General features: G+C 42.4%; 3 protein-coding genes across 5 annotated transcripts; 1 reads left to right on the plus strand and 2 right to left on the minus strand.

The window, feature by feature from the left end:
- Positions 1–15522: 15522 nt before the first annotated feature.
- Positions 15523–17836, minus strand: MCAT (malonyl-CoA-acyl carrier protein transacylase). Its single transcript, XM_064460825.1, has 4 exons — positions 17182–17836; positions 16960–17047; positions 16462–16679; positions 15523–16185 (listed from the first exon to the last, which is right to left on the minus strand). The coding sequence occupies exons 1-4, from the start codon at positions 17629–17631 to the stop codon at positions 15763–15765; spliced, it is 1179 nt and encodes a 392-aa protein (XP_064316895.1). The 5' UTR covers positions 17632–17836; the 3' UTR covers positions 15523–15762.
- TSPO (translocator protein) lies at positions 17825–30670 on the plus strand. Of its 3 annotated transcripts, none has more exons than XM_064460840.1 (4): positions 17825–17935; positions 24864–25064; positions 28871–29009; positions 29913–30670. In XM_064460840.1, the coding sequence occupies exons 2-4, from the start codon at positions 24877–24879 to the stop codon at positions 30087–30089; spliced, it is 504 nt and encodes a 167-aa protein (XP_064316910.1). In that variant the 5' UTR covers positions 17825–17935; positions 24864–24876; the 3' UTR covers positions 30090–30670. The 3 variants fall into 3 exon arrangements, with proteins under 3 accessions (XP_064316910.1, XP_064316929.1, XP_064316919.1); XM_064460859.1 differs by lacking the exon at positions 17825–17935 and adding an exon at positions 18494–18517; XM_064460849.1 differs by lacking the exon at positions 17825–17935 and adding an exon at positions 18966–19089.
- A 1782-nt stretch (positions 30671–32452) lies between these two features.
- Positions 32453–60587, minus strand: TTLL12 (tubulin tyrosine ligase like 12). The gene is made up of 14 exons (XM_064460892.1): positions 60375–60587; positions 54049–54224; positions 51815–52013; positions 50171–50330; positions 49374–49507; positions 46139–46215; positions 40957–41073; positions 40653–40847; positions 38938–39049; positions 37935–38086; positions 37769–37850; positions 37240–37308; positions 34854–34992; positions 32453–33645 (listed from the first exon to the last, which is right to left on the minus strand). The coding sequence occupies exons 1-14, from the start codon at positions 60492–60494 to the stop codon at positions 33494–33496; spliced, it is 1884 nt and encodes a 627-aa protein (XP_064316962.1). The 5' UTR covers positions 60495–60587; the 3' UTR covers positions 32453–33493.
- Positions 60588–60948: the final 361 nt, after the last annotated feature.

The following is a 60948-nucleotide window of genomic DNA, read 5'->3' on the forward strand; positions in this document are numbered from 1 at the left end:
GGTTACCAAAGGGAGTAGTAAAACCCCTCCATTAGATCCAGTATGGATTTGAAGTTAAACTGGGAAGCCAAATGCTGAAATCAAAATTTATATGAGTAAGGGGTACAAATCTACAAAAAGAAAATGAGTGAAGAACACACTGTGTCTGAAGAAATACAGCGCTTTATCAAGACGACGTCTGTGCATAAAACTTTTGTTTGTTCTTCACAGTTGGTTTTAGACATTAGATCTATTTAATAAGAAACCCTATTTTTATTGTTAGTTACACTGTCTGCAAGATGTGTCGAATATACCTTACCAGTAGTAACCTGGGAATTTTATTATGTATAAATACTGCTAAGATATTGTGGGTGAACTAGGATTTTAAGTCGTAGTCATTTTATTGCAGTGTTTGTTGCATTGTTACTATCAGCATTTTACCAGTCTAGGAAGCCTAAGTAAACCTAAGAACAATGTGACATTTTAATTTTTCATCCTGACATGCAGAACAAGACAGACAGCATAAATAGTTAAATTTGAGTTCTTAGAGTTATATGGTACCTGCAAATCAACAGTTTCTGTCATCTTCCCAATCTGGCAGTAGTAAGTGGGATCTCAGAGGCACCTGTAGAAGACCACCAAAGGCCATAGGAGGTGCTGAGTTTTCTGACGACAAGTCCAATAAAGTGTCCCTGTTAAACAGGACAGGGTGCAGGTGCGTGGTGGCAATACATGACAGCACGTGTGCCATGCTGTACAGCGCTAATGGGGACCGGGTGAGGGAAAAGGGCAGCCCGTAGCTATCCCACACGTGCCAGATTTTTAAGAATACAACTGATCATGTTTAAATTAACAATATTATTTGGTCCGTTCAAGCTAAGTATCTGCCTGAGTATTTTTATAGAGTGTGACCTTGGTGATCAGCATCCTTTAATCCTGAATTCAGTATCAGGGCATGAATTCCGTAATCTGCTTGCTGAGGGTGCCAGCAGGCTCGTTGCAGGTACTGCACCCTTCAAGTGGATGGGATGGTAGAACAAGGTCTCTTAAGTACATCAGATTCTTTTTTCTTTTTCCAATTTGACTGAACAGATGTTAACATTAGATTGAAATATTCCAATTTTATTATGTAACTAATAATAATTATGAACATTGCGTGGACTTTTCTGACTACCAGTAACAGCTTTTCTGTCTGTATCACTTATTTTAGGAGCTTTCAAAAATAAAAAAAAATCTAAGCTACACAATTTTAGAACAAATGGGAACAAAGAAACATTTTCCATGGCTTTATGGTTCATTCATGGATTATTGAACTACATACATTGTCATACTTACCTCCTACAACCTGGCCATGCAATTCAATTAACAATTTAAAATAAATTCTTATTTATTATAAAAGTATCTTGACCTTTTGGTGAGACCAAGAAGTGCAAAGGCCAGAAGATATTTTGAAAAGGAAATGTAAATGTTAGAGCAGAAGCTTTCTGACTTAATCTAAACCTTAACTCTTTGCAAACAAGTAGAACAAAGATGACATCCCTCAGATATGTGCCACTGTCAAAAAACAAAACATCTGCGTGTGGCAGAAAAAAGGTTGTTTTTTTAACATAGAAATGGTTAATTTCAGTTTGATATCAATATATCTTTCTCTTCAGTGTTCTTAGATCTTCCCATAAAACTTCTTGGGAATTTAATGTTTTCCTTTTTATAAAAGCAGAACCACCTTGTTTCTCTGACTATTTAGAAGCTGTTGAAATAGTCTTGTGAGCACTGAAGGAATCAGTAGACTCTTCAAGGACAATGGTACTTTGTAGGCTTATCAAATCATGGCTTTTTAATGTGGATATAACTGTACCGTCTACTTTCTAAGGCAGAAACCTCTTGTTGTTCCCTACGGTCACATATTAAATGTCACAGTAAGGCCTGGTGCTGAGTGCTCTAACAGACAACATGCAAATGCTGATGATGCATAAAAATCCTGAAAGATTCCTGAAGTCTTGACTCAGAGTTTCAGTCAGGGCCCCTTAAGCATTTTCAGCAGAGACTGAAAAAGAAAATACCTGTGGGAGCTCTTTACTTCAAAAGGTCACCCCCATTCAAAGTCTGCTGTATGCATTTGTTTCACTACCGAGGTCACAGGACCTGTATAATATAATCAAATACTTCATTCCTATCCTGTTTTGAGGTAAGAGAGCCTATGTTAAATTCCCAGTGAAGGCATGTTCTAATACTGCCTTACTGAGCATGAAAACGTAATTGAAATAATATGTAAGAAGTAGAGCGTATATTTTTTAGATTTACAGAAGTGTTCCTTTAATAGCTGTTTCAGGCAATATTAAGAAGTGTTTATGTGTAAACAGTCTCCAAGGTCATTGACGTTAAGATGACTGGGGACACAGTATGAGACAAAGAATTAATTTATCTTTGCTCCTTGACCTGATACTCGATTAAGAGTTAATCCAGCAACCTAGGTTAACTAACCTGTTCTATTAAAAAATGAGTAATGATGACTTAACCTCTCATCTTTTTAAGAGAAACCAAGGCTGCTGACGGCTACCTTGCAATGTTTTGCCACGAGCTGTGGTGGTTCAGGAGGCAAACCTGTGGAAGCCCCAGCATCTCTACCAGGGAAGGGGCAGAGATATCCTGTAGCAATGGCTGTAGTTCCCACCGCCTGTGTGCTGCCAGTGGGTTATGCCTCCTGACTTGCAAGGGAGCAGGGTCAACAGCCAAGGGCAAGCACTGCTAATCTGACAGGGGTCATAGGAGAGCCTAGGACCTAAAAATAAAACCAAACCCAAACCCCCCCAAAAATCTGCCTTGGGTTTTAAAGAGCATATTCTTCCTTACTACATCAGCCCGAGCATCCAATATCTCCGTTTCTCTGTAACCGTAACCAACTCTTAATCCCAGTCATTTTATCAAAGACTTGTCCTTGTAAAATGGCATAGAGATTTGTATTTGCAACAGTAAGGATGATGTCATGTTTTGAAAGAGTTGGCTATAGATTGGAGGAATATATGCAAACAACCAAGCCTCTATTTGTTTTTCATTTAAATTTAGTTTGCATGGGCAGCTGGTAGAATCTGAAACAGTTTCAGACATGCTTTGATACCTTGGGGGCAAAGGACAAGGGTCCTATCTGGCAATCCATATTTATGTAGGTAGGTGCTGGGAATTTTGAGTCAAGCGTTGGAATTAGATTATCGGTGGTAGTTTTCTACTTCTATAACCAGCTTTAAAACATACTAAATTGCATATTGGAATTATTGATAGCTTTTCCATGTCATGCCTGCACAAAATACGTAAGACACTATGTGTAAGACAAAGTGCACATTAATTATACTATAGATAAGTCATACATAAAGATAATGCATAAACTATAATTAATGCACTCAGTGCATTATACCTAAGTATTATACCCAAGTGCCTGTCACCTTAAAAAAATATTACCACAGCGAATCTAATGAAACTGACTACAAGTAAATTTCAGGACCTTTTGTTTTCCCCAACTCACCTGCCAGCATACTTGGTTTAGCAACATGTTCCTTTTTCAAGAAGATTTTCTGTTCCCTTTTGCTAGGTAAAAAAAGACACAAACAGAAAAAAATGACTATACAAAGTAAAGACAGTGTCAACATATCTTTCTACTGAAGATGCTCCATTATCCAGTCATAAAAAGCCATAATTTCCGTCATATAATTAGGTGTTTAGAAGGCTGGTTTTTCAATTTGGATCTAGGCCTCTATTCAGCAAAACATTAAGTATGTATTTAACTTGAAATACATTATTTATTCTGCTGAAGGCATTTCACCATTGAAACGAAGCTTTTGGTTTGCTCAGTCAAAGCCTTACAGAGAAGCATGAACTTTTTGACCTGGTCGCTAGTTTGGAAATGATCTCTGTCACTGGCCTGGGATCCTGCTGCCGCTTCCTCAGAGGTGGTGTGAGGACTCGTTGCGGTCACCGCTCTCTGAACGACAAGCCATGGCTCGTGCACACGCACGACCGCTTGGTTTCTGTAAACCAAAATCAGTTTGCCTTTTCTTTCTGTATAAATGGGAGAAGGAAGGAAAGCATGAGCTGGGTGGTAGAAGATTAACACATCCTGCTCTGGAGAACCAGGAGGGCCCACGGAGTGTGGTACGTGCTCCTCTTGCCCAGCTCTGTATGGATCCAAACTTGAGGAACAAAACGGGTCCATATTAGTGCAGCTTTCATGTGCATGTCTATATGTACTCGCAGAGCTAGGTTTTAAAAAAAGATGACAGAAATCAGTAAATAGCCTCAATTTGTGCCTTCCTCGCCAAGAAAGCAATTGCTAAGCTTTGCTTTGAAACTGAATTAGACCAGTCTCATACACATCCAAGACAGCAGCCCTAGCAGATTGTCTTTGCCCCAACGCTGTCCGTCCCGTAAAATACATTATAAATCCCCTCTTTGTTGGACTGCCCTTACTCGAACACTGAGACAAATTGGTGGGCAAAGCCAGCATACCAGGCTGCAGCTGAGTTGTGGAGAGCATGACCCAACAGCTATGACAGTTTCTTTTTTAGCCTGTGGGAGGAAGGTATTATCATAACAGGTGTGAGGTAGCATATGTTGTGCTTTGGGCTTTTGTCATGGTATTGTGTGGTTTGTTTACAGGTCTGAGTTCTGTAGTGCATTGACTTATTATAGGTCTTTTTCAGAACAGTTTTCATCTCTCACAGATATAGACATTTCCATTGTGTGGCCCTGTGAATATGAAACTAGCATCTAGTCTAGAAATGAGAAAAAATAACAACAAAAAAAAAACCCCAAAAAAAACAACAGAGAAAAAGAAAATACCTTTTTTTAGTTGGTTTTTTTTTTTTTTTCCACAATGCATGGTTGTAAAGGCTAAGAATAGTTAGTATATCTGTGCAATAGACAGCTGGCTTTTTATGCTGGGTTTTAATACATTTTATCCACTGTAGTATTTGTTCTATTAGAAACCTTTATCAGCTTTGTAATCTGTGAAGAAACACGATTTACACACTTCCATTTGTTTGAATCTCCCTGTAGTACCCACAGGCTACAGGAATACATCACTACATACCTAGGTGTTTACTTTGTACGTGCGAGCGTACAGTTGGGTTGTTTAACTTTGAAATGTCCAACACTATATGCTTTGACTGTTTCTCTGTGCAGTCCACTGAGACTAACTGCATCCAGAGAACAGAAGCAAATATAGCACCTGAAACTACTATCTCTCTTTTTGAAAAGATGATCTTATCTAATTAAGCCTTTTAACTCACCTCTTACCACTTTATGTTCAGATTCAGATTTACAAGATGTTCAGATATGTAAAATTCAGAAGGCCTGAGCCCAGCTCCTCTCCATCACAGCTAAATTACACAGCTCTTCAGAAATCTGGTTATATTTTAAATCCTAGATTATAAACATCTATACGGGTAAAGCAGAAATGCTACCAATACGAGGAAAAAGCCAGAATATTAAACTACAAACTGTATGACACATGATATCTACCCAGCAGAAACTAGTCCTAGCGTGCTTTTCCCCAGCCACATTAAACATCGTCAAGAGGACCCTTCAATTCTGTAGAACCGACTATGTTTTCCTTTATGCAGTATCACATTTCTGTGTGTTTGCTTATGCAATAATGTATGCATATTAATTATTAATAATTTTGCTTTGTGGAAAATGTAAATTCCACCTAAATAGTGAGAGAAGATCAAGGCTCCCACGGGGCACAAAGGCCCCGACAGAAATGTGGCAAAAGAAATCCCCACCAAGCAGCATTATGACAGATACCTTTTGCTTGGCTTAGCTCCATCCCCAAGGATATTTTACATGAGTTTTATTCATTTGACCCACAGAGAGCGTGCTAAAAGGAGGAAGGAATCCAGCCGGAGGGAAATCCCCTTCGTTGCTGTCCAAGATCCCTCCATCAGCAAAGGGCATCAGTTCTGTAATGGTGGAGCTGGGAAGCAAAGAGATAACAAAAGAGCTGGACAAAAAACATGCCAGATGAAAACAGAGCATTTCCAGAGGACTAGCATTAAGTTCATCATCAGGCACCCTTGAAACAACAGGCAGAGCCTTCTGCCCAGCAAATGTCCAAGGGGCAGGAGGAGGGTTACCTGCCCAAGGGCGTATGTAGTTTGAAATAATCCACGTCCACAGCTCTGATGTCATTTCTCTTGGTAAGCCAAACAAAACAATCGTAATCACTACAAAAAACATCAGCTGTGCTCCAAGCTCTGCTGCTGGTGAACTGAACCTCTTTAGTGCATATCCAAATACTGGCAATAGTAGAGAGACGCCACTTAACGCTGAAACCTGTTGAGTTTTGCCATTTATTTTGCTGAGAAGAGGACCACCTCCTGTGAGGTGCTTGTGCTAGAGCCTGGCTACTGGTCATGAGTAACTTTCCCATTGTACAAGCCGGCAGAGCCACTGATTTTAGTGGTTCCGACTGTCCACTCTTCCATTTGGAAAGCCATTGACCTGTTTAAATCTTTGTTACATTCTATTTCTGTGGTGAGCTGCTTGTAATTTCCATGGTGGTGGCCTCCAGCTAAAGAAGATGCATAAACTCAGACCCAAATTAAAGACTTAGGAAAACCTCTTCAAGTTGTCTGTTTTAGGTACTTTGCTGCCCGGGGATCTCCATCAGTTGGAGTGATTTAATGCCAGGCAGGTCGTTGCAAACAGCACAGGAAAGCATCTCTTACTAAGTGAAACTACTGAGAAACTATACTTATCTACTCTAGCTATATTTATCTAGATTTTCCAATTTCTAGGTTGTTTTGAGCCTATATGAAGAAGCAGCAGCCATCTAAATGCTGCATGTTTGAATTGCTGTACATCTGTTGGGTCACTGAAACTTTCCTTTGACTGCTCTCAAAATAGTTACCTTAGCAACGCTTGTGTTCTGACTGGAGAAGTAAAAAGGGTAACTTTAAGGGCACTTTAAACAATTTCCTTCTAGACTGAAAAGGCATTGTGGGACAAGAAGCCATGGGTTGTCTTTCATGTCTTGTTGCAGAATAAGATGTCTCAAACGAGGAGAAACCCCAGGCACTTCGTCCTCTCCAGCTACCCCAATGGAGCACCAGAAGAGGAAACCTACAGTAACCTCCAAACAATCCCAGACACCACAGAGCAAATGGAGTTTAATATCAGGTATCACGTTGCATTAATACTCCTTCTGTCCTCCCCGTCCCGTTCCCCCCCCCCCCCCCCCAATACAAACCCCCAGCCTCTCCAGAAGACTTTGCTAAGCCAAATAATCATAGTGGATACTACTGGAAATGGAATAGATGCAAGTGTAGATAACCTGTCGTGCTTAACACTGACCATGCAAGATTACGCTGCATTAAATGTCTCTAAGTTTTTATCCTGTGCAGGGACACAGATGTGGCTCTTCATTAGAAACCCACCTGTTACAGCAAGCAGCTGAGGAAGCCATTTTTACATAATTCTCTAGGCGCCTCTCACAACAAACTGATAATGCTGCTTTGGGTTTTTCTTAATCCCATATGTACATTTTTTCCAGTTCAAGAGTCAGGGGCTGCCCTTCCCCCCGCTCCTGTCTATGAAAACTCCTTTCTGTGGGTTTGGGGTTTTTTTTTGTTACTGGACTGACCAAACCAAGCCCAAGTTTTTTTAAGCAGATCTCTAGAATTAAGCTCTTAACCCCACTTACTATTCAGCAGATCTCGTAAACAGATCTCAGCAGAAATACCAGTTAAAGTAAATATATTGTAGTCATATTATTTTTCTACGGGAAAAATGGATGAGTGTCTAAGACAAGGCAAATCTAATTGGGAATTTTCGTCAGGAAAGTGTAACCAGTTTTTCGCATCAACATGGGCCACAGATGTCGTAGTTCAAGGTTCTGCACACACCAGGACCTCCCAAGAGCCTTTAGGTTTTGGTCATTTGATACCATTGCACCACTCATTAGCTGGAGACCCACACTGCATTGTGGAAATCATTGGAGTAAATGTGTTGGATGACAAAGCCAGCACCTATGTAAGATGAAATATTTTAAAAGGTCCAAGGTGAAGGCTGTTTCAATATTTTGACTTTGGGGAAAAAAACCCAACCAACCAACCAAAATGCAAACAAACAAAACCCAAACCAGAATTCCATTGCCTTGTAGAAAGAAATTAGACACCTAAAAAGCTAACAGGGTTTTTCAAAAGTGCCAAATCTGCAGCTTTTCATTAAAACATCAAAGCACTTCTGTATGCATATGAATACAAGTGTAAGATGCCTAATCAATAAAACCATAAATAACAGGAGGAAAAAAACCCCCAACATTTTGCTTTTACATGCCCAGCTTAGTCCAACCTTTAGGGGAATAACTGTGCTTCACATTTGCAGAGTGCTTTTTAGAGAACTGCTGTTACAGTATTGCCCTCTAACGTGCACATCCCAAATGCCTTACAGCTCAGCTACCCAGGTTGGTCATCAGCTGGCCCTGATTGGGGATGAATTTAACAGGACATACCACAGGAAGTTTGAAGATACACTGCTTCACCTGGCACATGGGTAAGTTACCTTACCGGCACTGTCAGTCTTCAGACCCTTTTAAAAACCATGTTAGATAGATAATGGTAATGTTTTGTTAGATAAACAATAACATTTCCGTACACAAAGTAAAAAAATTTATTGCTACTACTGCTGCTTCATACAGAACCTAAAAACCCAAAACAGATACTGCAGCTTGTTTTACAAGGAAGAGCTTCCTAATGTAAATTGTTGCCACAGACTACAGCCATTTACAGTGAAAAGACTTAAATAGTTTCTTGGCATTTAAAATTTCACAGTAGCACGGTAGCTTTCTCGGCTAGACAGTGTCTTCAACCCCAACTGAGCAATGAGAGGTCTGCACCCTAGTAAGTGTGATGCTTCAGGAATTAACATGTTACTACATGTCAAATAACCCACCCATGCACATACAAGAAAACGTGGCTAGACTAGTTTGAATTGCCTTTTATCTGCTGTGAGCTGGCATCGTTGTCATGCATTGTTATTAACTGCAGACTAACTAACTGACATGCAGTAATGTCCTAACCCGAGATACATAATCTGCATCTGAAACCCCAAATACTCACGTGCGGTTCTACCTCTTCCCTCCTTGCTTCAGGGAGAGGACAGTCGCTTATTGCAGGCTTAGAGAGAACGCAGTTCGATTACAGCTGTGTTCCTGGACACAGCATCATCACAGAACTTTCACTTCAGTAAAGCTGGATTCATGCTGCGGAGAGACCCTGTGGGATTGCTGTGTTGGTACTGTATTGCTGCCCCGAACGCTGATTCACTAGAGATCAACAGCTCTCGTTGGGTTTGGCAGTTCTGAGTTTGAAACAAGAGCAAAGGCACAAGACTGCCCTTCAGGAGCTCTGCTACATGTTTCCCTGTGTGATGTTAGTGATCAATTAATTCTGAAACCAAATTATCTTTAACTTTTAAAACCCTACCAAGTTGCCAGGTCGTCTTCCTAAATATTTAGAGAAATATACATAGACTTTCAGGAAGGAACATACTGGAGTTTTGGGTTTCTTTTTGTAGTTTTTCTAAATAATGGTATTTTATTTGCCAATTTTTAGAATAAATTTTTTATTCCCCCTCCCCCTTTTTTTTTTTTAAATCATCAGGGTTGCTATCAGTGTTTTCCAGACATGGAATATTATTAAAAGTGTTTTAAGAAGCTTTGGAAATATTTTGAACAATAACTGGACAAAGAGGATCGTTGGTTATGGAAGCTGGGTATGCTCTCTCCCTTTTCTCCCACCTTTTTGTTGGCAAGTAGCTAACAGCAACACCTAACTCCCATGTAAGCGTCAATGAGTAAAGCACATAATGCAGCTCTAGGTTCGGGTTTATTCCCTCATTTGTTGGTGTCCTCCCATTGCCCCGTTTTTAGGCTGAAATTTCTCATTTATAGACAGTGTGTGCCAAATGTCTGCAAACAGCTGCCCAAGTCCCGCACAACTCAGGGGGGCTCCTTGCAGAGGGAAGGCATAAGGGTCTACTCTAAGGGAGATAAGCAGGCCTGCCACTGGCGGTGTTTTACCCTCTGTTTACCCCGGAGAAGAGAGGAGTATTATTCAGAGGCTGGATGTGACCCTGCCACTGCAGTAGTTGCAGTAGCCACCAGCAAAACTAGATGCTGACGTGTTTCTGCAGCAGAACTGGACCGTATTCTCTGTTTCACGCTAACCTCACACGCAGGCATTCTTGTTAGCTTTTCTGCACCATCTTTTTGCTGTTTGTTATTTCTAATTACCTTCCCTTTTCTTCCCGCAGATTTGCAGGCTTCCTTTCAGGTGTGTCTGCCAGAAGCTGGTGCCTGCAGCCTTGCTTGTTGCCGCCTTTTGGTGGGCCATGAATTATGGACTGCAGAATTAACTCAGAGAATTACAATAGGAGGTCATTGCTGGTCTCTGACCAATATCGTTAACACCCAGGTGGTGGCAGTTGGTTTGTTTTTCAAATTTACACTGATAAAAATCTCTTTTATATTTAAAACCTAGGCTAGTGCTGGGTCACTGCTGTTTCATACCTTTTTTAAAAAAGAAAAATGTTTAAAATAAGGAGGTTGTTGCTGGATAACTGCCTGACTTGCTAGTTTTGAAATGTGACTCCAGGCGATTAGAAAGTCTGTCTTTTTTTTTGTGTTTGTTTTAATGCAATATGAAGTGTCTATTTCATATAAACACGTTTCTTAATGAGATTCCGGATGTGGGGAAGACTGAAGGCATGCTGGACATCCTTTAAATTTTAACACTGTAAAAGCAATAGTAAAGATTAAAAACCATGATACTTTTTTTTTTTTAAATTAAACTGCTGCTTCAGATGTTTCCCAGTGTTATCTACTATTTTCTAAGATTGTGCTACTGCAAATAAGTGGCAATGTCTTGTCTAGTACATTGTTATCTGAGACTACAGGACAGGCTTTGAGTCTTATGTAGTAAAACTAACATATGAAATGATAGGTTATTGGGAAAAGAGTTGTTCGGATGAGCTAGCAAGCAGGTCGGTTGGATTGGCACTGGAGGGCCACTCAAGCCAAGCTGTTACTTTTCCAGAATTTTTCTGCAATCTACTAATAGATTTTGTATTCTTCTACCTCTTTCTGAAGTAGAACTTTTGAGTTGCCCAGAAAAAACCAACAATTTGATTGACTTTGAAAAGGGTTTTTTTTGATGACATATGCCTTTTTGGAAGGCATGTGCTTAGGGGGAAATAGATGACGAAGGGAAACTTGAGCACAGTTTACAGGATGGAGATGGTGTAAGCATCACCCTCGCCTACCCAACAGGCAGCTCTTAGGGCACAGTGGGCTGCTTCTCTCTCGACAACATGCCCCAACCATACCGAGTTATTCTCTGTATCTGTGTGCATCTTCCCTACCCTTAGCTGTTGAAGCTGCTCGTCACTGTATACAGTTATAGACACTCTCTCTCAGCGAGAGAAAACGAAAGTGCATCACTGTGGTTTGGGTATTCCCCTCAGCAGAGGGGATACCTGCTTCCTGCCTAGTCAAGCGACTACTACGGTTAGCACACTTTTGAAACAGGAAAATAGAATATTGAATGGCCTAGTGATTTAAGCACCCGTCTGAAAGGCTGGAGTTTCAGGTTCGAGTCCCTGCTTTAAATCAGACAAGGAATTTAATTTTAACTACTTTCTTCTTCAGCAGAGACAAATGCCAAACACAGTAAAGTTCAAGTGGGTTGAGGAGTGTGTTTCCTCTCTTTCATGAATGGTGCCCAAATCCCATTATGGTCCTAACTGCCTATTTCAAAAAATTATTCTGGGAAAAAACAAGAAGAAAAAAAAAGGTTCAACTAGAACATTTCATTCAACCATTTAATGGTAAGGACTTTGCCATCTTTGACTGACTTGAAACGCAGAGCAAAAAGAAGGGACGCAGAGGGTGATGGCTGCAGCGTACCCTGAGTGTGTGCTGCTGCTGCTTGAACTTTCTAGTGTCACCTTTTTTCAAAATGCCCTTGAGCCAATCTGCCCTTCAGCAGCAGGTATGCAAGTTTTTTTTCTAGAAAAGCACAATTACTGTATCTGGAAACTTAGTCTCACTCAGGCCAGAAACTGGCCAGCTGAATTGCCCACATAACCGAAAAACAGACTGAAGTTTCATCAGTGAATGGACGGCTCTGTTTAACTCCATAACAGCAGCGTGATAGAAAAATGTTAACATTATTACTTAGCGAAGGGTAAAAATTCCCATCAGGAGTCTAATAAACAATCTATGCATGCAGTGTAATAAACGTACCAGCTGCCAAAAATTTGATTCTTCCTGCCTGAATCGCTTTAACGCCACAGAATAATTTCAGTTACTTCTAGATAAATCATCTTTACGCACAGGGGGACAATGATAAACAGGCGACTGCTGCACTGCCTCTTCCGTCTGAGCGCTGTGTGGGATGACTCTGCTTTTTCACACTCTTGCATCAATCATGTCATATTTTCAATCAAAAGAAAGGGAAGTTCAGCATCCAGCATGTACGGAGCAAAACATAGTCTAAGGAATATAAAATGCAATCACGCCAATGAAGCAAGTGAAACGCAAAGCGAACAAAACCCACAGCAAGAATTAGCAGAAGCTGGAGCACTACAGCAAGCAGTGATTACCAGGCTCCCCTCTCACCTGCCGAGCTGAGCAAAGAGACTCTTAGTTAAGGCTCTGCACTGTGACTCAGGGGACCCAAATTTAATGATCTTTTCTGATTTTGGCTGGCTTTTTTTTTGTTTGGTGGTTTGTTGTTTTTTTTAACTGCACACTTCCTCATGTGACAGACTTTACGGCACTTGATTCCCCCCCCCACCCCACATCCTGTTTCTGCCCGTTCCTAGGTAAGGAACCGCACCAACTTTACATGTCTTAAATGATCAGTTTCCAGAAGCAGAAGAGCGAGCTGAATAAGCACACAAAAGATATGCAGATAACAGTACCAACATCCAGGATTCTTAATTACTCTTCACGCCACCCTCTGCCGAGCCACAGACGAGTTTTACAACACACAAGCCACCCTTCCGCTCGCTCACAGCCATGCACCAACGTGACACTGTGCCGCCAGGCACGACACGAAAGCAAGCCCCGAACGCTCTCGATACAGAAGTATGAGGACCTCCATCATGCTTTTTTAGCTGACATAAACTAACATCCACACAAGAGTACGACACCGCTTGGCTTCTGGTTTTTAAGGCGCGAGGCTTAGCGAGGAGCTGAGGAGCAGCCGCAGCCACGCACGCCTTGCTGCCTCAGCTTAGGGTCAAACGCCACGCAGAAGGAAAGCAAACACCCGCACAGAGGCTACAGTTCCTTCTTGCTGCTAATTAAACAGGGCCCACAAGTGTGATGCTCTCAGGATACAGACATCCCTTCGGCACTCTGCATCTGATGCCGGTGCAAAGGTTATCCAGCACAGCAAACAGTTTTTTAGTATGTTTCTCCCAAACAGCTTTTATTCCAAGCGAAGTGTGCAACAAAGCGACATGAGGGAAGAAAAAAAAAATATATTTATGGGAAGAACAATACAAATAGAAAACGGGTCTCCAGAATTTCCACAAAATAAGTTAAATAATTCTAAAAAAAGTCCAGAGACTATAAAGCACTACACTAAAAAAAAAATTAGTGCCACCACCATGCCATGCTCAGTCCCAACTACCATAAGAGCCGATTTCAAAGTCACTAATGCTGCATTTGGTCTGACAAGATACAGTCAGAAACTTCTAACACAGCACACAATTCAGCATTTAATATGAATGGGATTTAGTTGAGATATTCTAACCATCTAGTGGCGGCTTGGGTACACTTTACTGAATAATTAACACTCTACATGTAACAGAAGAGCCTTCACTGAAATAATTTTCTTCATGGGAATCCCAGCCCTTAGCCGGCAGCCTCCAATAGCCCAACGATTAAGCTGACAAATTCTTCTGTATTTTACTAACTGTCGATGTTTACACATGCCAAAAGTGGAATTTGTACCATAAAGGTAGGCTCAGCTGCCAATTTCAGTTCAGAAAAGAACTGAATACAATACAATTGAGGCCAGTATTTTTAATTCACTTACCCTTTCAGGAATGTGAAATTATGAAACGATTAATACTGTAACTGGAAGTTACTCTGCATTTCATAATACATTATTGAAGACATACATGGTCATTTAAGTAATATATACTAAATTTTTCCTACATATAATCTGTTAAACATACCATTAAAATACCAAAAATAATAATAATAATAAACCAAACGCCTAGAGTTCAGCTGAAGCTTCTGGTCACCCTGTAATACGCGCCACGCAACCTCTCTCTGCCTGTTTGTACATGATCCCGTAGCAAACACTGTTCTCTCCTATTTCCTAAAGCTTTCTGTACCCATTACAAAAAGCAAACAAAGCAAGCATACATTTTTTACGCACCTTGCAGGTCTTGCACAGGCAGTGTGATGTTGTAACACGACCAGACCTATTTTAATAAGCCAAAGGTTGGTTACAGAATCCAAACCCGCAGATTTGGTGCTGAAGCTGTTTTGTCACCTTGAGCATTGTGGGCACTGAGAGAAGGTGCTGGAGGCAGCGCGTGCTCCCCCTGCAGCCAGCCGGACCAGGGACCTGCCACCGGCCCTCCTTGCCCATCCGATGACAGTCGGTGCCAACAAGGCAACCAGGAAGCTCTTTCCAGGAGGGCTCGGGACAATCCGCTCCTCTCCAGCTACCAGGAAACGTACAAGCTGGCAAAACTTGGTCAAGAATACGGAGATAACTGAAATACCAGCACTCAAATCCTCCTCCCCATCACCCTGTTCCACAGGGTTCACCCTGTACAAATGTGCCCCCAAAAAGATGTTTCAACAGTGCTGCTGTCTTCTGCTCCCTCAAGAAAAGTCATCCAAAGGGCCAATTCAGCCTACATGGCCTCAGAGGCTGGGGGAGGGACGACAAAAGCCCTGCACCTCTGGGGAGGAAGGGAATTTTGTTAAGCTTTTTCTTTCAGTGAAACACTTCTTGTGTAACTTACCGCAACCAAAGTGGCACTGGGCAACTGGAGGGAAAATGCCTTCCACCCAGGTGTGAACTACAGGCCAGTAACAATGTGCCCCACAGCATTAAAAATACGAAAAAAAGCATTATATTTTATTTATAGTTCAACCTTAAAAAAATCTTGTTCCTAATATCTTCTGCCTCACCTGGCTGCTACTGAGAAATACGGACACAAAATAAAAGAATTCTACACAGATGAACATCCCACAGGTCGAGTTGGAAAATGGGAACATCAACATACCGAAAGCTGTACCAACGGGATGGCTCCTCTAAACACACCCTCAAGCCCAGTGCAGAGCCCTCAACGCCCCGGAGCCAACAGCCCGGTTCCACCCACTATCCACACAGGAGATCCCTGCACCAGACACGCAAAGCTACCAACTTTAGCTAGAATCCACACCCCCAAAATAATTTTACAAAGGGGGGGGGGGGGGGGGGAAGGGAAGTTGCTTGCAGGACTGAGGCCAAACAGAAGGCTATTTGGTGTGTTTATTGGCAGTTTTGTAGACCCAACACAGACGGAGGAGCCAAACTTTGCTCTCTCCTTCCACGCCTGAAGCACACGGGGAAGAAAAACGTTCCTTGCAATTACGTGCGCGGTGCTCTTTTCCTCATGAGAAGCCATGTATGTTTAAGACTTCGCCTTTTGGGAACACAAAGTTATTTTTAAATTAGGCAGGAAAAACAACTTGCGAGGATTTTCTCAAAAGGCTACTTAGGCCTCTGCTGCTTCCTCATCTTCCAGAACATCTACATGGTTATATTGTTTCCAGGCCTTTAAATTACACTTTTTGAGAACGGCTCCTAGTTGCTTCCCGGGCCCCACTTCGTACGTGTAAGGGAATTCTGTTCCTTGCTTTCTTTCGTACACAGAATGCATGGTCTGTTCCCACATAACAGGTGAAACCACCTGCTTCACTAACAGCTTCTGAATGTGCTTTGAGTGCATGTACTTTTTGCCATCAACATTGGAATAGACACAGACCAGCGGTTTCTGAATCTCAATCGATTTTAAGACTTCAGCCAAGGGCTCTACTGCGGGTTCCATAAGCCTGGTATGAAAAGCCCCACTGACTGGAAGCATTTTTGCACGTGTAAAGTAATATTTTCGGGCATTCTCCTGCAAAAACTCCAAAGCCTATAAAAGAGAGAGAGAAGTGAGAGTCTTGCACAACAAAGGTTTACTCAGTCACCCCACAAGAACCACCTCATCAGACTTATCGTGATAAAGGGATTCCTGTCCCTACCCAACAACTGAGCACACGCTGGAGAAAAACCCCACAGATCCAGTACGTTTGTTTGGATAATCTAAGGCCGCACCTAACTCCCACACAGAAGCGAGAAGTAAAAGTTTTTTTTAAAAATGAAACGCTAAATTCAACTACATGGATAGTTATTCCGAAGCAGTCAATACCTGCAAGTGTCCTGCAATGACTCTGCTGTCTGGAAACAAATAGTTTGAAATTTCACATACGGGGTTTTCTATACCGAGCGATTCACAGTGTTTACGGGCTTCCAAGCAGGCAAATTTGTAATTTGCCTCTCGCCGACCGATAACCGATAGCATTCCACTGGGGACAGCTTCCGACGCCTTTTGCATGGCTTCGGCACGCACTTTCACCGCGTACAGCGCTAAGGAGAAAAACAAGAGACGCTCGGTAAATATAAGCCCCGAGAAAACACCGTTCAAGGCACCGTGCATCTGCGCACAAGAAAGGGGGGGGCTGGTTACTCTCATGAAACGTCAATGCTTTTAATGGCGTGTTACACGTTTTTGAACAGTGGGAGTAGAAAGTAAAATTTATCCTCAAATGGAAAAAAAAAAAGCAAGAGGGGAACAGGGGTAACAGTCGATGCTCCGGACAAAGAATGGGGGGATCCTACTAGGGGGTTCAGCACGTTTCCCGGGCACCTTCGGCAAAGCCCAGGGCTCCAGCGAAGACCAGCGCCGCGAACTCCCCCACGCTGTACCCCGCCGCCGCCACGCATCTCTCCACCACCTGCACGGAGACAGGCCCGAGGCCGAACATCAGCGGGCTCCCGCACGCCGGGGGGCCCCCGACACGCCGCGGGGGGCCCCCGACACGCCCCGCGCCCCCCGGGGGCCGCCTCCCGCCCCGCTCCATCCCCTCACTTCAGGCTGCTGGTGGTTGAGCTTCTCCACGGCGGCCAGGGAGGCGACGAACACGGCGGGCTGGCAGTGCCGGGTGCGGTCCAGCTCGTCCCGCGGCCCCTCCAGGCACAGGGAGAGCAGGTCGTAGCCCAGCACCTTCTCGGCCAGGCGGTACATGTCCCGCACGCCGGGGTACCGCAGCAGCCCGCGGCCCATCCCCACGAACTGGCTGCCCTGCCCGGGGAAGAGCAGCACCGTGCCCTCCCGGGGGGACGGCCGCTCCCGCCTCGCCGCCGCCGCCGCCGCGCCCGGCTCCTCGGCCCCCACCGAGCTCTGCAGCAGGTCGCTCAGGGTCGCCGCCCGGTCCCCACCGCCGAGGCGGGAGCTGCCCCGCCACCGTTGTACGCCGCGGAGGCCGCCGCGCCCGCTGCAGCCACCAAGCCGCCATGTCGCCGCGGCCCAGCTGCCCATGGCCGCCGCCCGGCCGCCTGCGCCGCCGCCGCCGCCGCGCCCCGCGTTGCCACGGGAACCGGGCGGCCCCCGCCGGACGCCGGGAGGAGGGGAGGAGGGGGGCAGGTCGAGCCGGCCAGCCCCGGCGCTCGCCGCCCTGGGCCCGGCCTGCGCCGAGCCACGCCGCGCCGAGCCGCGCCGCTCCTCCCGCCCGGCGCCGGAGGCCCCGCCCCGGGGCGGGGCGGCGGGGGCGGCCCGGGCGGCCCCGGCACCGCCACCTCCCGGTAGAGGAGGCGCAACGGGCGGCGAGAGCGCGGGAGCGGAGGTAACCGCGGGGCCGTGCGGGACGGGACGGGACGGGACGGGACGGGACGGGACGGGACGTGCCGAGCCGAGCCGCCGGAGGGGTGTGAGGAGGACGGCCTCTGGCGAGCGCGAAGCCGCTGGCGATCGCCCTGCGTGGGCCGGCCAGCGGGGCCCCGACGGGCAGGACGGGCCCGGCCCGGGCCGCGGGGTGGGGTGGGACGGAGATACCGCCCGGGGGACGCCGGCGGCGGGAGGGGACCGCAGCCCTTGTGCTGAGGAGATTTGGTCAGGCACACGGTGACTGCCTTGCGTGCCGGCGTTGGGCAGGGGAAGAGCTTTCTCTTTTTATAAAAAAATAAATAAGTAAAGGGAACTAAACAAGGAAGCTCATTATTACTTTTGGTTTTGCGTGAGTTTTCCAGTGGTTCACAGCTGTCCAGCTGTGCGAGCAGGCGGCTTCGCAGCTCCCAGTCAGACGCGGTGACTGAAGAGCAGGGACCACACGCTTCTCACTCGCCTGGTCTCTCGGGGGGCTGCAGCGCTGCCCCTCGCACAGCGCACGTTTGCTCCGTGCACTCGAGTGAAGACTATTTCAGTAAAGGTACTTTCTTTCAGCGTCGCTGCAACTTGCTTTTAATTGGACATGCCTTTAAGTGCGAAAGAGTGTTTTGCTTCCGAGTTTCCAAGTAATGCTTATAATTCGGCACAAAATGCACTTTACTAATTTGAGCTTTCAAGAGCAGGATTATTAAAATTAAAAAAAGTGAAAGCTGCCATGCCAAAGTCACCATGGTGCAATGACGTTGCACCACTACAGGTTATGAAACAGTATCAAGCAGTGAGTCAGACTTCTTCACAAAGCAGTTCAATAAACCAGATTGTATTCGTTTAGGTCGGCAGAAGGCATATGGGTCAGAATAGCAAGAAATTATGTTGACTTTTTATTTGGCCCAATTCAAAAGGGTCACAGTGCACTGACTTTGCTCGCTTTTCTAATCTCTGTCCTACGCTGCTCCGTAAGGTGGTTTCCTCTATTTTTTGTGAGCCTTCAGGTAAAATACCTGGAAAAGCCAGTTTGCTTCTCAACTTAGCTGAAATATATGGGCGGCAAAATAGGATATATATGACATATATATGAGGACATCCCACTTCGTGGCTGCCTCGACCTGTAAGGTAAGCGGTAACACCTCTTGGGCCAAGCTGAGAGGAGGCAGGGGGTGGCAAGTTACAGCTGGGCCAGCGGAGGTGGCGCCTCCATGAACACTGAGAGCGACTGCTGCTCTCGTTGCGTTTAGCTTGGGCTTTTAGGCAGCCTGACCACCAGCTGCCCCAGGAGCCCCGACGGGCAAGCGGCGCCCCTTTTGCGTTCGGCCGCCGGGTTACAGTTCACCCTACGCCCGTCAAGCCCTGGGGAGATTCACGGTTGTGACCTTCACGTTCGATGCTTTCAGAGGCAAAGCCCAGGGCAGAGTCCAGTTCCTGCAATCCACCGCAGCAGCCCAGGCAGTCGCGCTGCGGCTGCGAGCGCACCTCAGCAATGCCATTTTAACTTTGGTTGGCTGTAAGGGGCGCAGACCACTGGTAAAGCACTCGAGACTTACCAGCAGTGACACCTCATGAACGTCCCGCTGCTATTAAAGCGTCCCTTGGATGTGGCGCTTGTTACATTTTACCCTGTTGAAAGAATACCTGGCAAGCTGAAAAGAGTCAGGCCTAGGCAGCACTCAAACTAAAAATGTCCGAGAGAAACTTAACTTTTTTAAGAATAGATGTGGACGACACTTTGCAAGTGGGCAGGCAAAGAAGAAGGAAAACCTACAGCAGGAGGGTGGGTAGCTGTTTGGAAGGAAGGTAGTCAAGGGGACATTTTGTCTTTAAAGTACACTGAAGAAATACAGAAGGTTTTATACAAACATACATAGGGAAAATTAGAAGAGATTGAGCAGTAAATGGCAAATTATCACCTGGGAAGACTTTGTTCTAGCGTACGTTTCGTTTCCCAGTATGTGAATCTTCAATAAATCACAGATTTATTTGCACAACTTGTGCTCCGCCATTTTAAACAAAGTGTAACCTGGGCAGTGAGATTTGTTGTCTCTGAACCTGATGAGTGCACCTTGCATTATATCCTTAAATAAATACCATAATTTTTAGTTATAAATGCATATTCTGTGCTATACAATATACTATACTATACAATACTACACACATATACTTATTTGTTAGCTATATCTATTGAATTTATATTAAATATACTGGTTTAAGTTTCTCTATTACTTGAGATTAGAAAACAAAGATAAGACTGCTTTTTTGTGGTAGCCATATTCCGTGTCACAGACTGTGATATAATGTTGGTTTTAGTGTTGCGGTTTCCCAGGAGTTAAAGCCACAACAGACATACATAGTTTATCAATATAAGTTAAACACACACCTCTCAATTCTTCAGACAGCTATCTCAGGAAGGAGCCTTTTCCCCAGGGGGAATTTGCATGCCGCCTCTCAGGCCTGGCTAGAACCTAACCTGCTCTCACAGAAGTATACTGTAGAGGACGAGAGGGAGAGTATATATCTTGGGGGACCCCCCGCTTCAACAGTATGTTCACAGCTTCGTCAGTCTACCTCAAAACAGCAGTGATGAGAAACCCCAGAAGCGCGTGGGTGATTTAGCCCTGCTGAGAGATTTTCCTGCATGTTGTTAATGCGTTAGCTGTCATTTAAGCCCCATGTGATTGGGTAGCCAGCACTACGTTGCACAAGAAAGGGATTAATCAGAGGTTTATCAGAACAGGGATATAAGAAAATGCAATGAAAGCAGTTGTCCTTTCCTTCCTACTCCTTCCCACTGACTGAGCTCTCCCTGGGGGTGCCCAGAGAAGGGGAAGGGGCCCACCTGCCTTTCAGAGACCTGCTCGAAGCAAAGAAGTGTTTTAGTTAATTTTTCATCATGCTGAGGCAAACCAGCTCCTCTGTCATGACCTAGCTAGCCCTCCCCCTCCAGCCCTCAGCGCACCCCATCACTTTTTTTGGGCACACAATGTTTTCTCCAGAAAGAGGAGGACACGGAAAGCTTATGTTTGATTTTCTGCATGTTACACCACCGCAGAGAAACAACCTGACAAAAAGTAGAAGACCAGTAGGCTGCAAGTTGCAGTATTGTTCCCACCGCACCCTCCCTTTCTTTTTCTCCTGCTACTTTATGTAACTAGAACCATCTTTGGGCAAGCTGGGTGTTTTGAACACCTAGAAAAATTATTTTAACACATCTGTTAAAAAACCTGGCTTGCTGCAGCCCTCACTGCGCTGCTGAAACTCCCTGAAGTCAGACTAGGGCTAAACAGAAAATGGGCAGGATGATGAAGAAAATGTTGCAGGGCAGAGATAAGAGGTGGAAACAGAAATAAACAAGTTAAGTGTGTGTGGGGAGAAAAGATTTCTAACTGTGGTGGTTCTTAGAGGCAGGTATCTGCTGGGCACACTGCAGATATTATCCATGGGCATCCTGGTTTCTTCAGTATGAAAATCGGGGTGCAAGAATATTGTGCAACCAGCTCTCGCCCTGAAGTGGAGCTGGGATATGATTGGGAAAATAGTAATTATTTCTAGGTTATGTAATATAGATGCAGCCGGAGGGGCTGTGTTAGCAATTTCAGGATTATCAGCTAAGAGGAAGTCAGGGCTGATAATCTTTCACATAGTCTGTGATTACCTTATTTTCAAAAATTGTGCTGGGCATTCTATAAGCCTTGCGCAGATCCCGTGCTGCGCAGATCCCGTGCTGCGCAGATCCCGTGCTGCGCAGATCCCGTGCTGCGCAGCTAACCAAACAAACGCTACAGCACTGACCAAACGCACCTACTCTCCAGTGCTTCCCTACACCAGGTAGCGAGAGGAAGATGGACATGGCTTCTTCCAAAATCAGCTAGTGCGGCTCCCTGAGTTGGCTACTGCTTTTTGCGGGAAATAGATACCAGTATTTCATTGCTTGGGAATTAAAATACAGGAACTCCCACTGCTGATGGACAGCTGTGGTCTACTAGGCTGAGCCTACCAGCACATTCTGACATTGCTGTGTTCCTCCTTCTCCTAGGTACTATGCAAGAGAGAGTTTTGCCATGCTTGGGAAGTCCTGAGAAATACTATTGGAAAACATAGTATATAGTTAGTAGTAACGGTAGTAAAAAGACTGGGGCACCAACATTCAATTCAAGCCAGTACATTCAATCTCTGCACTTCTATTTCTTCCCCATTCCTGTTCATGCTCGGCTTCACTTTCCCTGTTTCTTTGCTCTGTGCCCTCCCCATTTCTGTTTGCCTGCCTGATTTTCTCTCTCTTGGCACTAAGAATTATTTCAGCGTTCTTCCGCCAACATGCAGAGGAACAGATGCGTAGCTACATCATCTATTCGCTAATGACTTCAGCAGAGCCGTATTTTTCCAATTTGAGAGCATTTCGTGCTTTCAGCTTGCAGAACACTTTCAGACTTTCTTCCCTGGGGAGAAGCTGACAGGACCCCTGACAAAGTCCAGTTGCTTAATACCTGCAGGAAACCACCCTGATACTGTACGTCCAAATAAAGCACCAACCCCTTTGGGTCCCTGCTTATCACTTTAAAAAAAAAAAAAGTGTTTGACAGCCACACTGGGGCTGCACAGATGACCAGCACTTTACAGCACGTGTAGAGAACTAAGCCTAGTGTTCTCTCTGTAGGCAAAGCAAGAGCAACAGGGCTAAAATTAGTGAGATCTTAGTAACTTTAAATTTCTAACTTAACCTTTGGGAATTACATATCTGAAGGCAAGCAAAGAGAATCATTGTGCTTGGAGCTCTTGCTCCCATTACACCTTGTTGGTCCTGCACACAGTAATTCCTTCACGCTCCAGTAAAAGCAGAGCCTTTCATGCTGTCAGTGTGGGTGACAAGTAGTGTATCTTGCAGCTGACAGCCTGCTCCCTCAGGAAAGCAGCAATACGGATCCAGGTGTAGGAGAACATGTTAACTCCTTTGCTCCATTTAAGGCACTCCCTGGTAAATAGCGAGTAGAATCTGTCAGGCAGGAAGCATGGCAGCACTGACTACAGCCATGAGCTATGCAGATGTTTTCCTCCCTTTCTTGTCCATCCTCCACCCAAGACCTAATCGATACTATTCCAGCAGACCAGCACATCGCTCTCCCACTTCTCCCCAACCTTAGCGCTGAATTCTTCCCTGCTTAGTTTTCCTTGCACTCATTCTTTTCTTCCATTTTTGACTTTCGACTGTTGTACTGCTTTGTCTGCTGCCCCTTCTGTGTGCATGCCTAGTCGCTGCCTTCCCACAACTCTCCCGTGAGGCATGCCCACAGCCCACCAGCCTACAGGCCCTTTCTCGTTTACTCCTTACGAACTTTCTAATCCTGCATGCTTTACCAGTCCCTCCACGCTCTGTTTTGCCTTCAAAATTCTGCTCTGCTTCTGTCACCAGGACTTTTCTTGTTCCCATGCAATCTGGCTTGTGGTCCCAGCCACTGAAATCTCTCGCTCTTCATTAAATCTGCGTAAGTGCACGGGCAGACCCCTGAGAACAGGGACAAAAACCATAACGCAAGAGATCTCCCTTGCTGGCCAAGCTTATACCTGTTCTCCAAACAGAAAGCCACTGTACCAGCAGAACTGCAACAATGCAACGTCATCTGTGCGCCATTTCCTATCAGTTTAAGCACATCTGTTACAAGTGGGATTTCCTTTTCCCTGCTCCCTGCCTTCTTGTCCCACCAGTCATAACTATAGCAATAAAATCTTCTAAACATAGGCCAAGACAACAGCCGTGTCAATAAGGCTCTTCTCTTGACAAGCCTCTGAATTGCAGGCTGCTCTAAAACTTTTTGTTTTTCTTTTTTTCTCCTGGGGCTTCCACAGTTGCTCTTTTCTCTACTGCTGCAATCTCTCTTATGATTCCTTCCGTCTCCCACTCCTGCATAACAGATGAACAGGAATTGGGTGTATTTGCCTACTGTGTATTTGAAAAAATAACACCTTTTTGTTCTGCCCTTTTTTATCATACCTTCAATCTGTTGACATTTTAGCAAGCTAAACATGCCTCTTCTGTAGCATTTGGCTTTTTGCCAGAAAATCTGCAATGAAGCTTTTTCCTGCTTTTTTTACTGCTGCCTGTACTCCAACTAAAGCAGTAAGGCATTACTGAGTCTTACTTCTGTAGGGAAATGTAATCCAGGACACTTTATGGGCTTGGCAGCTAAGATCGCTACAACTGATTGAGTGCTTAATGAAGACGCCACAGGTGTACTCCCCATTTATCCACTGTGATCTCCTTCCTTGTTTAGCAAAACATCACTTATCTTCTCATTGTCCTCCCTGGTGTTTATTTTCTGAGGCAGCCTTCTCAAGTGTCTGCTACTAATTCACATCACTCTTACTAGCCATTGAGCACCCTTAGCGCCCTTCTAAGGCTAAAAATGCAACACAACCTATGCAATTATTTTGCTTGAGCACAGGAAAGCACACAGTTTTCTTACTTTTGACTACGCCATTCCCTTGAGTGAATGGACCTTGGTGAATACAGAAATTCCCCCTTAGTGCTTTTTTTCTTTTTCATTTTCCAAGTGGAGTTCATATAGTATCAAACTGCTTTATTCCTCTGGCATACTTATGTGTGAGTATATTTATGTAGGTAAAATTCAGTAATCTCAGTGCACAGAGATGAGAGGGAAGTAAAGGCCTCAATTCCCCCCACCCCCCCAAACTGTAGATCCATTTATGGTGGTGAGTATTGTCCAGTGAACCTGGTACAAGATCCATTTATTTCAGCTGCCGACTTTCTCAGTGACAAGGCTAGGCTGTGCATCAGATCCTACACCTGTGTAAATTTTTAAAAAACTGCTAGAAACGGAAAATTTTAGAGTTGCATTTTAAAATTGCTCTTCCAATCCACGTGTTTTGGTTTGTTTCAGATTCACTGTCTCAATGGAATTGGCACCAGCCTGGGCCCCGGCAGTGGGTTTCACACTCCTGCCCCATGCAGGAGGACTTTTAGGAAGCAAGATAACCAAAAAGGAAATCTCAGTGTGGTATGAATCTCTGCAGAAGCCATCCTGGTGTCCACCTAACTGGGTGTTTGCTCCTGTTTGGGGAACTCTCTATACATCTATGGGGTATGTTTTTCAAATTGTATTAAGGCACTTACCTAATCTCAAAGATGCTTATTGTACAATGCTATACCAGAGAACTATTATTGTGTTCTTGTGGCTGTACATTTGTAAGAAACTGTGTCAAGGTGCCTGTTTAACAGGTAAAAACATGTTTTGGGAGTAGTGTGTGGGTTTGATAGGAGATATTGTATGCACAAGTATCCACATCAAAAGCAGGAGTTTGAAAAGCTGCCATTAATTTGCCTTCTTCATTCATTCTGAGGGGAAGACCTGCCAAGCTGGCAGCGACGAAGTACTGGGATTTCTTCTATGTATGTCCTTCAGTAGTTTTAGGAAAATAAAAAAAAATAAGGAGGGGGGAGGCTGGGGTGAGCCTCTATTCTAACAGAGCTCAATTAAAAGAAACCCAAATCAAAGCAAACATGCCCTTTCAAACAGAACTGCCAGGCTGTTAAACTGTAAATGTTTGAAACCATCAACTGTCTCCTTATTTAACTAGTTTAAAATACTTGACAGCAGAGCAATTACTGTCAAATGAACAAGGAATCACAAGGCCAAATACCATTCCCACAGGAATCTTAAAAGTTTAGAAATACTCTATTTTGGCAGCTATCACTTTTAACAAGATGTAGCAAAAACATTTATAGAGGCAGGTTGTCTCAGGAGATTGTTTGGCCAGTTTCAACTCTCCTCACAGACTGCTCTAGAAGCTGTCCACCCAACATTATGTGCTTTTACATTAACTCTGCTGTGCTGTGCCGCAGAGGAGGGGTAGCACTCTGCTGCTAGAGCCTCTACCGAGGTCAGGGAGCCCCCAGGCACAAAGCCATGTTTTGTCTCTCCTGCACTTGGTCGCTAAGAACTAGCTACATACCAAGATTCAGCATGTTTTTTCCTAGCTATCAAATACACATTGTTGCTAATCCCACATTAATAGTTTTTTGGCTGCAATATGCCTTTTATGGCTTCCCCCTCCCATTTCTTCCATCATGACAGTACATTTTAAGTGATTTGTAGTTTGTACATAACACGCTTAACTGTATGAGGTTTCAGAGGGACCAAATCTTTTCCAAGTTAACATTACATAGTCATCCTGCAGGTTATCTGAAATACCACACCACCTGTTGCAAAATACAGCAATGATGCAATGTCTGAAACTGTATCTGAACGCTAAATTGGCTCTCACACATTCTCTCATTTTGGTTTCATTTTCTTTCCAGAAAAGCTTTAATTTTTATAGCCTTATGTACTGTCCCTCCTTTCCTTTCAGTATTGTCTTTTCTTTCTCCTCTTAAAAAGCATACTTTTAAAAATTGCTCTCTACTCTTGCATATTTCAAGAGTTAGCATTTGAATCAGGTCATTCCTGTCCTGTAAATAATAATAAAAAAAAGCCTTTTATCAAAGAGACAAGAGCTGAGTGGCTTTCCCATGAAGGGCTTCCTTCAAGTTGGCTGCACAGTTTGTAACCCTGTTTCTGGATTCCTCATCATAAACCTGGATATCAAGTTAAATATTTTAAAAATCCACATTGTGACAGCTTATCACTTACTTTGATAAGATCAGAATCAGTATATTCTGAGGTAGACAGTCCAGTTATGTACTATACATCTAGCTCTGAAAAAAATCATATTATTACCAGGCCTTTTTTTTGTTATCCATCATATGCACACATTCCCTGATTGACCAAGACATCTCATTCCTTTAGAATCTCTTGAATATATTAAAAGCAACAAATGACTAAAAGCAAGATTTAATAAGCTTAGATGCCCTTGACATTTAGTTTCCTAGCAGATTTGTACATCATGATCATGGTCTGACATCAAAGTGAGATGTACAAAGAGCTGTAAGCCCACACTGTGGCTCTGTAAATCACTTAGGAAAAGATTTGGGTCCTGAAGCCTTTTACAAAGATAAACTGTTAAGTTTTTAATGCTTACCGCCCCCCCTTTTTTATTTTTAATACTCTCTGCAATCAAACTGCCAAGATATCAAAGGTGCATTGCTCAGTCCTTATGAAAGCAATGGCCAAGAAGCAAGCTTGGGTCACTAACTGCGTTAAACAGAAAAAAAACCCATCCTGCTTCTATGACCTACAAATGAGGACAAACTCCTTGTAATTACTCCTATGGATCTTTGTTCTTAAAAAAATACTGCTTACAAATTGATCTCCATCTTTGCTCCACTGCCAGCAGAAATACCTGTGAGCCCCCTACTGTCCAGCACAGTGCACAGTCCAGTTGACATTCCTACCAGGATGGAATCAGTTACTAATTCTGAAACAAGGGTGTAATTCCAGATGCTGTCATTCTATCCAGGAGATTCTACTGTAGCCACTTGGAATGGCTGTACAGTCATCTGGATTGAAATCTAGCTAATGTCTAAAGGGAAAGTCAAACAAGAGGAAAAGAAATAGTCTTAGATGATGAATGCTTGTCCTGGTTTCAGCTGGGATAGTTAATTTTCTCCCTAGTAGCTGGTGTAGTGCTGTGGTTTGGATTGAGGATGAGAATAATGTTGGTAACACACTGATGTTTCAGTTGTTGCTCAGCAATGCTTATCCTATACACATACATATATATATAGTCCTTATATATATACTATATTATACACAAGGACTTTTCAGCTTCCCGTGCTCTGCCAGGAGCACAAGAAGCCAGGAGGGGAGAGGGCACAGCCGGGACAGCTGACCCCAGCTGGCCAAAGGGATATCCCATACCATATGACATCATGCTCAGTATATAAACTGGGGGGAGTTGGCTGGGGGGCAGCGATTGCTGCTTGGGGATGGGCTGGGTGTTGGTCAGCAGGTGGTGAGCAATTGCACTGTGCACCTGTTTTGAATATTCTTTCATCATTATTATTTTCCCTTTTCTGTCCTATTAAACTGACTTCATCTCAACCCACAAATTTTACTTTTTTTTCCACAATTCTCTCCCCCATCCCACTGGGTTGGAGGGGAGCGAGTGTGAATGGCTGTGTGGTGTTTTGCTGCCTGCCAGGTTAAACCACAACAATGCTCCCCGTTTTAATCAGACTTATTAAGTGCAAAAATAAACCTTGCATTAGTAAATCTCCCAAACCCTGAGAATTCCTGTCTTCAGAAGCTTACATTCTGGGATCCCTCCTGTGAACTGCTCTTCTGTAGCATTAAGAAGGTCTGTTCACAATCTTCAAAATATTTTTGGAAGATCTTTCAGTAGCCAGGATCCTGCAGGCAGGAGAGGGGCTGGATGCTCCTTATGGTTAATTCTTTCCACAGAACTAAAAAATATTTGTTCTCCCCATCTTCGCCCCCTTCCTTCTGAAAAGTCACTGTAGGGTTCCTCCTGCTCTAACACCATCCATCCTCATACTCCCCTGTGCTTTGGGATGCTACTCAGTGCCTGCTTCTCCTATATTCATTTAACCCACTTAAAAAGTTAGTGTGTGTCTTTTTTTAAAATTTATTTTTAAAGCACCATCTCACAGTACCAAAATTAAGTTTCTTCACTATTTAGAGACTTACCCTTGCATCTTAGGCTTGCTTCCATTTCAACGTAGCTTTCTGTTTTAAGACTGAAATGTAGGTCATCTGCTCCTCTGCACCTAGGAGTGAAAAGTCTGGCACGATAAGTAATTTTTCTCTCTCAGTATTGCTGTCTGCAGCAGGTGATCAACCCTGTGCACTTACTCTGCCAAGTAGTACCTGGATATCTACTTTTCCAAATGAATTTAGACCTTAGCACTGAAGAAACTTAATTTGATCTAGAACGTGTGGTTGCTTTCTAACCAAAGCACTGACTTACACCTTACATTTGCTTTCTCCAGATATGGCTCCTACCTGGTATGGAAGGAACTGGGGGGCTTCAATGAAAAGTCAGTGGTTCCTCTGGGTCTGTACGCAGGGCAGCTGGCATTAAACTGGGCATGGACTCCAATATTTTTTGGAGCTCACAAGATGGGATGGGTAAGTGGAAAATAAGTTTCTTAATCATAGGCTTCTGCCATCATGTGCAAGGTGCTAAGACGGAAGTTTTGTGTCATAAACTTTTCTCCCTGAAAATGAGCCTAAGTACAGAATACGGCTTCCAGAATTTTACTAAAATTCTCCTTAATGCATCCCAGCAGCCACCTGAGAGCATTTGCATATCTACAACATGTTTAGATCTAAATGTTTAGATTTCAAGGAGCTCTTTCTGCCACCCTTTGATAAGGGTTTTGTGTGACTAGGAAATGTAAACATGTATGCCTCACGGAAATTCCGAGGTGCCTCTGGCAAATGGCAGTGATAAGCTTATCATAACATTACTCAGATAATCAGCACCCATATTAGACAAGACTAATTTTCTGCTGCCTGAAGAGAAACAGCTTGCCTCAAAAATAAAAATCAATATTTAAAAAAATATTTGCCTGGTTCTCTAAATATACATGCAATGCTATAATAGTGGAAGACTTAACAATCCGTCATTGCTTCATTCACACCGCATCTCTTTGGGCAGCATCTATGACATGAAAAGACTGGATAGGTTTCCTTAGCTAAGCAACTTGCTTGAAGTCACACTGGGTTTGTAGTCAATGTAACACTTCCTGCTGCCAAAAAAGAGGTTACGGGTGAGGGGGATTTTTTTCTCCGTCTGCTGCTCACAGCTGCCATGCCCTTTCTTGTGACCACTGTATTGTTTTATGAGTTGATTCAACTCATAACTCAGCAGAAATCCATCTTTTTTTGCTGACTGGTTTTCTGAGAAGGAATTAAGTCACAGAGGGATCCCACGAGTGCCAGAGCTAGGTGGAAAGAGCCACGCAGAGACTATTTAGTCAAGAAAATGCAATAGGCAAAAACAAGACTAACCACCTTCCTGTGTTTCAGGGGTTGGTGACTCTCCTGCTCACGACTGGTACAGCAGCAGCGACAACTGCTTCCTGGTATAACATCAACAAAACAGCAGCTTATTTGATGGCTCCTTATTTAGCTTGGCTAACCATGGCTTCTGCACTTAATTACCGTATCTGGAACGACAACCGCAACAAGAAGCAATCTGAATAAACTTTTTTTTCAGCCAAAAAGATTTTTTTTCACAAGAATTTTCTAAATAAAGTTATGGCCTTATTTTATTTGTAGCTGAACTACTTATACCAGTAGTTTGCTATTACAAGTTAATAAAACAGGACTTGCTTAAAACAAATGTCTTTAGGCAAGTCACAAAGGGGTGTATGCCTGAATTTTACAGCAAACTAAAAGACAGTGCTGATTGAAAAGTACTAATTTCCTATGCTATAGAATTACATTTTGTATGACAACAGCATTTTAACTATTACCAGAAACACACGTGAACTACAACTTCATTATGTTCAGAGGTAAAAATCTGGCCATATATTAACACAGCTTCCAGAAAACTGCTCCTAACAGTGACAGGCATCCTTGTAGCCTGAATCTTTCATGTTTACCACTAGACATGGCGCTTTAATGCTATGATGTGTCCCACTACAGCTGCCAGATATTTATCTTCTGGTCATTGTATTCTGGAAACGTTTAAGGCAACGTTTTTTTCACAATTTGTGCCTTCCCACTTTGAAGCATTGTACAATCTAGCATCAGCTAAATGCATTAAACTACATGTAAACTTACTAACCTTGTTCCTCTAGTTTTATTGGTTTTAAATGGTTGTAAGCAGAAGAATACTGAAGGCAACAGGATGCTATGACATCAAAAATAGCCCCTTCATCTCTTCTCACCATTGCGATGGGCAAGACAAAACAGGAAATTCAGAGCACCTGGGCAGAAACTGAGAGGACTCAAATATTCAGCAGCCCCCTGAGGCATCACCAGCAGCACTGGCTAAACAGCACTGACATACCCCGCCTGGTCGCTTGGGGTGAGGCCAGCTCACTGCTAAACCTTAACAGTGGGGCCAGCGGCCAGGCCACAGCTGGGGCTGTTGCCCAGTAGGGTCGTACATACACTGTAGCTGCTCGTGTGTCCTACCTGCACCTTCTCACTTTAGCTGCTTGGAAATAGAAACAAGGGTGTCTCCTCTTCAGGGTTACGGTAGCTGTCATAGTAAGATCTGGGATGCTTAGCTCAACCAGTTGCTTCCTACAAGATAAACACATCTCTTTAGTTTAAGAGCACAAGAAGAGACTGTTTTTGCCCATAGCTTGTGGTCCCACTGCACAGATCTTACTAAAGTAATCTTCTGGCTTGCTAAGCAGGACATCACTTTTCCCTTTGTGATGAGGGAAACCTTCCCCTTTACTGTAGACCCACAGGCACTTTGTTACATTTTCAGGTACTTTGAAGGCAGAAAGTGCCTTTTGCTCTCCTACAAGTGATAGATACACCTGCTGAGCAGCACTGCACACCCCCTTATGTCCAGTCTCAAGCACCTGTTACTATATTCTCTATGTCATAGAAACTTTTTCCCTGCCTCGGAAGCAGTCACACCATCTATGTTAAGCACTTCACTGTGTTTCTTTAATCACATTTAAGTTAGGAGTCCAAAGAAGTTCTGACTCACAAACAGGAGGCTGGTACGGCTGTCAGCACCACTTCTGGCTGCACAATCCAGCTCTCCCTTCTGCCCCATCTGTGCAGTGACTGGATTTTCGTAACATACAGATGGTTTATTTCTCCAGCCTATGTTCCAGTCACTGGAAAGAAGTAGGTTTCTGCAGACCAGCCTGAACTAGCCTAAAATATCCCTCTCCCTTCCTGATCAGAGGGCTTATATGCTGAATATTTGCAAAGCTTGAAGCCAGGTTTAGAACATTTATGTTTTATGATTGCACTTTGCTTTCAAGCAGATCCTGATTGCTGCAACTAGCTTGAAAAAAATACCACCCATGTAATATATATTTCGTGATGGACAGAATTTTTGCAACTTGTACATACATACAAAGCAACATAAATAGAGCTTAAAATTGCTAAATTTCAGCCGGTTACCCTGCTTGAAGAGGGAGAAGAGATCAGGAATGATTAATTTCAAACTGACACCCCATTCCCAAATACCTTTATCTTAGGCCCAAAACTTTGAAGTCCAAAGACCTCTTGGGCTTCTAGCAGAGCTTCCCAGATCCCTTTCATTCCTTTGACTGCTTCTGCATTCCTGTGCTGCTCTAGATATTGCATCCTTCTCATCTCCTGCCTGGCCACTTCTCACAATTCTAGTGTCTTTAAGGGGCAGGCTAAGGATGCCAGCCAGCAGTACAGGGTTCCTCAACATTCTGGGGTTTGTTTGCCTTTTTTTTTTTTTTTTTAAAACACAAAAAATGGGAAGAGCTACCAAGTCTTTCGTCTCATTACCCCAGTAGTTCATTGTACTGAAATGCCATATTATCTTCCCATCAGAACATTTTACATCTTTGTGTAACAGAGGGGTAGGTAAGAAAGAGATACAAACTCCAGCATGATTCAGTAAATTATAGTTTTAATGTTGACATGAGGGACACGTGCAACATTTCCCACCAACCAAGCGATCAGGCTACCTGAGAAACAAGTCAATTGCTCCAGTTACTGTTCCCTATTTTGAGGACTCCCATATTCAATAAACAAGATATTTGGTCAACACAAACCAATGATTTCTAGAACTAAGCAACACAAGGAAAATGCAGACAAAATTATTATCAATACAGTATATGGTATATGAGTATTCTTCTGATATGCCTTTTTCCTGGGTTACCAGTATAGGGAAATAGTTGCATCAGCAGCTCATAGAACTGAAGTATAAATCTTGCTGTTAAGCATGTTAAAGGAGAAGCCACAGCCCAAGTATTCACACACCATTCCGGGAGTCGCACGCACACCACATGAGACTAACTGCTAGGACTGAAGTCCCTTTGCAGCAGGCAGCTTCACTGAGCCGACAGGTGCCCCCTTTTGACTCCTTGCTCACACCCCCTCACTCTCAGGCACCTTTTTCTCTTCTCAGGCTCAACTCTTGGTTCCTTGAAGCAGAGTCTCCACACGATGTACACCAGGCAAATTTATTGAGTGGTAGAGCAGTAAAGAACAGCTCGAGATGGGTGCCTCTGGAGAGGGATCCTTGACAAAGAAATCCCTGGGCAATCATACCCTTACAATCTAAGCTTCCCTCACATGATGGTTTGGTCCAACAGAAATATTTGGGCTTGGGGTCATCTTGTTCCTTACTGGATCCTTTCTCTGTGTCCAGGCAGGATATTCCTTTTCTTGTCTTAAGGGATGCAGCTTCTGCTGATGGTTGTGGCTGCCTTATCCATCTAGTTTGCAGAGGTTTCAGAGCCTTCCTTCATGCAGCCAAGTAAAAGTTCACTACACGGTCAGCCTATCTAGATGAAAATTCACAACTTGCAGCCTAAGACTTTAGCAAGCCTTGCTACTAACGCTATGTATTGGATTCCATTTAAGCTAGAAAGTGACTTCTACAACAAGCGTATCTGGGAAGGAAATTAATAGAGTCAAGCCTCCTGTGGCTAGACAATGCATGTCACATGGCAGCTGTCTGTTTCATCCAGAAATAGGGTGCTGAAGACATCATTAAAAAAGGTAGGGTGGTATTTGCAGGCTCTATCACAGTCAGGGTTAAAATTCACCTCCAGAATCTGAGGCTGCATAATTCTTTTCCCTGTAAAGGGGAACACAAAGATTGCCTCTTAATACAAAAGCTCTACAGAGATCTTGAATCAGTACCTGTATTTAAGCCACAGGTTATAGAAAATGACTGGAACATCTTCTATGACCCAAGTTGGCAAGCCGGTAAGGTGGCTTTTTTCCCAGTGGGTTTGGTTTTTGGGTGCGTGTGTTTTTTTTTTTTTTTTGGAAGGGTGGAGGTCTGTTCTACCAGCATTATCCAGAGGATAATTACACAACAGATTCTGCAATCACTGTGCTAATCCAGTGCCTCATTTAGAATGAGAATTTGCAGCAATTTCCTAGGATCTCCCCAATTCAGCTGTCTTGCTTGACAGCCTGGAACATCTTCCAGAGAACTCTGCTTCTCCTTTCATGTTTCAGTACAAACCTTTTTTTTAAAGCTCTCAGATATCTACCTTTCTAGTTCTAGCAGTCCTGTTCGTTTACACTCCAGCCACTCCCACCTGCCACTACATCTCACTCCCAGAAGGAAGTCAGGAAGTTTAACTTTCTCTTAAACTTGAACAGTACATTTCAGAAGCAAATGCATTCTGTGCAAAGAGAATGGCTCCAGGCAGTCAGCCATGCTGTGGCAGTAGCACAAAGCAGCTTCATATACATATTCTTGCAGACACTTGGCAACAACTGAGTGACAGTCCTGAGGACACCAACAGTGCTGAAATGGTGAATGTGGTCCCTTCCCTGCTTTATTAACTATGGATTGAAGACACTAGGCCAAGCCTGGAAACCACAGGTAGTAAGATATCTCTTTCAGATTTTCATAAAGAGACAGGTATTTCAGACATTCTCTCACCATAAATAGAAAAGAAAAAATTGCTGCTGTCAGAGTGACTAAATTGCTGTACAGTTGGGGGAGGGGTGTGTTGTGTGTGTGTTGCATTTGGGTGGTTTTGACTTCCCCCCCTCCCCCCCAACAGAGGATGGCAGTAGCAGCGGCACAAGGGAAGCAAGGACTCAGCCAAACACAGTTAACATCTCCCTCATCATTACTGTTAGCCAGCATGGCAGATGCTAACCCCACAGATCTGCAACTCCAGATAGGCTTTGATGTCAGTGGGAGGCACAGAGCATGCAGCTCACATTGCTTGAAAAACAGTAAGAGTTCAGACAGAAGAAATACATTCTGAAAAGATCCACAAATATAAAGGATTCAATACTCAAAAGAAATGCACTTCTCACCATCTCTGCTCGTGTCCCATTTAAGCATCAAGTCAACAGCATATATTGCTCTTGATGACGGATAATCACAGATGCCGAGAGGCGCAGGCTTAGCTGAAGCAACTTGGAACAATTCAGCAAATGCCTTAAAAATATTTGCCTAACAACAGAAAAAAGTCTCCGAATGAGAAGTGAGGTTCCATAAAAGCAATAAACATGTTTTTAATTGTTTCATTCATACAGCTTTTTAAAGAGTTTGTATAAATTACACTAGCCAACAGAAGAAAACCTGCACATATTAGCTTTAAAATGTGCATTTAGACCTAAAGACAACACAGTGAAAGCACTGAGCACCCGGCAACATCCACTGACTTTTCTGGGGAGCAAATTAGTACTACAGATATCCTGAAAATAGGATGTTTAATATTAGAATTAAGCCCATTCTCAGGCATTATGTACAGTATTGCAATTATGGGGGGGTTGGGGAAGAAAACCCAGGAGAGTTCTGTGAACACCAGCAGTACAACTGTGAAGTTCTGACTTTTTCCTGCCTGTGAAGTTGCATTCTAGCTTCGTTTTGTTTTGCCCTGCAATGAAAAAAATCTTCTACCCACTTACATCCCTCCAAGAGGGTGGTGGGGACCTGGAGATTGATTGTTTCTCAAAATACCAACATAGTATGTTCTTAGATAGCCAATGTGAAAGTGAAACAAAAGAGAAAGAACATACAGGTGTGAATTTTAGCATTGAGTTTATACTGCAGTGACCCATTTGTTCTGCAAATGAAGAGACAGTGTAATACTTCCTATTCTGCACACAGTACTACTTTGGGTAATCTACAGTATGTATTTTGATGTCTCTCTTTTCACACCTTCTAGTCTCTTCTAGACTGTTTTAAACCTAATGCTGCAAAACCTGTCACACACCGAGTATCACTGATGGGATATGAGGTTCTAGTTAAAACTGATGTAAATTAATTTATGGAAAGCAATCCAGGTTTGGGTAGTTTATTCACTTCTGAAAGCATACACACATATAAATGCTCAGCTACTGTTCATTCTGCATTTTCTAGCTCCTGATAAATATGGAGGAATGCAACAATTCAGTTTTGTGCATATTTCTGAACCATCTCTTCATGTTCAGCTTTTCCTTTCAAGTATGAATTACAGGGGGGAAAAAAAAAAAAACCATCAATGAGAAGGCCATCATCCACCTTCCTGCATGTTTGATGGAACTATGGTATCTGGAGCTTCCCTATTCGCAGATAAAAGATGCCCTAGTATTGGGTAATCAGCTGTTTTCTTGTGAAAGGTTTAACATTAAGGCAGTGACCAGGGACAGGGCTCTTGCCAGCTTGCTAACACAGAGAAGCTGGGGAAGTAGCTGGAAGTTCTGCATTGCAGTGTCAAAGGCAAGGTTTAATTTAACAAATAGGGGTTCTAACTTACTAGCTCAGAGGTACTACACTGGTGGAAGAGAGGGTCTTTAAGAAAAGAGAGAAGACCAGCCTAGCTCTTCTTTTAAATATGCCAGAGTATACAAATGCAGCCTCGGCACTATCCAGTCTGGCAGTGTAACCCTTCAAGCACAGTACCCCTGGAGCAGGGGCAGTCCTTGTTTCTATCAGCCACTTGGGCAAAGCTGGGCACATCCTTATCTTGTGAGTGAGCTGCAGTGCACTGCACAGCAAGCTAACCTGAAAGTGTACAGGGAGATCTTTAGACCAACAGCTCTGCTTAAAATAGATAAATCAAAACCTGTGATGACATTTCACTGAGATTACTCTATACGGCCATTTCCTATTTACTTCAGTCTCCTACTTGTGCTGACAGCTCCTTATCTTGTGAAGCTGTTTGCTACAAAGGACTCAAGAGCCTGAATACTTCAGTGGTTCAACTTCTCAGAATCAAACACAATATTCTACTGAAGACTAGTAAAGGCTCTGTAAACAGCTTTTCCACAGTCATGTGACCAACATCTGTAGTGATTAGCACAGTTTATATTCCGGACTTCCCTGCCTTTTTGCATGAAATACTAGTCTCACAACCATGGGCTTCAATTATTGTCAACCTTCTGAAAAAGAGATGGAACTCACGAGAAAAAAGATCCTGCTCCCAGGATCCTGAGGGTAGTCAGGACTGGCTTTATTACAGAGTCCAATATAAGGAATTCTCACAGTGTAACCATGAAATTAAACTCTCAAATGTTAAGAGCAAAATGCTTGAGGGGGAATTACACTAACTTAATAAATGCTTCTAAAGTAAGGGTTAACATTTGTTGTCCTTTGTGGAACTGATACACATGTCGTCTTATGAATAAAAACACCCCAATGCTTTGGAAAAGCTAGTTTTTTACTCAGCAAGAGATCTATCAACATTTACACAACAAAGATGAATTGCTGACTTACTTGTACCATTGTCCAAGGATATTCAGGATATTGTTTTTCAAAGAGAGGAATAAATTCTTCGCAGTGTACCTAAAACAGTTTAGCAACAAAGACTGTTTTTGTTGGGAATGACTGAGCAATCAGATGAAAACCAACTGGAACATCAAGTATTTCTTTCCATTCATACAAGCCCAGGTGCAGAATTGGGGAATTAGACAGCTTCTGAACACCTCCCTTGTTCCAGTATTTGTTATAAAATATCACACTGAAGTCTTTGACAATGATTAGCTGACATTTTAATAATTCTTTTACTAATCTCTATCAATCATTATATTCAGGATGTAGGCTTGTGTTTCCTTATATAACCACAGATGATTAGGGGTCCAGAGGGGGAAGAACTTAGGAAAATATTTGCTTAGGGTACTTTCAACACACTGACTGCTTGTTTAAGTGGATGTGAAATAGGTTATTTGGCAACAGTCACAAAGGAGGCACTGGAAGATTTTCTAGCAACAAAAAGGCGAGGGAATGCTTTGGATTGTTTGCTTACCTGTTTTAATGTTACACCAGGAGCATAATTCATGACTGTGAAATGCTTCTCGTAGTCATCCAAGTCATCAAGTGAAAATGCCCTGAGAAATAGAACAATTCCTTAGCGTCCGAGGTATCAGACTTAATTCTAAGCCCCTCCACACTAATGAGGAGAATGTAATTACCGATTTGAAAAGCGCAGCCAGAAAACATCATAGACGTACAGCTTGAGTGGTTTTACAGACCGCAGCAATACAACATAACGGATGTCAAATTTAACCATCCCCACATCTTCTCTGTGAAATAAGACTGGATTCTCAATATATTTGCACACTACCTACAACACAGCAAAACCACTCACAGTAAATATAATTCCACTGAAATGAAAACACAGTGTCATTGGATCTCAACAATTTCAGGTACCCTTGTATGCATTTCTGTTTCTTTTTAGAAATGTGCACGAATACACAATGTTGTTATGTAAACCGGTACCTTTTATCAAACTCTGACATCAGGGTGGGAGACGTGGGAGGCCAGAATGTACTCAACCCCCCCCCCCCCAAATTAATTTTATTTATAATTTCCACAACTTTGTTGTTTTGAATGAGAATGTGAAGCAATTCTTTGTGCATTTCTGCACTGCAGAAAATACATGCAGTTCACACACCAAGAGAAATAAAGATGAAGCGACAGGCTGATGTATGACCATGTATTGTGGACTCCCTGCAAAAAGCTCCATGATTCATCTATTGCTGGCAAAGATGGTACTTTGTGCCACTGAGCAGACCTGGGAATCGGCAATAAACATCAACCAGGGGACAGAAGCAATAATGTTCCAAAATTTACAACCAATACTAACGGTAGCTAATGTGTGTTTCATCTGCTAGTCTGAAGATTAGTGTTAAAGCAGCACCACACTGGAGTACTCATTACTGTCAGGGCAAGTTTTATTTTTTAAATAAGAATACACCAGGTCCTTTGAGTTCATCACTGCAGCAAATGGAGCTGACCGATTTGAATCTGAATCAATTCTGAGTTGACTGAAACTGTGTGCTTATGGCCAGCATATGAATTCTGAAAAAAACCCAACACCCAGGATTTCCTTCTTTGTATTTTCTAGATGACCTTCTATGAAACAGTGTTTTCAGCTCTCCCCTGTAAGTCACATTCAGAACAATGCTCTCTAACCTTTGGGCTGCTTTCCCTGTGCCTGATGATATTGTTAAGGCTGTTGGTGATGTGGGTATCCAGGCTCCTGGCCAAGTTCCATGGTTTGCATATCCAGTGATTGTCTTCTCCTCTATGAGAGAGAGAGAGAGAGAGAGAGAGAAGCTAATGCTTCTAAGAATCCACCTTATTCATCTGTCTGAACATCCACTTGAACTGATCTATGTACTCCCCTGAATAAATATGTTATAAAGCTGTGGGCTACAGTGCAAGAACTAAGGACTTTTGATTGAGCTGGGAGCAGTAAGCCTTAGGTGTAAAGGGGAGAAAAGACAGCAGTAGCTTTCACTGATCTTTTAATTTAGGGCCTAGCATGCTCTTACTCTAATTCCTCCTTCTGCATCTGACTCCTACAAAAGGGGAAAACAATCTATCAACAGGGCAGCAGCATCATGAACATGCACAGGTCATGGCACAGAAATCATTCTGCCAGGAGTCCGAGAACATTCTGGCAGGGTATCATGCAATTTTATAAGTCAATCCCCTAATAACACCTCCAAATCACTTGCATTAAAGGACACCATAAATTGCCTCTTTGGGAAGAAATCACACGATCTCAACAGTTCACATTGCGAGAAAATGAAAGCACGTCACCATCTTCTCACTTTCTAGTAACTGGTCACCTAAAGGGGAAAAATTCTTTGCAATATCTTTGAGGAAAATAATCAACGTGTTGGTCTTTCAATGCAACTTTCTGAGTAAGGGCAGGGGGACACATGATGTCTTCCTTTCCTCAGTCTATTAAAGCATCCTGAGAAACTTCTTCAGCCTCATGATAAACAGCATAAACTGAGTTGAATTTAGTGGTGCTAACTTAAGACAGTCTGGGTTTTTTATTTGAATCTTCCTATCCCCTCCTTCCCATCCCTACACACACGTTGCACTTACAGTCAATCCTTGGTATTAAAAGGAATGTAAACACCAAAAGCCAGGGCTACATGGAAGGAGCGCTCTCTCCTGGTCATGCCGGTCAATAACAGGCTATGTAGAGCAAAGATCAGCCAAAAAACCTGCCTTGCAGGTGGCACCGTAAGCAAGCATCACCAAAGCAGCAATGTTTCAAACAAAACACTCCATGCCAGGCATAAGAGGTTATTCCGCTAGCAGTACCTAATAGTGTCTTTCTCTCTTACCAGAAGAAAAATCTTAGTTTCCATCCTCTCCAAGGCAGCTGCACCAGCAGAAAGAGTGCAGATTTAAAACCCTGAAGCTCCACAACTGCTTTAGGCTAACACTAAAACTTGATTTTACTTTCACAACCTTACAGAACCCAAGCACTTTAAATATTTTTCCACTCTGGCTTAAGTGCAAAACCAACTGCTACTGGTCCTACAGAAAACACATCAACTTTTGTTGCAAACACATTTTGATCCTTTGTATATCTGTTAAATACAAAATATAATATTTTGACTGGACAAAAAGCAACAGCTTCAAATCTGTGTTCAAATCATGGCAAAGTTTCTGTGTTTCAAAATGCATGGCTTAAATTCTCTTACATTAAAAGAAAATATCTAAAAAGTTCGCACTTCCCAGGTAAAATTCACTTGAACGTGCACACAGGAAGAGCAATCTCATGGTGGTGAAACAGCTGCCAACCCCAAAACGCAGGCTACTGGTCTTTGAGGAAAGCAGGCTCACGAAAGCACATAACTTAAGGGAGCAGAAGCATGAGCCACCTTCTTTCACGTTGCTGGAAGTAGCTGATGAACTGAGGCAATTCTGTTTGGAGGTTAAAAGTACGAGGCAACCATCTTGGCCCGTCTGGTCCTCCAGCTCGTCTAGCAATGGATGCCAGGCAGTCTTTGACAGTCAGGAGGTTCTCACATGGGAACTGATTCAGCATGACCTCAGGCCTTTCCTCACTTAGCTTCCTGCAAAACAAAGAAGTTGTTGGGTGAGGGAGGAAGGTTGGGGAGGCCTTTGGGAACACAGTTTTTATACCAACAAAAGAATTGGTATTATAACAGGAGCAATTGCAACCTATAATCTTTGAAGTGTGAGAAGTTGTAGAGGATGTCTGCTTCTCCCTCGCTGTCTGTGAATACAAAACGGGGATGTGTCAGGTTGTTGAGGACTTGCTGAATGTCTGTGAAAACCCTAGAAGAAGAAAAGACATATGAAAAAAAAAGATATGTGTTTGGTTTCTGAAAGTGATCAACTCTTGCTTGAACAGAAAAAAGTTTTAAGCTTGGCTTCCTACAAGAATTATGCTTTACCAATACCAACTGTGAGAATCTCTTCTTAAACCACAGAAACATTTTAAATTGAAGGGGGACAGATAAAAAAAAATTGTATTTTGAGACAGAGATCTCAAAGATAGTTTAGCTCCTACAACTTTGACAAAAATAGCAATTCAGAAGACAGTGACTAAGTCCCTGACAGAGAAACACTAACACAAACTCACTATTCTACATGAAAAGTTCCTGAGAGAGACCTTGTAAATGCCTTTGCTGCTGGAGGAGCCCTAAAAATCAACCTGCTGTCATTCACAAAAGAGAAATTAATAGGAAGTCTTGTCAGTTTAACTCAGTAGCTTCAGAAGACTATTTTCAGAACCTCACACGAACAGAGACATTTCCAAACAATCAAAACATATGAAAGTATGTATATTATGCATGTATGGGAAGTACACAACTTTGAGATTTAATACAAATTCCCTCCCATCCCCATTAAAAAAAAACCCCAACAAACCACAACAAAACCCAACCCAAACCTGATACACATTACAGATCATAACCTAGAATGAGGCAAGATGTTGGATATTTTAGGGAATTAACCTCTCAAAACCAGTGACTGCGCTATGTGACTTGCTAAAACATGCAGAAAGCAATATAGATTATTTTGATGATTTTACAGCTTAAAGTGAGGTCACCTAATTCAGAATACAGCATGACGACTCAAAAAGCAAGACTGACATAGAAAACAGTTCTCATGATAAGGGAATATTTAAATAGACTAAGCAACCACTAATTTTTTCCATGAGAAACCACTATATTCTTCCTCTTCTCCAGACCTATTCTTATCAGTCATGTAACTTTCCTCTCCTCCTCTGCTACTAACCAACTGAAGATATATTCCCCTGAGGGAGACTTCTCTGAAACACTGAACTGTAAAAACAGCCCAGTTACAGGGGAAATATGTTCTTTTAAAAGAAATGTAAGATGTTTTGCATGTGTGACATACTAAAATGGTTATACTATTTATGCTGGAGCCTCAGACTAAGAGAGCTGACTTCACTGCAGATGAAGAGAGTCAGCCTGGCATCCCTGTTGAAGGAAGTCACCAATCTTTCCCCACTGTTGCAACAGAGCAAAGTTTGTATCTTCATACAGCCCCACTAACATTTCTTTCTGCAATATGTGGCTTGGCTTCTCCTTGTAAGTCTGCACACTGGGGGAAACTACAATACCAAATTTATTAGAGGACCTGGTACAAGTTCCACCAAACCCATTTAATATACAAGCTATCTAGATCCACTGGTTTGGAGCAACTTTTAGTCCTTGCTGAAGCAAAAGGGAATCAATATGGTGACCTGAAGATAAAAGGCCTCATAATGCTGTAACAGAGTCTTGAGGCATTCAACATCCCCACACAAACACACATGCAAGAACAGATGCGACACAATACTAGAATTTAAGCTGCTCATACAGTCCTACATCAGTCTCTTACAAACACACCCTAAAAGTTATCATCCCAGTCCTGTGTAGCTGGATCCAAACCTAACTAAAAGATCTTAGCAGCAAGAGGATGATCAGCTCTACACAATGGACCTATTTTGCTTGTTAAATCCACTCAATAAATGGGAACAGCAATAGGTTGGTTTTTTTCCCCTCCCCCTTATTGAGATTAGGCCCCTTTAACATGGTATGAAAATATTTTGCCAACTTATTGCACAATTTTTTTGTGGCAGAGTGCTGGAATGGTAGCTTTCAGGATTCCCAGCTTCTGCTCAAGGCTATGTGAGCAGTGTCTGGTTTCCAGCTCAGGAAAAAAGGTAAAAGTAACAGCCAAGTATAGAATTTGGTACACTCATTCTGAAAAGCAATGTGTTTGGATAAAGCTTGTGTAATGTTATGTATTTGGAGTACAGTCACATTAGAGTTGGCCTAACTCACTCATTTGGTTAGTTAACTACAAAAACATTCCAGTTGCAGTTGCTTTCTCAGTCCAAAATTAGTATTATCCTGGAGCTACAAAGAGTCACAGATACGACTCCTCTGCATCTGCACTACCGGAGAACTTGAATGCACTTACAGGTAAAGTTCAGAAAAAGATTTTTACTGAAATTAGTGGAAGTAACTCAGTAGAGGATCTTTGGGAGTCAAAAGAGTAAGGCTTCCTTCCCCCTCCAGCTCCAGCCAATACCTTTGAAACCTCTGCTTGGTAAACTGATGGTTCTTGCAACAATTCTTCCAACTCGGGTAACAATAAGGCTGAACTATAACCTAAGGTGTTAAAACAGACTAATCGGTGCTTAAGGCCAAACAAAAACATAACCCCTGTGGCAACCTTCCTTACTCCAGTCAGAAAGACTCAATGGTATGAAAATTGCTGCTGTAACAAAGGCCTGAGGCCAAGGCATTTGACCTTACACAGCATGGAAGGACACCTGCAGAGCCTGGCTGCATCTGGTAACTCCAATAAATCTTATCCCACATCATTCCCTAGACACCATTTAATCAGACAGAGGTTCCCTGCCCCCCGCTTTTTATTCCATGTTTTCAAACACATCATTTAGTAATGAACTCCCACTGCTGGCTGGGTACCAGCTACTTTTCTCAGCTGAAGAGCAGGGTGCTCTTTGCTCAAATTGGGGATTCAGCTGAGAGGTGGGTCACCCTCTTTTGCACACCCAAAAATCCATTTCCCCCCAGTGTTAATTCACTTAAATGCTCTATAAGCTCTATACCACACAGAAATACAAGCATTCACCTGCATTCAGTCACTCCAAACAGCAGGCTTAAAGAAAGATTCTAGTACTCTAAGTATTAAAAACAAAGAACTACCTTCCTAAAAAACTGATACTTCTCCTTCCAATATTTCCTGCTACAACACTGAGCTGCCTTTATAGATACAGAAGAGATATCTTCTATAATATACAGTTATCAGGCTGAGACTTTTTTTCCCAGTAGCTTACATCTATACACAAGATTTTACAGAGGTGCTGCTCACATTAACAATAAAAAGCCTGCTTTCTTAATCTTGAAGTCTTGCTAAGAAATTAATGTGTCAGAGCACTCTGCATTATGTATCTTAAAACTTGCTTATAGAACACAAAAATGCAGCACAAAAGAAACAGGGGAGCTCAATATATCTTTTCCAAGTGCGGAAAGACTGCTGAAATAAACTGATGGACATTAAGATTAGAGGGAAAATAAGGCCATTTCACTCATTCCAAGTTTTGAGGCTACTCCATCCATTCTTCATGCAATCCTCTTACCACAGAAGTCTTGGGACAGTCAAAGGCTCTGGAAGGCAGATGATTTAATTTAAAAAATGAAGACTTCATAGAAACATTATATAAATTAATTTATGTCACGGCCAAAACCTAGCGCTGAGTTTAGTGGTCAGATTCCCTTAGGCACTTTAGTATATCCAGCATTAATGCATACATTTGAAACAAATCAAACCTCTTCTCTGAAGAGCACAGAATATCAGGGCAGGTACCTAACAACAAAGGAATCACCCAATAGTTGTCATCTAAGGAGCATGTAATGTCATCTATGGTATTCCCTTGTTTTTAGTTAAATAAGTTGGTACACATTTCAATGTCTATTCTGATAATACACATCCACATATAGACATAAAGATACAGACAGGTAAGAAATGCATCAAGTCCCATTCTAGGTTTGACAGATGACAGAACACCACAATACTGTGGTATTAGCCAACCTATTTTGGATGTTACCTTCCGATATCAATGACACACTGAACTAACGAGGCCAGCCGTACTTCCTGAATTACTTTTTTCCCCTCCTTGTCATACATAAGTCCTAGGAGGGATGCTATAAACTCTGAGATTAAAGAAGACATTATTCAGTGGAATTGTGCTAATAAGATAAAACACGTTAGATGCTACTTAATTTACTCAAAGCATTTAAAGCTAAGAAGCAGTTATGAGAATCAACTTCCAAAGCCCAGAGCTGACAAGACCAATCAAAACAAAGAGTTGTCTCACAACAGCTCTCTAAGCACCATTATCAGAAATGACTGATGTAGCTGAAGAGAAACATGAAATGGAAGATCAAGAGAAAGAGAGATGATCAAGCCCAACACAAACTGGAAGGCCTTTTCATATGAATTTTGTCTTTGAAATATTTAGTTCCTTTACCCACCTTTTTTTCAAGCCAGCAACCAGCACAAGCAAAGTTGATCCAGCAAATAACAAATCCCCTCAACACAAGAAGCCGAGGTGTGAGTATACCTACCAAATACGTTTTGGCCTAACCTCATCCCTTCAGCAAAATATTGCAAGTAAGAACTTGGATCACAGTGTCAAGACTACAAACACCCTGGAGTGCAACTCACAGCACATGCTACAAAATAGTATGTTTTTCTGGAATAAAACTACTAATAAGGCAGTCTAGCCATGCAGTGCCACTGCTTTTGCTCACAAAAATTCCTTATCTTTGCAACAGTCGTCCAGCTTTCTTCTGAAATAGTTTCACACCATACGCTCCGTTTTTGTAGTAAGGCACATATCCAATTTAAAACACCCCAGGTTTTGACAAGATTCCTGTTTGGCAATCTCATCTGAAGAAGGGGAACAGTCTGTTACATTCACACAGCAGAGAAGCACATGCACCCCTATGGACATACACGCTATAATGCAGAAGAGAAATCTTTAGTCTTTCTTACATACTTTAGCTGTACTCCTTAGAGAAAACAGTGTTACAACATTATGCAACTTTTCTTTCACCCAGAAGGTGGCACTTAAAAAGACCTACATTTATTTTGAGAAATTCTATAAGTGACAATCCATTTACTATGAAGAATCCAGCAAGAACAAGTATTAGGTCAGAATCTTAAGCAAGTGGCTACATATAAAAACACGTTCAACTTTCCTCTGTTGTTCAAGGCTGGAAAAGGCTGTTCAGCCTCAGCACACTGCAATTATTATACTTAATCTTGGTTAGAAAGCATTTTGTTTGCAGATACATACTTGAAAATTTTGTCTTTGTCATAAACTGGTGGGTTTATCGCTATAGGCAGTTTTTCCTTGTTTTCTGCTAAAATAGCCTAGAAAACAAAAACCCATAAAAGTTAATACTAGGCAGAATAAAGGAGCAGCTTTAGGTCAAACTCCACAATATTCAGCAGATATGAACAGCAACTTAGACCAAACAATTTTAAAGTGATAAAAAACAACATAACCTTTAAGGAGAAGCTACAGCTACATATTCTGTATGACTCAATGTTCATCCAAGTGTTTTACTAGCAATTGCCTGTTGAAATTTTCTCAAATTGTAAACCTTTACAGATAAGGAACTGCAGAAAATTATCTCCATATAAAGTATTTAAATATGTGTATATAGGTGCAATTGCAGACACAGTAAAAAATTACAGTTCGCCTACATGTCTCATCAGTCCATGGTCTTCGGCACAAGTGAATTCTACAAAAAATTTTTTTTTTTTATATCTACACACAAATATTAAAAAATTGTGTTGTGTAATATGCTGCTCAGAAAAAAAATCACTACAAGAACAGAGGCAGAAGGCAATCAGAAGTAAGAGGCTATTAGTAAAAATGGAACAAGAAATATGACTTCAAGTCTAAGGCTTATCAACACTGTCGAAGCACCCTGAGAAGTTTCCGTTTCTTCTAAGCCTTAAACAAAATATCAAATCACAGATGATCAGATGCAGTAAAAAAAAGTTACTGTATTTCCAACAAAATGGAAGACTGACCATTTGGCCATGATGTTTTATTACAGATAAATAAATAAATAAAATTATAGGAGGTTGGAACCTAGTTTTGCTTCTGTAAAAATGAGCAAAAGGTTTTTTTACAGTCTTCAGCAGTAAACATGTTTGAAAAATCTCACTCCATCTTTTACACCACCTCTGACTAATACAAGGAAATACACATTTGGACCACTGCTGATACCCTGCCAAAGGAAGTAGCTCACAGAAATTCTGGTATGGGAGAAGTGCATCTTGAGAAACTAAAGTAGCTGCTGTTCTACAAGGGCTCCCTGGGTTCCAGTTGCTGCAGGCTGTCCTCATAAGTTGTTGGTGGTGAAATGTCTGTCCAGTCACAGACATATTTCTTTACCTTTAAGGCTGTTATAGGGAATACAATCATACATAACTAGAAAGCATAAACAAAACCACAATTGTAGTTAAAGATCTTGGACATCACCTTCTAAAACAGATTGGACAGTACAAATACAAAATACTTCCTGCAGTCACCTAAGAATAGGAAGGGAGTCTGTACTTTTAAGAGGAGATTACAGTTCTCAGAACAGTACCCAGGGACTCATTACTGTCTTTTCTGCAACTCGAATGCAGGGAGCTGTTGCAGAACAGCAACGACTCCAGTCCTCCCAAGAGATAATTCTTCCATCCCAGACACTTCATTAAAAGCCGCCTCCCCGACACTGGTTTCGGCAATTGTTGCCCAATCACCACCACAGCGCCACTTAAGTTACAGCCTTTGTGGTCTGTGTTGGAGACCAGAATTAGGTAAAGCCACAATGCTGCTGTAACAGCTCTGTGATTCTTTTAAATAGAACACTGAAGACTTCAGGTTTATTTAGAGGAAAATTAGAAGAAGAAATGTAGCATCCTTAGCTACAGTGAAAACCAGCTTGGCCCATTTATCAACAAATTATTATTTGCACATAGTGGCAAAGCAGTTGCAGAAATTGTGCAGTGATAGCGGCGAACTATTTTGAAACAATATGACTTGCATAAACATTCAGAAACATTTTCACACAATTGTATTTCCTTGCAGAACTGCTGGCTCACATATTAATGCTGTAAACCGATTTCTGAAGTCGTCTGTACTTTTTTGCACATGCTGCTCTGCTTATGTGAAAATAGGAGAACTGGAAGTATCAGCAACATGGTATACCTTTCGAGCCATCTCTGCTTTGGTGTTTAAGGATGTGCTATGCCCTAAGGTATTCTTCAGTGTTCTTTCATCAGTTAAGACTTTAATCTACAGCTAAACATTCTAGAGTAAAAGAAAGCTTTGTTGGTTCATTCTAGCATCAATATTTTGCTGTCCTCTCTTCTCAATAGCTGAGTGGCAGAGACACAGTAAAGAAAAAAAGACACTTTGAGAAGATGTTTTTGAGGTAGGGTGGTAAAGGAGGATACTGTTTGCCCACTTGCCACACACAGTTCTTTAACTTGACCTGATCATCCCAAAACAGAATTAAAACACGCGCATAAAAATTGCGTTCTCTGAGATCCAAGCGCTTTTGCCAACACGTCTAAGTCTTGAACTATGGGTGCATCGTTGTCCCTCATCCATAAAAAGTCCATCTATCCCTCTTCAAAAAACGTAATATCCCAACCAACCAATCTGACCTAGGTTACAAGACAGCCTAGCTATTTTGAAAGTGTATCTTCCTTTGGCAGAAATTTTGTTTCTGACTAGATATTGTTAATAGGCTGGATCCAGCATCTTCTGCCTATCCTCTATCATAAGAAACATACTGTTGGGCTGGAGTATAGATTCATCTTTAGAAGCTGCACTTTGAATGCTGTCAGTGGCCAGTACAGCATCCTCATAGGCATCAGGTTCTCATTTTTTTTTTTAAGAAAAGAACTTCATGCAGATCTGGTTCACAAAAAGGAGATTCCAAGCAAAAATAATTTCACGTCCTTACAGTATCACAAACCTTGAGCAGAAAGGAGAGCTCAAAACAAAACAGATGAGTACTTTATAACAGTGCCAAACTAAAAATATCTCTGCTCCAATATTTAATGGTTCTGAATCATGACATTAAATACGTAGCCAGGTCAAAAAATGTAACTACTCGTAAAATACCAAAATAAATCTTTCTGTAATTCAAGACTGACCAAAAGTGCTACAATAATAAATCCAATCAGTAACCTTATTAGACAATGTCTCAAATATCTAACTGAAAGGTGGGTAGCTCAAATGAAGAACCTTGTAGCATGCTTATAAAAAATGTCACACAATACTGTAGTAACATACTAGAAATAATTTGTGTTGCTTCAGGTTTTCAGCAGTTAAATACTATGTTTAAGACATTTCTTGTCTCAACATGCTTTCTTGGAAATGATTTGGGGTTTTTTTAGTTAATAGTTACACTCTAAATCAATCTTTAAGCCTAAAAAGAAGCAAAATCAGAATCTTGCAATGTTTTTATGCATTAACAAATCTTATATTTAATCCCTTTTAAGAAGAGGTAAAATTATACCTGGTAATGCTCATCTGATGGCTCTGGTGTAAAACAGTTGACATCCAACACTTCATTAGGCACCCATGGTAACAAAACACACTTCCTGATCAAGCGATCTGTTTCCCCATAAGCGTAATCACGAGTCACTTCATCTGCAGCAAAACAAGGAGAACCTTCTAGGAACTGCCTTTCATTCTCCATTGAAAAATCTTCCCTGAGCCACACCACACCAATGACAGCTGAACAGTCAACAATACCACAACTTTTCTATTTAAATGCAAAATCAGAGACAATTAAAGAACTACATTAAAAAGAGTATTATTCAGGATACAAAAAAATTAGTACAAAACCATCTGACTTAACGTCAGTTTAGTCAGACAGCTGGGCACTTATCTCCTTTACATGATGGGGCATAAGGTGGCCCCCAACCGAGATTACAGGAGCAAATGGTTGACCTGGCATTTCCCAACTTCAAGTACTTGACTTTGTGACTCAAAGCTAAACACATAGACTTAAGAATTTTTTTTAAACTCTCAGATGACTGAATCAGTAGTTTAACTAAAGACAATGATGCAAGATTTAAGTTCTCTTTCAATAAAACTTTAACAATGTTTTTTGATGGATGAAGGCCCCTCTCTCACATAAATTATGGTGCTAGAAATATCAGGCAGAGAATTTAAATTCAATAGCACTGCAAATATGCAGTCATTTTGGTCTTGAAATTTTTTCTGCTGTGAAGTGCTCAGTGATTTGTAAGAATATGGTGCATCTTCTGATGCAGGCATAAAAAGAGTACTTTACAGATGCACACTTACCACCTGTTTCAAGGTCTCTCAAAGGCCAGAGAACAGTGTAAGCAATTTGTTGAGGCATATAGAACAGAGGTGCTGTTGCAAAGCTGGGCTGATCTGAATGCTGAATTCGTGATCCAAATTCATCCATAATGTACCAGACAGGAACCTTCTCCTCAGCAGTCTGTACAATTAAAGAGAGAGACATCCTGCACATACCAATTTACAGAAAAGCACCGCAGACAGGAGGCACTGGCAGCACCCCCTACACCATTTCTCTGTTTCCTACTCTAGCCAAGACTGTGAGCACGTGCGAAGTACAAAGTAACACTCCCATCCCTGCAACTCTGAGGCTATGCCAGCCTAGCATCCAGCCACTGCTGGAAACAGCCTGCTCCCATCTCAACTGCACAGTCCCATCCTCTTATGCTAGTGCTGTTGCTTAGCAGTCCCGTTTCCCCTCTACCAAACTAGCCAGCTCAGGGAGCTAAACCAGCAGAAGGCTGTTTGGTTTTTTTCGGTAGGGTTTCTGTCAGAACCAGTTCGCTACAAGGACGAACTGGAAGTTTCCAGCTTAATAGCGAATGAGAGTGGAACTGCCCCTGCAACAAAAGCTGGCTGTAAGAGAGTTGAGGCTGCATCAAACCATCCCTTCTTGCAAGATGTGTCATGATACAATCCTGACTAAATTAATAAACCTTAAATTACTTGATAGCACTACTGTCACCCTTTCATAGACGTGGAAATGGAGGCACAGAGATTAGATTTAAGATATTTAAGCAGCCCAGTGCCAGAAAGCAGAATACAAGACAAATTCAGCTACAAGTTGAATTGATTGTCTTCCAGGAAACATAAGGCTTGGCCCAAAGAATTTGCCTTTCTTCGCTTTAATCTAAAATACTCAGAATAGCGCAGGAGGTATATTGCAGCCCCTACAAAAAAGTTTAACTGAACCCTAAGGGCTGCATTCCCTCAGAAATGGCATGTATACACTTCAGGTGTTCGAAGGCTCAAGACCTGCTGGTACAGTGCTGAAGGATTATGCAGGGCAGAGGGACCAAAGCTGGTGTGCTCTTATCCACACTACCTATAAGAGGCAGCCTTTAGAGTAAGCTATGCCCAGAAACACTTAGGCTCCATCTTGAAACTAGCTGGTTCTCACCTGAGGGTGAGCTAACACTTACACAGTACAATCGCTTGCCAAATACAAACCAGGAAGTTAAGTTATTTGACAGTGTAGATATACCCCTGCTATGTAAAGCACTTTACACAGGTGAGGAAAACTGCAAGCATAACTGAGACACAAACTTTTATATGAGACAGTTGATTCATGACAGATTCTTTCCCTCACTATGAGAAAGTTTGAGTAGAAAAAAACCAACATAACAGGCAGATCTCCCCCTTCTAGCCCCCTTCTTTTGCAGCAGACTCTTCCCCTCTCTATTAAAAAAACCTCAAAGTTCTCATCAGAAAGCTGGTAGGAAGCCACTGTGCATTTTAGCCCTACGTGGCATTTGCTCTCCTTCCAAGTAGAAGTTTATTCTGAAATGCCTGTAAAGGCTCTTTTTTTGTTTTGAAAATGTATCTTTGTTAATGGCCATATATTGGAGTGTCTTCACTCAGGATTGCTCAGAACTTTTTAGCATCCTAATTACGCTTTACACTTACCCCTTGAGAAAGCTGGTAGGTCTGATTGTATTTCCACATTTCCTGCAACACTTGCTCAACACTGCCCTCATCTGGAATCTCTCCATGAAAGCCGATTCCCATCAGATTCGTCATTCTGTGCAGCAAACCAGGTACATGAAGCAGCTGCTGGCGGGCATGTTCAACACGGTAGGTCCAGGCATGGTCAATGAGGAAAATGCTTAAAGAGTATTTCGGTAATGTTACAACAGTATATTTTGACATGTGTATAGCCAAATGTTCTGTGAATAAGAGCTACAGTTCTTTGTAGATGTTTGATAACTAAGTCTTCTCTTACTCCCAGAGTCACTCCCAGAGTGTACATTGTGACATTATAGGTTAGGAACAACCTGTTACCAGCAGTAACTCACACTCCGTTTTTGTTCTAGAAAGCTTATGGTGGGTTAGTATTTCCATGAAAATGAGGAGCAAAGACAGAACAGGGCACTCAGTTTGTAAGCCCAGTTCCTTTTAAAGGCCAGGAACACAAGAGTTTATTCCCTTTTGATCATTACTAACTCCATTGCATTAACCTGATATTCTTGCCTGAAGAAGGAAAACAATACATTATTTTGCAAAAATATTCAAGGTTTTTGTTAGCCATGAACTCTGTGATATCTACTGTCATCTGTGAAAATAGGTAGAGAGATCTGATCATCAAAAACCTGAATCACTTGCTACTAAAAAAAAGGGGGGATTAAGTTTTAAGGTTTTTTGATTGCTTCTCTTTGGGTTTTTGGGGTGTTTCCCCTCCTTCCAGGTCCTTTTAGAAAAAATGTGTTGCCATTAAAGAACTACCAATATAACTCAGAACAAAACCATACACAACTGGCACAGCTTCCTTTGTCAACTTTTAACCCTTGTTTAGGCTGCATGACTTTTACAAAAAAACAGAGTTATTCAAACACAAGGGCTATCCACATTTTGGTTATATCCTCTCACTGAACCAAGTCAGAAAAGAATCTAAATTCTACTTGCTAAAAAAAACCCAACAAAACAAACCCCAACAACCTGCTCCCAAACAAAATCACCCCACGACTTATTTCAGAAAGTTAAAAACATGTCAGCTGTCATGTACACTGAGTACCCTTGAACAATTATTGTATCTCAGATTCCACATAAAGGAGAAACCTAATTTAATTTTAAAATTAAAGACTCTGGAGAATGCTAAAGTCAAGCTATTTGGAAATGTGTTACCAAATAGGTATGCTGGTGTTCTGCTCCTACATTCCCACACATCTGAACGCTACAAAGAAGCCCAAGATTATCACAGGAGCTGTTTTCAACTTTATAATTGATGTGTGTTCTCAGATTTAGAAAGGCAATGACTTAGGTTAAAACAGGCATGTAAAGGCAGATACCTACGCCCAATGTTGTTTCTACTCATCAGGCTAAATTTAGATTTGTAGACTTTGTATGTTTACCTAAGACCTAAAAAGTATGAAAGTTCTGACAAAAGAAGTTTTATAGAACTGAGCAGAACTGCGTTTAGATCTCCAGCAAAGTTGACTTCATCTCACTACCATTTATTAATATATGACAAATAACCTGTTCTATGTTTGAAATCAGTAAGAACACAAAAAGCTGTGTTGTAATATTAAGTTGTTTCTTATGCAACTTGTTTCTGGTTTAATAGCTGCATACTAGTGTCTCATTCATGACAGATAGCTGATTCTGAAGTAAGCCAACAGTAACTTGATGTATTCAATTATATATCCATGCATAGCATGTAATCACACCATCACACTCTTGAATTGTATTTTAGCCAACTGGAGGCAATTCAGTAGTCCATGGATCATTACTCTGAAGTTGCTTAGTACCTCCTTAGCCTGAGATTTGTGAAGGTCACAATTATTTCTTCAGGTTCTTCCCCTTCCCCTGAGCACAGAGTCTTGCAGATACAGTTTTTGTTTTCTTTCTGCAGAATTAATTTCAAAGTTGCCTTTTCCCTATTTTCTCCCTCAGTTTACTAAAACAAATTTCTGAGCATCTGCCTGCATGATTTATAAAAGAACAACATTAAGATACTTGCACTCCTAGCACCCTTTGCAAGATGTGCCTCATAGCATGCGCCCTTCCTCTAACAGGCAACTCTGTCTTAGAGTAAGAAAAGAAGATTTCTGAGTAGGATCAAACAAGTCTTAAAGCGAACTGTCCATATCATTGTAGGGTTTAAGACTTCAAAGACTGAACACAATTCTGAAATCACTACTCACCTATTGGGATTGGAGGCTTGAAGCCCATTCTCATTTGTTACGATAACTTTGAAACAAGGTTCATTTCCAGGATTTGGCTTCTTTTTTAATTCTTCTTCCATTTCTTCATCACCTTCCTCCTCCTCATCCACCTCTTCTACTTGCATTATACCGAAGTAGTCACCAGCATCAAATACCTGAGATTGAATGTGCACAAGATATCCAGCAGTTGATTGAGGCAGTACCCTGATACGTGTAATGCAACACCGAAAGGCACCTGTAGATAATTTGTGCCCGCAATCCGATAAAAGTTGGCATTTTCAACTTAACAGACAAATGAACAACAGTATTTATTCTTTCAAGTTTTAATAGAGCTGTTTGTTTGGGAAGTCTCTTTAGTTAATATTGGCAGGAAACTTTGTACTTTTGGTAACAATACGTCTACTGATGATTGTCTATTAGTTTAACTTCTCAAAGAATTCTAGAAGCTGAAAACAGAGTATCTTTGCTCAACTTTGCTGAAGTCAACAATTTAAGACCTGCCAAACCAGGTATTACCCAGGCTCCACAACCATACTGAAGTACATTAGGGCCCCTGAAGAAAAAGAGCGCTTACCACACACGTTCTGAAACAGTTAAGAAATCTCAGCACACTCCTCCTTTCCCTGCACAAGGGCCTGCCTGTGCTTGGTCACCTCTGGATGAGTTGAGAGATTCCTTAAACTGCTGCAAGTTAAGGTCGATACACTTACCTCTGCTGATGTTCTGAAAGAGATTTGATTGCATTCTTGCCTACTCTGGACATAATATCTTGATCTAGAACCTACACAGATTAATAGGTCACTACACAAGTTTCCCTTCTGCCAAAATCTTGCAAACAACAGGTTTGCATAGTTTCTGCAGAACCACAACTCTGATGAAAACGCTCATGATTTCAAAGAGAAAACGCTCATGATTTCAAAGAGAAAACGCTCATGATTTCAAAGAGAAAACGCTCATGATTTCAAAGAGAAAACGCTCATGATTTCAAAGAGAAAACGCTCATGATTTCAAAGAGAAAACGCTCATGATTTCAAAGAGAAAACGCTCATGATTTCAAAGAGAAAACGCGTTTTTAAAAATAAAAGATGTGTAAGTCTCAGGAGACTTTTCAAATCCTTTCAGAGGGAGTTATTTTGTTAAGTCGCTCACAATGAACCAGGCAGAAGCAGACAAATAATTTGTCTCAATCTAATCTCACCAGAAAGTAGCAGGGAGGGAGAACGACTTAGAAGTGTGACCTCTAAAGTTACTGGTTTAACATGTCAAGCCCAGGTATACCTAGCCTCTGATGCCACATTATTATAAGTCATTACTTCTAGACATTGACAACTGTTTTAGCTGTAAATTCCACAGGCAGTGACAAGCTTTTATTTGTTCAAGTGAGCTTTCCTTCAGGATAATTGTTTCTACTAAGCACCTACAAGGAGGGGAGGAAATCAACTCCACACCTGTAAAGCAAGGCCACCTAGACAAAGCAGATGTGGGTGAAGAAAAAGATGATGCCAACAATGTGTTGGCTAACTCCACACATACATTTTTCTCACAGTAAAGAGAATTATTTTGTCGACAACCTCAGTGGAGATTGAAAAGATACCTATTTTCTAAGAAAATTAGAAACTGACAATATCATCTGTTTCAGCAGGCATCAAAATAGCTAGCAATTCTAATTTATTCCTAGTTTTCCAGTTTTGCTAGAAGTGAACATTACTCAACATTTTGTCTTACGGAGTTTGTAAAAGCAGGGATATGAGGTAAGCCAGCTGCTGATTCAGACATTAGCTTTCACTTGCCACAGGCTCCACCCATTCACCAAACACCCACAATGACTGTTAATATCAAGTTCTTCTACAAGTAAGGGAAGCTGTTGGTTTTATATTTTATTAAATATCAACTCAAGACTTAATAAAGAAGGTACTCCAAATCCTCTAAGCCAAAGTTTTTACCTCTCCCTCAAACACAGCATCAGTTGCATGCGATTATAGCAGTTAGTTCGCAAAAGCTCTCTGCTTTTAATAACTTTTGAGCAGAATTATGATAAAAAAAATTGCTCCTTGAGAATTTATAACCTTGAAAAAGTGAATTAGGTGTATTCCTCATCTGAAGCAATTCACAGTCCTTGGAGCAGCTGCTCAAGACCACCTTCATCAGTGGCTTTTGGTGAGGTTTTTCTTGTTTTTTTTTAAATTCCTAATTGAAAATGCAAACAGTTCAGTAGTGAACTGACTAATTTGGCAGAAGTGCCTGGTTGGCAGTGAAGACACACAGCCTGTTGAGCGGATGGACAACACTGGTATCCTCCTCTCTTCCTCCCGCCCTTTGAGGGAGTCTGTCACATGGTGAACCTACTAATGCAGCAGCTCCATTAAAGGAATCTTAAGCTACTTAAGCAAAAAACTGCTGGGTAAGATCACACCACCAATTTGAAACGTATAACATTTTGCTTGAAGCAGAATAGGGAGAACTTGCATGAAGTACTCCACCAGAGTAAATAATCTGTAGAAGACAGCAAAGGGGTAGCAACACATTTCAGTGGCACAACTATTTGCAAGCGAAACATGCTTGGGCAAAATCACTCCCTCTTCATATTCAGGTGCAGTTCTAACCTAACAAACCTAATGAACCAGAGAATGCGATAACAAAGCAGGCACGTCATAACAATTACCACACACAGGCACCTTCAGCAAATTCCTTTTAGGCACAACACAAACTGCTTTGAAGACCACAGATAGCCTCTGAGCAACAGCATGCCCTCCTCTGCTCTGGAAAAATAAAGTCTAATAGTATTGATCATACTGCATTCCTCCTAGTAATTAAAAGCCTCCATTTTAAACGGGGATGAAACTCTAAGCAGTCCTTTGCCAGTGACATGTCAGGGCCACAAAAATCTTGCAGAGATACACAGAAGCCTGCCACATAACTTAGCATATGGTTGGAATAGGAAAAAAAATTATGAATAAAATTAGACATAGGCACTGTATTTCCCAGGCTTATAACCAGACTACACATGGTTTCTGCAGTAATATAAGAAAAACCACTATATTGGAAATATAATTTTAGAGTTTATAAAATATACTTTTAGAGTTCATAGTAAATCATTCACATGCATATGTTTTGTTTTTCAAGTTTCTGCCAGAAACACAGAGAAGTTTGCTTCCCAATAGACACTGAACACTAAATGCAAAATAAATAAATAAAATAAGATTTCTTGTTCTAGCAGATATACCATGTTTTGAACAAGCAATTCAATTCAATTCATGGTTACATCACGCTCTCAGAAGGAAACCTGCTCTGGCAGATCTCAAGGTAAATGAAGAAAAAAAACCCCATCCACTCCTCTTGCAGGCTTCAACGTACACAGAGGAGGGAGGGTATGTTGAAGCACGTGTGCATGTGTTGGAAAACAGCTGCCTAGGCTGGCTTCTAGAGGCACTGATGTAAGAGATTTTTATCTGTATTATGGAAGCAAATTTTCCAAGTTCAGTGCTAGAAAGTTTTCATCTTTGCAACAGGTTAGAACAAATGAAAATTTCCTCCCGCCTTCGCACATGAAACATGGACACTCATCCTATGTTCCATGTTGCACTGATTTTTTTTTCTGCCCACTTCTTTATTACCTAGACTCACAAAACATTTTCACTGTTTCCCATCACCACCTTTGCTTTCTTTACTGCTGCTCCTCCAACCACTCCACATGATTCTGAGTAAGGTACTGTAGCTGTCTCTGCCTCCTCAAGAGCTTATCCCAGTCCACGGCACTCCTCACAGTAATCTTCACTGGACACCTTAACTCTTCTCCATATCCTTTTGCCCTTCTTCTGGATGAAACCCAGAAGCTGCAACAGTAGAGACCAGCACCATCAGCAGCCTAACTTATCTTCCTAAGCACACTTGAAATCATTACATATCTCTCTCCACACACACTAGAACACTTAGCACAAAAGAACACCCTCAGACACCACTGCAAGCAAAATGAAACAGAAGGAGCAACCTGCCACCTTAGGGCATATGCTTTCTTCATCCTGCCTTTCTCTGTCCCAGCCTCTGTGAAAGGATCAGGACTATGGGTCTCCTCGCTATTCTCCCACCTTCTACATTTCACCACCCCCAACCACCCAAAGTTGGTAACATGCAAGGATTTCAGCCACAGGACATAAATCTTAAGCCTGCATTATGGCACAGCACAATTCCAAAGTCTGCCAGCTACCCCCAGCTTCATAATACTGACATATGGCAATGCAACAGCTTGCAACTTCAGGTTTCCTTACCAGCTTTACACTGCCTTCTACTTCATCCTTTTCCAGTATATCCCTTCTCATACCTTCCTATTTAAGCAAAGCAGTAGATATTCCCTGCTCCAAGCCACTTGCACCTATGCTTGTTAAGAGGGGTATAATACAGTGGGAAGTTTGTGACTGTGCATATGCTTGAGTTAATGTAGATTTATTTTCTCTGTAATACACACGTATTCCTGTTATTAGCAGTAGCAGAAAGTTAGAAAGCAGCAGAAACATATTCAGATCCTTCCTTACTGTATGTACTATAAACACTCAGATTATATCGTGACTTTCTATGCTTCCCTCCTGTCCAAACTTTAAAGCTGAGATGGGGAAAATAAACATTCAAGGAATTAGAAATTAGTTTACTTGTACACACATGTTAAACTACAGTCCCCTCTCCTCCCCCACTCTCCTACACTTCCTGTTCGAACTTCTCATCCCATCTCCCTTGTTTCTCCACTGCTCATCATGCCCTCCTGCACCCCACCGCTGGTTCCCTTTTCTCTCCATTCCCTGAAGTACCTACGTCTCTCCCCAGGACTGAAAATTCACCTCATTCTTATTTCCTTCTCCAGATGGACTCCTCCAGGCTCCCTGGAGCACTCTCAAGTCTCAAGACAACTAGTTTCAGGTTGTGCCTCTTTCCTGCCTCAGTTCCTTGTTCCTTTACTCCAACAAATCGAAGACAGCTTTCCTCACCACTGAGGCTGGCTGCATATGTGCAAAATGAAAAAAATTTCTGAATTCAACTTGTGTCTTTACAAGGTCTTTGTCCAAAATGACTCCTTTTCTCAACTTTGTTTCTCTTCCTTATCACAAAGCTCCAGGGAGCAATCGGAGAGTTGCTAAAAATACAGGCATAAATGGATTCTCTATCTTGGAGTGTGCCTGTGGCCCCACACTCCCTCTAGTTCAGAGTCAGGTCCAGAGAATCCTGGTGTCAGCTTCAGCTGAAACACACCCAGCCCCTGCAAAGGGATGGTCTGTGTCCTGCCTGGACAGAGCTATAAACGAGGAACTCAAAAAGGCTCACAAATGGCAATGTCCCCAGATTTATGCCACTCCATCTACGAGTGGTGATTTTACAAAGGCTTACAACTTACCCAAAATTTGGCCTGATAAAAAACCACACAGCACAGCCGCTCTGAGATGCTCTACAAAGCAGCCCTTGCATTGTTAGCGTTTTAACCATTACCAGAACGTTCTTCCACCACCATCCCGTTCTCTGCAAGAGCTGAACGGCTTTTACTGAGATCAGGAATAAACGAACGAATCAATGGGCCACAAAACAGCCTGAGACAGGCAATTCGCGCATACACAAGACAAGCTGACTGAGTTAGCTCTGCACAGTTGTAAATAATCAAGAACAGGGTAGAGCAGCGTGGAAGTGAAGAGAGCCAGGGGAAAAACAAGAGTTAGACAAAAGCACTACTACCACTGTTGCTTTTCTAAATTCCTCTCTCGCAAAAAAGGGTCTAAAGGCTTTAGGATGTATTCATCACCTCTCTCCAATATTTGGTCTCCAGTTACCAAGATCCCCAAAGGTTTTCCGCTGACAACAATAAAACGAAACTAGATATGCACAACCCACCTGATATCTTTTAACAGGCCCAAGCTGCAGTTTCGGTAACATAACCGGCATGAAGCTGTCCCCACCCGCCCCTACAGAGTAACCTCTTGGCTGGGGAAGGGGGGAGCTGCTCCCCACTACGGGTGGCGTTAGGAGAGCCTGCCCACCACGCTCACCTCACCATCGCGAGGCGGGGGTGCCTCATACCTAGCTGGGGAAGGGAGAAGAGGGGACCCCACGCCTCCTCACAGAGAAAGAGGGAGAGAGAGAGAGAAAGAGGGAGAGAGAGAGAGAAAGAGGGAGAGAGAGAGAGAAAGAGGGAGAGAGAGAGAGAAAGAGGGAGAGAGAGAGAGAAAGAGAGAGAGAGAGAGAAAGGGAGAGCAACCACCTCAGGCGGTGTTTCCCGCCCGTCAGGGCTTCCCTCAGACCCGCTCCCCCCTCCCCCAACGGCCACCCACCTCGCCACGCAGCTTGCGGCACAGGCTCTCCCAGTAGCGCGCCGGGACCCTGGACGCGCGGAGTGCGGCCCCGTGCAGGGCCACGAAGGCCGCCAGATCCTCCTCACCGTCTCCCGACATGGCCGGTCACCGCCGTTACCCGCTGCCGCCGCCGCCCGGCGCAGACCGGAGCACGGCGGGCAAGGGCAGCCCCGCGGAGGGAGGAGAGGGAGCAGCGCGCGCCGGGCGGGGCAATGCTAGGGGGCGGGGCTTCGTCGCGCTCAGAGGCAGTTGCGGCCGTTGAGGGACAGGTTTCCCGTCACCGCTCAGGAAAAGGGGACTAAGTGGGGGGCTTTAGTCTTTAGAGCAGGTGTGGGTTCTGCTTGTGCTTTGTTCTTCTCCTGCCCTTACCTTTTAATAAAAATATCAGCGTTCCTAGTGCGGTGCTGGCAACAGGATTTTTGTGTTTCCTAGCGTTTCCCCATGAGGGGGCTTTTCAGGAAGGCCCCGGCCACAGCCTCTGAAGTGGGTTATGGGTAGGTTGCGAGGTCGTGAGAGGGGCTAACTGCTGGCCACAGCCATGGCGAATGCTCTC

This window comes from Phalacrocorax carbo, chromosome 1, assembly GCF_963921805.1.
Source record: "Phalacrocorax carbo chromosome 1, bPhaCar2.1, whole genome shotgun sequence".
Lineage (NCBI taxonomy): Eukaryota > Metazoa > Chordata > Aves > Suliformes > Phalacrocoracidae > Phalacrocorax > Phalacrocorax carbo.

What these genes read in the sequence shown, in the direction of transcription:
- MCAT (XM_064460825.1), bottom strand. Translation starts at nt 17,631, where the DNA reads ATGGGCAGCTGGGCCGCGGCGACATGGCGGCTTGGTGGCTGCAGCGGG. An exon ending in TCAACCACCAGCAGCCTGAA is followed by an intron (nt 17,048 to 17,181) that starts GTGAGGGGATGG and finishes GTCTCCGTGCAG; the next exon opens with GTGGTGGAGAGATGCGTGGC. An exon ending in TCATTGCAGGACACTTGCAG is followed by an intron (nt 16,186 to 16,461) that starts GTATTGACTGCT and finishes TCTCTTTTATAG; the next exon opens with GCTTTGGAGTTTTTGCAGGA.
- TSPO (XM_064460840.1), top strand. Translation starts at nt 24,877, where the DNA reads ATGGAATTGGCACCAGCCTGGGCCCCGGCAGTGGGTTTCACACTCCTG. An exon ending in ACTCTCTATACATCTATGGG is followed by an intron (nt 25,065 to 28,870) that starts GTATGTTTTTCA and finishes TGCTTTCTCCAG; the next exon opens with ATATGGCTCCTACCTGGTAT. An exon ending in GAGCTCACAAGATGGGATGG is followed by an intron (nt 29,010 to 29,912) that starts GTAAGTGGAAAA and finishes CCTGTGTTTCAG; the next exon opens with GGGTTGGTGACTCTCCTGCT.
- TTLL12 (XM_064460892.1), bottom strand. Translation starts at nt 60,494, where the DNA reads ATGTCGGGAGACGGTGAGGAGGATCTGGCGGCCTTCGTGGCCCTGCAC. An exon ending in GACAAAGACAAAATTTTCAA is followed by an intron (nt 41,074 to 46,138) that starts GTATGTATCTGC and finishes TTCTTCTTCTAG; the next exon opens with GGTTTTCACAGACATTCAGC. An exon ending in ATGGGACACGAGCAGAGATG is followed by an intron (nt 33,646 to 34,853) that starts GTGAGAAGTGCA and finishes TCCCCTTTACAG; the next exon opens with GGAAAAGAATTATGCAGCCT.